At 38.3% G+C, this 71,633-nt stretch overlaps 6 protein-coding genes across 8 annotated transcripts in view; 2 read left to right on the top strand and 4 right to left on the bottom strand.

Annotated features, from left to right (window-relative positions):
* Positions 1–29,848: 29,848 nt before the first annotated feature.
* On the bottom strand, positions 29,849–32,386 carry LOC111910191 (putative pentatricopeptide repeat-containing protein At3g15930). Of its 2 annotated transcripts, XM_023905970.3 has the most exons (2): positions 32,250–32,386; positions 29,849–31,871 (listed from the first exon to the last, which is right to left on the bottom strand). In XM_023905970.3, exon 2 carries the CDS (start codon positions 31,865–31,867, stop codon positions 30,005–30,007), a length of 1,863 nt encoding a protein of 620 aa, XP_023761738.1. In that variant the 5' UTR covers positions 31,868–31,871; positions 32,250–32,386; the 3' UTR covers positions 29,849–30,004. The 2 variants fall into 2 exon arrangements, with proteins under 2 accessions (XP_023761738.1, XP_023761737.1); XM_023905969.2 differs by lacking the exon at positions 32,250–32,386 and having other exon boundaries at positions 29,849–32,157.
* LOC111910193 (uncharacterized) lies at positions 32,241–33,179 on the top strand. The gene is made up of 2 exons (XM_023905973.3): positions 32,241–32,554; positions 32,886–33,179. Exons 1-2 carry the CDS (start codon positions 32,297–32,299, stop codon positions 33,072–33,074), a joined length of 447 nt encoding a protein of 148 aa, XP_023761741.1. The 5' UTR covers positions 32,241–32,296; the 3' UTR covers positions 33,075–33,179.
* Positions 33,144–37,080, bottom strand: LOC111910192 (uncharacterized). Its single transcript, XM_023905972.3, has 11 exons — positions 36,586–37,080; positions 35,659–35,727; positions 35,186–35,281; positions 34,981–35,102; positions 34,674–34,869; positions 34,412–34,587; positions 34,185–34,314; positions 33,913–34,073; positions 33,755–33,840; positions 33,576–33,672; positions 33,144–33,509 (listed from the first exon to the last, which is right to left on the bottom strand). The coding sequence occupies exons 1-11, from the start codon at positions 36,895–36,897 to the stop codon at positions 33,464–33,466; spliced, it is 1,491 nt and encodes a 496-aa protein (XP_023761740.1). The 5' UTR covers positions 36,898–37,080; the 3' UTR covers positions 33,144–33,463.
* A 3,249-nt stretch (positions 37,081–40,329) lies between these two features.
* On the bottom strand, positions 40,330–43,461 carry LOC111910194 (uncharacterized). Of its 2 annotated transcripts, none has more exons than XM_023905974.3 (5): positions 43,035–43,461; positions 41,968–42,100; positions 41,600–41,844; positions 41,340–41,513; positions 40,330–40,606 (listed from the first exon to the last, which is right to left on the bottom strand). In XM_023905974.3, exons 1-5 carry the CDS (start codon positions 43,233–43,235, stop codon positions 40,520–40,522), a joined length of 840 nt encoding a protein of 279 aa, XP_023761742.1. In that variant the 5' UTR covers positions 43,236–43,461; the 3' UTR covers positions 40,330–40,519. The 2 variants fall into 2 exon arrangements, with proteins under 2 accessions (XP_023761742.1, XP_023761743.1); XM_023905975.3 differs by having other exon boundaries at positions 41,600–41,832; positions 43,035–43,459.
* Positions 43,462–60,781: 17,320 nt separating this feature from the next.
* Positions 60,782–63,495, top strand: LOC111910195 (cytochrome P450 CYP749A22). Its single transcript, XM_023905976.3, has 5 exons — positions 60,782–61,118; positions 61,218–61,441; positions 62,163–62,398; positions 62,477–62,852; positions 62,934–63,495. The coding sequence occupies exons 1-5, from the start codon at positions 60,839–60,841 to the stop codon at positions 63,360–63,362; spliced, it is 1,545 nt and encodes a 514-aa protein (XP_023761744.1). The 5' UTR covers positions 60,782–60,838; the 3' UTR covers positions 63,363–63,495.
* A 6,355-nt stretch (positions 63,496–69,850) lies between these two features.
* LOC111910196 (E3 ubiquitin-protein ligase KEG) overlaps positions 69,851–71,633 on the bottom strand; it is a 3,633-nt gene continuing 1,850 nt past the window's right edge. The window contains exons 4-5 of the mRNA XM_023905977.2: positions 71,362–71,633; positions 69,851–71,095 (exon numbers count right to left, since the gene is read on the bottom strand). The exon at positions 71,362–71,633 is cut by the window's right edge and continues 202 nt beyond it. Coding sequence (XP_023761745.1) covers positions 70,120–71,095; positions 71,362–71,633 — 1,248 coding nt within the window. The 3' untranslated portion in view covers positions 69,851–70,119. The remainder of the gene's footprint in view (positions 71,096–71,361) is intronic.

The following is a 71,633-nucleotide window of genomic DNA, read 5'->3' on the forward strand; positions in this document are numbered from 1 at the left end:
TAATCACATAGAAATAATGCAGTACAACATATAGCATACATAACATACAAATACTCTGTCACATAACTCTGGTTACCTACTCAAGGTAAAGTATAGTGAGAAGACTCACCTCGCGTATCTCGATGACTCACAAATCCTGAAATCCCTCGTGACCGATCCTCCGAGCTATAATCCTCCTATAACATCATATGTCTCTAATTAACACTTTTTATCTCTAAGGTTGACTATCCCTAAGAAGTCAACACAGGTCAACGGTCAACTTTGACCGGACTCGGCGAGTGCATGAGGGCAACTCGGCGAGTCTAGACGTTTTCACCAACTCTCTAGGATTCCCTTCTTACACGTCGAGTACTCCCCCTGACTCGACGAGTTCCACCTGGAAGAATCGCGGGGCCACCCCGACTCAACTCGCCGAGTCTCAAGAACAACTCGGCGAGTCCCAGCTCGACTCAGTCCTCTTGACCACCCTTCCCTACTCGCCCTGACTCACTGAGTCAACCCATGACTCGACTGGACCACTCACTGGCCGATCCAAGGCAATCTTCAAGCTACTCGCCGAGTCTGCTCATCGGACTCGGCGAGTCCATGCCATGCAATCACTCGAACTCGCTTCTAAGGTCAGATCTGTTCTATCAATTCATAGATCTGGCCTTCCTAGACTGATTCACCACGTAAAGCCCCAAACTTGGTGGATATACAACCTCTATATGTCCATATATGAAGAATTATCAACAAATATCACAACTCAAGGTCATAACCTCCATTGTTCTTCATAAAGCTTGATGAATGAGGCTCTCTGGACCTCTATGGATCCAGATCCAAAGCCTCATCACTAGCAAGGGACTATTTGGCCATCAAATCAACCCAACAAAGGCCACAAGAAACCCTAAATCCAAATATACTTCACAAAACAGAAGATGAGCCGAATTCATACCTTTAGATCGATGATCTAAGCTTCAAATCCACAGAATAGCAACCTCCTTTGCTTCCTCTTGGCTAGAACCTCCCTCTTCTTTGCTAAACAACACACAAAGGTCAAGAAATGCTTCCTCTCTCTCTCAAATCGCTAAAGCACTCTAGGGTTTCTCTCTATGGACTGCTGGGTACAAATGACGGCCATAAGGCCCTTTAAATAGGTCCCAAACCCGAGAAATTAGGGTTTCATTAAACAGCGCGGACTCGCCGAGTCCATATCCTGGACTCGCCGAGTCCAGGCGAATCCCGCGTCCAGAATCGCGTCCCTACTCGGCGAGTCTGAGCTCCAACTCGCCGAGTCCCCTCTCAAAACACCAAAATCATAAACAATAAAGATACCTGGAAATCCGGGCTGTTACACGAGACTTGGAACGACTAGAGGCAGTCGTGACGAGAAGTTCTTGAGGATTTCATCTGAGGTTCAGAGTTATGAGATCGATTGATTTCCTTAAAGGGGATTATCGGGCGTTGCGTAGCACTTTCCAGGGGCAGGTGCGTTATTGCTGGTGAAAATAGTTCGTGAGGTTGTTGATGTGTCAGATAGTGATGGTTCGAACCCTAAGTGGGGGAGAATCGGGTGGTTTATTGAGAGAACCAGAGATTTGTGCAAGAGCAGTTAGGGGTTGGATACAGAAACCTACGGCTTGAATTCATGAGATCAGGGTCATTGGTGATCAAGGAAAGGTGCAGGGCGAGATAATGCATGTGGTATATGTCTGAGAGAAGGATGGGTGTCCCCACGGTAGGTGGTCAATGGTCAGGAATCTGGTGGTGGTCAGAGTCGTTTCAAGTGGAAGACTCGTAATGATGGTATGGGCAGTTGAGAACTTCTGGGTTGAAATATGGGTAGAAGATTGTCGAGTAGCCAACTCCCGGGCTGGGATGTGTATTCTTGCTTGGATTTTGAGCAGTAGTGGAAAGGGTTTCGGAGGATCATCAGTGTGTTCTGAAGGGTTAGCTCCTTCCTTGTATTCCAATTGAGTGTTTGGATGAACTGAAGTTGCGCATTGAGTGAAATAGGAAATTATTATGGGATTCAGAGGAAATGTATTGTTGTATGTGTATGGTGCTGGGAGTAAGGGAATCAGTGGTAGAGGCAGGACATTGTGATGCTCTGTTAGGGAGTTCCGTGGTTTCCGCGTATAGCGTCCCGATTTCAGAGTTATTTAGAGTCTTGGGTTTAAGATGACTAGTGATATATCATGTATCCACGGTTCCAGTGGGAGCCCTTCGTGTATTGTCATCAAGAGGGATTATTTAAGGAAGTGGATCTCCGCAGAGGTAGGTTCTGTGTTATGGCGGTTGCCGCCAGAGTCTGTAATGCATCTCGGGGCAAGTGTGTGTGTAACTATCTATGATAGTCTTCGGTGCATGCATGAGTTAGTGAACATAATGTGGCGTTGTAATGAGAATGAGAGTATAGGGTGAAGCTACGGGGAGCCATAGTATTCACCAGTCAGAGGGTGTTATGATGCTACGGGGAGCCGTAGTACTCACAAGTCAGAGAGAGAGTCGTGATGCTACGAGGAGCTGTAGTATTCGCCAGTCAGAGGGTGTTGTGATGCTACGGGGAGCCGTAATACTCACAAGTCAGAGAGAGAGAGAGTCGTGATGCTACGGGGAGCCATAGTATTTTCCAGTCAGAGGGTGTTATGATGCTACGGGGAGCCATAGTACTCACAAGTCAGAGGGAGGGAGTCGTGGTACTACGGGGAGCCATAGTACTCACTAGTTAGTTAGAGTTGTGATACTACGGGGAGCCGTAGTACTCACTAGTCAGAGGCTGTCGTAATGTTGTGGGAAGCCATAGTACCCACTAGACGGCAAGAGAGTGTGATGATGGAGTGTTCTCCGATAAGTGCATGATGCAGAAGAGTTTTAGGCTTGAGTAGCCCTAGTGTTGAGTTTTTGGAGCCTAGTGGTTAAACCGGGGCGAGACTGGGGTCTTCGTCTCTATCGGGAGGGTCAGCGAGGCGCGCGGGAGAATATGCACAGCAGACGCCAGAGGTTAGAGCTGAGTCGATCTTCGATTGGATTGTATTTTTTTATGAGGAAAAAGGGAATTTCGTGACTTGCGTGTCACTGGGCCGTGATAGTGGTCATGGAGAGGAAGTTAGTGAGATGTTTTGGATCATGTTATGTGTGACCTTTGGGGGTTCAGCTGTGGGGCCAAAAGCTGACCTGGTGCTCGGTATCGAAGATGAATATGATAAATGAGCTAGAGTTTACCATGGTGATGTCTGCGGACACTTCAGAGCGAGCGAACGATTCAGATGCTCGAGGATATGTTTCGGGCATGTGTATTAGATTTCGGGGGGGAATTGTAGCCCGTATTTACCCTTGGCAGAGTTTTCCTACAACAACAGCCATCATTAGTGCATCAGTATGCCACCCTTTGAGTTGTTGTAGGGAAGGGAGTATCGGACCCCATTTGCGGGGGAGAGGTAGAGCAACGTGTGATGGGAAGTACAAAGATCGTGCTTCAGACGTCAGAGCAGATACAGCAGGTCAGGCAGAGGTTGTTGACCGCTCAGAGTCGCCAGAAGAGTTATGCGGACAGGCGCCGGTCCGAGCTCGAATTTTTGGTCGGTGACTTTGTACTCCTGAAGGTCTCTCCTTGGAAAGGAGTGATCCGATTCAGGAAGAGGGGCAAGTTGGGGCCCCGATATATCGGTCCTTTTCGGGTGATCACGAGGGTAGGCAGGGTAGCTTATCGGTTGGAGCTACCTGCAGAGCTAGGTCAGATCCATGACACTTTCCATGTGTCGCAGCTGCGAAAGTGTATAGCCGATGAGTCGGCAGTAGTGACATTAGAGGATATTCAGGTGGATGTTGGCCTGAACTACGTTGAGAGACCGGTGGCTATTCGGGATCGAAAGATCAAGGTTCTGAGGAACAAAGAGGTGCCTCTGGTGCAGGTCCAGTGGCAACACTGGAAGGGGTCAGAGCTTACTTGAGAGCCGGAGCGCGAGATGCGTGAGCAGCATCCGGAGTTGTTTCCAGAGTGAGACTTCGAGGGCGAAGTCTGATTCTATTGGGGGAGAATTGTAACATCCGGATATCCAGATATGGGAATTTGAGTATTTTATATTGGGGAATGAGGAGACTCGGTGAGTTGACGCCTCAACTCGTCGAGTAGGATCGCGTTTTGGGGACTAGTTTAATGAAGGGACTCGACGAGTCAGGTATTTGGACTCGCCGAGTCGGCGCTGTCAAGGAAAACCCTAATTGTCCGGGTTTGGGACCTATTTAAAGGCCCTTATGGCCTTCAGTGGCGGCCACCTACACCTTTGAGAGATTCCTATCGAACCAGAGAGCTGAGAGAGTGAAGAAGAGCCATTTTGGAGCATTCGTGAGGTGGTTGTGCAATGGAGTAGTCATTTCCAGCAAAGGGAGGTCAAGGGGGGTGTCGATTCAGAGCTTCTGAGCTTGCATCTTCACCATTGAGGTATCAAATCGTTCTCCCTTTTCTGTTTTGGGTAAGATTGGTGATTTTAGGGTTTTCTAGCTTCTTTTATGGCTTGATTTGTGGAGTATAGTGTCCCATTGAGTGTGAAGCCATAGATCTGGACCCAAAGAGGTCCAGAGAGTCCCTTCCATCCTGCTTTATGAATTCTATTTGGAATGAGGAGACTCGGCGACCTTTTCGTGGTTATTGGCTTTGAGGGAGTTAGATCTATGGTTTGGTGAAGCAGATCTGACCTCAGAAGGTCAGATGAGGGTTGTCATGGGAGCAACTCGCCGAGTCCATAGGCAAACTCGACGAGTCGAGTCGGGGTTGCCCCGCGTTTCGTTGCCGAGTAACTCGACGAGTGGAGAAGGAACTCGTCGTGTCTAAGAGGTTTAAAAAGGATTTAGAGAACCCGCATGGACTCACCGAGTCACTCTTGTGTACTCGCCGAGTCTGGTCAGTGTTGACCGTTGACTTGAGTTGTCTTATGTTGACTTTGGGAGTTTTGGTCAACAGAGGTAATAGAGGTCAGGGAGGGGTAAAATGGTCTTTTACCCATTACCTGACTAGAGAGGAAAAGAGTATTCGCCGGTTAATTAGAGTTGGGACTTCGAGTACTAATTACAGATATTTGCCTTATGTGTTAGGCGGTGGCAAGTCCGAGGTTCGCATGTGCAGATAATTGCTTTCTTATTTCCAGGTGAGTCTTCTCACTATACTTTACCTTGAGTAGGTAACCAGAGTTATGTGACAGAGTATTTGTATGATGTTTATGTTACGTGTTGTATTGCATTATTTCTATGTGATTTATGCTGTGCATGTTTACAGAGTTAGAACCGGAAGGTTCCCAGAGTTAGAACCGGAAGGTTCACAGAGTAGGGTCGACGGACCCACAGAGTTATAGCCTCGAGTGACTAATATGTGTTATGTGTGGTATTTTGGGGAACTCACTAAGCTTCGTGCTTACAGTGTTTTGTGTTATGTGTTTCAGGTTTCTCTCAGGATCACGGGACGGCACCAGCTCGATTGTACACACCAGAGAAAGAGTCATGTTTTGAGGATCCTGGTTTATTATGCAAGTGAAAATGGAATTATGTTCTGTAATTCGATTATGAATGAGATTTTAAGCAAAGTGTTTTTAAGAATTAAACGATTATTTTTAAATGAAAAATTATTTTGAAATTTTCGGTGTTACAGGCATGCATTACACCAGGAGCGGACACAGGATTTTGCAGTAGGTGTTGTCGGTCCGTAGTAAGTGTTGCCGATCCATAGCAAGTGTTTCCGGTGACACATTTTATAGTAGAAAAAAGAAAAAAATCAAAAATTTTACACTACGTTCGGAAAAACTAGGTGTTGTCGGTGCCACCGTTGGCACCATAGTAGATCCGCCATTACACACGGCCCGTGTAATGTTCTGAGAGTTACACCTTGATTTTTCTTATTTCCGCACCCGCTCACTTCCAATCTTCATAAAAATTATTTTTAGACTCCCTTAATTATTCTAAGAACCTTGGAACACAAAAACTCAAAAGAAAATGTCCAAACGAAAATTTTACAAAAATGACCAAAATACCCCCGAGTTGCCTCTCGGGTAGCTGCCCTTATTTAAAGTCGGTAGCTCGACATGGATCCCAATCATTTTTCAATCTTGGTACTTTGGATCTGCTACTACCTCCAATTCTTCGTTTTTAACCACAAATCCTTCATAATAAGGCTTTAAACGATGACCGTTCACTTTAAATATCTTCCCGATTTTCTCACTTGTGATCTCTACTGCACCATGCTCAAAAACATTAGTGACAACAAATGGTCCCACCCCACGAGACCTTAATTTACAAGGAATTAACTTGAAACGAGAGTGGTAAAGTAATACCTTTTGACCTCTTTCAAATACCTTGCGTGAAATCATCTTGTCATGATATGCTTTCGTCTTTTTTGTAAAGGACTTCACTCTCATACGCTTCATTGCGTATCTCCTCAAGCTCTTGTATTTCAAGCTTCCTCTTCTTTCCTGATTCACTTAAATCCATATTAAATTTTTTGACTGCCCAATAAGCTCTATGCTCCAACTCAACGGGTAATCGACATAGCTTCCCAAAAACAATGCGATATAGAGACATCCCAATTGGAGTTTTGAATGCAGTGTGGTATGCCCACAAAGCATCATCAAGACGAGTACTCCAATCTTTCCTTGTTATATTGACAGTTTTCTCCAAAATACCATTGATTTGTCGATTGCTCACTTCAACTTGTCCGTTTGTCTGTGGATGGTATGTTGTGGAAACTTTTGAGTAACACCATATTTCTTAAAAACACTCCCGAGCATACGATTGCAAAAATGTGTACCACGATCACTGATTAAGGCCTTTGGAACACCAAACCTGGAAAAGATGTTAGCCTTCAAAAGATTTATCACAACTTTTGAATCGTTAGTACGGGTAGCTTTTGCTTCCACCCACTTGTAAACATAATCAACAGCCAAAAGGATATGAGTAAAACCCAAAGATGATGGAAAAGTCCCATGAAATCAATGCCCCAATCATCAAAAATTTCACAAACTAAAATGGGACTTAGGGGCATTTGAATCTTTGAATTTAAAGAACCTATCTTTTGACACTTATAACAGCTTGCACAAAAAACATAAGAGTCATGGAAAATACTTGGCCAGTAAAATCCACTCTCTAATACTTTTCTTGCAGTTCTTTGAGGACCAAAATGCCCTCCACAAGCATAAGAGTGACAAAATGCTAAGATAGAAGATACCTCATGTTGTTGCACACATCGTCTAATCATTTGATCAACACAATATTTCCATAAATATGGCTCATCCCATACGTACCTCTTGGCTTCTTTCTTGATTTTGTTTTTTTGCCATCGAGTCAAATCTGATGGAAATTGATTTGTGATAATGTAGTTCACAATATTGGCATACCATGGGGCAACTTTTGCTGAGGTTCTCATCAGGAAATGCATCATGAATGGGAGTTGAATCATCAGGAGAAACAATCCTGCTAAGATGATCAGCCACAAGGTATGGCTTTCCGCTCTTGTCCTTGATTTCAATATCAAACTCTTGTAAGAGTAATACCCATCGAATGAGTCTCGGCTTTAAATCCTTCTTCGCAAGTAGGTACCTAATAGCTACATCATCAGAATAAACAATCACTTTAGAACCTAACAAATATTGACGGAATTTCTCTAAAGCAAAGACAATAGATAGCAATTCTTTCTCAGTTGTCGAATAATTGGCTTGTGCACTATCAAGTGTCTTTGAGGCATAATAAATGACATGAGGAACTCGGTCTTTTCTTTGCCCCAATACTGCACCAACCGCATGATTGCTAGCACCATACATGATTTCAAAGGGAAAACTCCAATCCAGTGATTGAAGTATTGGTGTTGACATTAACCTTAAACTGATCAAAAACTTTCTTGCACTCTTTGGAAAATTCGAACTTTGCATCCTTTTGTAGAAGCTCACACATGGGACGGGATATCTTGGAAAAATCTTTGATGAATCTTCTATAAAAACCTGCATGGCCAAGAAACGAGTATACCTCATGAACACAAGTGTGGTAAGGTAAAGACTTTATGACATCTATTTTTGTTTTGTCTACCTCTAGACCCTTAGAAGACACAATATGACCAAGTATGAGACCTTTATCAACCATAAAATGACACTTTTCATAATTCAAAACAAGGTTGGTCTCAATACATCTTTGCAAAATCTTTTTCAAATTACCCAAACACTCATGAAAGGGATTACCATATATAGTGAAATCGTCCATAAACACTTCAATGATTTCCTCAACATACTCCTAAAAAATACTTACCATGCACCTTTGAAAAGTGGCGGGAGCATTGCAAAGTCCAAAAGGCATCCGCCTATATGCAAATGTTCCGAAGGGACATGTGAAAGTGGGTTTTTCTTGATCCTCGGGTGCAACAGGTATTTGATGGAAACCGGAATACCCATCTAAACAACAATAGTGTGTTTTTCCTGCTAACCTTTCCAACATTTGGTCAATGAAAGGAAGTGGGAAATGGTCTTTCCGGGTTGAGGAATTGAGTCTTTTATACTCAATGCAAACTCTCCACCCGTTTTGCACACGGGTGGGGACTAATTCACCTTGGTCATTCTTTGTAATGGTAATACATGTCTTCTTTGGTATGACTTGGACCGGGCATACCCATTTGCTATCTGATATAGGATAGATCATCCCCACATTCAACAACTTCAAAATCTCTTTCTTCACCACCTCCATCATTGGAGGATTCAAACGCCTTTGAGCTTCTCACAAGAGTTTGTAATCTTCTTCCATAATGATCTTGTGCATGCAAAGTGAAGGACTTGGCCCTTTGCTGTCGGCTATACTCCATCCAATAGCTTCCTTATACTCTTTCAAAGTGGTAACAAGCTCTTCTTCTTCTTTTGTTGATAACTTTGTGGAAATGATCACTGGCAAAGTCTCTTTCTCTCCAAGATACGCATACTTGAGGTGCCCGGGTAAAGTCTTGAGCTCCAATTTCGGTGCTTGGACAATAGATGGAACAAGTTTCTCATTAGGCATTGGTAATTTCAGCTTTGGAACATCAAACCTCATTTTCTTCTTTTCATCCATGCAAGATACAACTTCCATAATCTCTTCATCAATTTTAAATTGCTTCGCAAGTTTTTCCGTTTTTTCCTTTTGAAGATTCCTGTCTAAAATGAGAGCTAACACAACAAGATTAGACAAATCAAAACACTCCTCTGTCAATGGTTCTATGATTTCTACAAAATTCAAATATGAAATATCACTTGGATATCTCATAGCATCATAGATGTTGAAATTTATCACCTCTCCATCAAATTACATGGACAACGTACCATCATAAAACATCAATTTTTGTCCTAGCTGTTTTCAAAATTGGTCTTCCTAGAAGAATTGAACTCAAATTTGGTGAGTCATCATCATCCATATCAAGGACATAAAAATCTGCTGGAAATACTAACTCATTCACTTGGACTAACACATCTTCCAGCACACCTTTTGGATGTACTAAAGATCTATCAACCAACTGAATGATTACCTCGGTCTTCTTCAATATGCCAATATTTAAAGTTTTGAAAATAGAATATGACAAAACATTGATAGAAGCTCCAAGGTCTAGCATAGCTCGTGGAACATGAAGATTACCTAACTTGCAAGGAACCGTGAAAACACCTGGATCCTTACATTTTTGAGGTAGTCTTTTCTGTAACACTGCAAACACATTTTCTCCTACTTTGACAGTTTCATTCCCTTTTAACTTTTTTTTAGATGTGCATAATTCCTTAAGGAACTTAGCATACCTAGGGACTTGTTTGGTGGCATCAATAATAGGAATATTTACCTCAACCTTTCTGAACATCTCCATGATTTCATTGTCCTTTCTTTCACGCTTTGACTTGCTTAACCTTGTAGGAAATGGAGGAGGAGTGACTTTTGCTTCAATAGGAACTTGCTTTGAAGGTGTTTTTGACTTCCCTTCCTCTTTCTCAAACTCCATCTTCTCTTCTTCTTCAATCATCTTTGGACCTTCATATTCTTTGCCATTTCTCAAAGTGATGGAACATGCATTATGCTTAGGATTCTTTTCGGTTTGTGTTGGTAGTTTGCCTTGTTGAGAGAAAAACTTGGAGACACACTTGAATAAACGTTAGAACAAGTAATTTATGGAATAGTTAATCTCAAAGGATCTAAAAGCTCAACAATAATATAGTTAGATAGTTAGATAGTTAGTTGCGGAAAGTAAAGAAATATAAATGACAGCAATTGTTATATCAAGAATACACTTAAACTGATTCATAATAGGGAATGCATTCACTCCGAGTTAATAAGGAAGATCAAGTTTAGTGATTAAGTCTAAAATACTTGCTCCGAAGAGAGGTTATAGTTTGATATGTTTCAGTAGCAATTTAGAGTGTGAAGAGTAGTAAGATAGAGAAATGAAGAAGATAACTTGGAGAAATATATTCAGAATAATTCACAAGTCATCAAGTAATAAGAGAGATGGTTGAAGAAGAAATATTGTGCAGTAAGAAGTTGTGTTTAATACATCAGAAAGAGTCTCTATTTATAGAGTCTCAGAACTAAACAACTACTCTATAAGCATCCGTGCAAGGCATGCTGGCTAATAGAGTACATTACATAAAGATAAGAAAAACATAACAATGGACTGCGGATGCTGAAGATGAACTAACTTCAGGTGCTGAGATGATCGTTGATGGTGAACCGTTGCGGTAGATAAATGGTTGTGGTATCTTAGTTCAAGAGGGTCACTTATGTTTCAACAATTTCCCCTAAGTGACCTCTTTAACTCCGGTTCAGGTATCAAGTTTGAGGAACTTGATCAAGATCCACCACAATTTTCTGATATTTTCAAGCCAAGTGATTCTTCTAGAAATTTCAAACTTGACTTCAGCAGTAGTATGCTTTGATCTTTCTACTGCGGTCTTGCAGATGTCAAGTTGTTTCTTGGGCAGGCGGTGCATAGCATTCATCGGAATGAAGTATTTGACGTTGTCAGCCTTCCGTTTGAAAATGATCCCAAGTTAGGGAAAGTTTGTTGCGCTTAATGATCTTTCTTCAAAGCCTTCGGTAGGCATTGGCACAGGTTCAAGTGGGGGGAGATCAAACTTCCTGATGATGGTGGGGTGGATATCCGCATCAATCTTGGCGAAGTCACAAACTGTATCCCTTAGAAAGGATTTGGCTTTGTCGAGTGCCATTTGCATCTTCGGATGCTTTTTTGCCTTGTTTTGGAATACTCTGGAAATGAGAAAGATTTCTTCTGAATTCATGCTTGGGAAATCTGCCTGAGTGCGTATGTAGTCATGCTCTCTTCTGGTAAGAGTGTACCGAACGAAATCAGCCTTCATGAACTTCCGCATATTGTAATTCTTAACTGCGGATGGTCTATCGTTAAACCATATGTTTTCCACAGAGGAGCCATGCTTCACATAAAAGTGATTAAGTCTTTCAAATTCCATAGGCAGTCGTTTGTGATCAGGGAGACTGTAGTCAAAAAACTCAAAAACTGCAAAATACTTGGCATTAGGAGAGATAGGAATATCCCAATATCCATCTGAGGGAGGTTCAGCATATGTGAGATGTGGAGTGTAGTCTTCATCTAGTAGTCTGCGGAGCGGATTGACCCATGAGTTAATCAGCGACTCATCTATCATTGTATCAAATCCGCATTCTCTCCATATGAGTTCAGCAAGCTTGGCCGCTTTCCAATCGTGTTTTATTTGAGCTGTGGCAAGAGAGTCTATGGAGCTCGCTGATGACATATTTTCATCAAGATTTTTTAGGTGAGGAGGAGTCTCAGGCCTTTGGAGACTGTTGTTTATAGGTGAAGAGTGAGGAGATGGAATATTTTGGGATGGTGGAGGTGAGGGCTGCGGTGTGGGAATCTTCTTTGTGGTGATGGGAGGGCTCTGATGGATGGAGGTATCCGAGTGGTGGACTTCTTCATCACTTCCCCCTCTTGAGGGATGCAACGGAGGTGCTTCCTCAAGCCATTGTTTAAGGCCATCCACCTTGGCACAGACTTCAGCAAAGTGAGATTTCATGGTCTCGGCCAACTGTGAGTTGTTTGGGGTGGAGGAGTTGAAGAGCAGCTTGTGTATATCTTTGGTAAGCTGGAGGATCTCAGGGCCATGGAAGTTAGAAGTGAGGGATTTCTAAATTCGGTTGATAGTGGCATGAAGAACAGAGATAGTGAACTCATAGGCAATATGAGTCTCATCTATCACTTTCTGAGATAATGAAGTTTGATCCACAATGGCTGCTTGAAGATCCTGTTTGATTGCGGTCACCTCAGTAATGAGGTGTTCCGCTGTAGCCATAAATTCCTGATGATCGGCCCTGTGGTTGTTGTCAAGGGACCGGATCCCCATTTCGACCTTGAGAGAGATGCGCTCAACAATCATACGTTCTCTCATCTCAAGTCTTTCAACACGTTCAATTAAGGACTGCAGTCCTAGAATATCTTCAGATGGAGGTTGGGTAGGTTTAATCGCAGCCAAAATTTGATCAACTTTGGCTTGGAGATTGTGGAATTCCTTCCTGGTGACAGCATCCTTCTTCTTCTTCTTCTTCTTCTTCTTCTTCTTCTTCTTCTTCTTCTTTTTCTTTTCTTTGGGCTTAGAAGTGGAATGTTGAGAACCACTGGATTCTTCTTCTTCTTCAAACATCATAAGGTTGTCGTCTGAAGGATTTGGTTTGTTGACCTCTTGGATGTCTTCATCATCAAAACCGAAGGTAGGGGCTGAGCTGAGTTCAATTGCCGGCTCTTCGTCTTGAGATGGGTTGACTGCGGGAGATGGAACAGGAGTTGGAGTAGGAGGAACTTTCGAGGTAGCTGCGTCTGCGGCTGAAGCTTAAGCTTTCGTCATATTGTCTGCCATTTGATCCATCTAGGTTTGAACCTTTTGGATTGTGGTAGCAGTATGGGCATTGCTGATGGCATTTGCCCAGTACTTAGCCACGGACAGTATTTCCTGTTCCTTCTGTTGTTGTTGTTTGACCTGTTGCTCCTTTCGGGCTTGGAATGCTCTTTTAAAGGCAGCATATTTCTTGATTTCGGCATCAGTAGTTGGCTGATACCGACTCCAAGAATCACTTGAGTCATCGTCGTCAATTCGTTGTGTTCGCACAAAGGTGTCCCTTGGGTTCATGGATCCTTGCACATGAGTGCTCACCGTGCCTAAACCACTTGGAAAGAATGGAAGCAGAGTAGGATTTCTTGGGCTTCCTTGGTCTCCTTGACCCGTGGTCAAGTCTGGCCTCGGCCCAGTTCTGGCATGGGCGAAAGAGATGCCCTGCGGATGGATTGGTGTTTGAAGTGTTTGGGATACATGCAAAAGGATGGAGTCTAACTCCTCAAAAGAAAAAATGTGCAGTCGGGAAGCCCTGGAGACCTTAGGGCGATCTCCAGATTTATCTACTTGAGATATAACTGGGGGATTGTCTCCACGTTCGGATGATGAAGAGGAAGAAACAATCTCACATGATGAGGTTGAGTGGTATTCGAGTGTGGTATTGAATGGATGTGCGGCCATCCCAAGGACTACTGGAGCCTGTTGAGAGGCTATAGTATCAGTCCAGTCATGCATTTGGCCAGAGGTTTCGGTTGTTTTTCTTTTCTTGAGGATAGATATTGGTTGTCTATCTTCCTCAGAGTCACCGCTCGATACAGTGGTGGGTTTGGTTTTGCATTTCTTTGAGGGTGCGGTTTGTTTTGGGGCATTCTTCTTAGGTGTACTAGATTTCTTTTTAGATGCCACCGATTTTCTCCGTTGAGAAGGGTTAGATAGTGTAGTAGCAGAGGGGGCTGCGGTACCCTCAGGAAGAATGGTTGTGGAAGGAAGAGGTGGGGTAGAAGGGTATGGGACAATACCCTCTGTGGCCTCAATATGATCTGAGACATCAGCAGTCTCAAGATCAAGCAAAGTAAGAATGTGAATGGGAAGCCTGCGGATAGGTCCAAATAAAGTTTGATCAAAAGAGGGATTGTACCTTTTGAGATCCTTAGTGACAAAGAAATTGATGTCACTGCCCATGTTGACACCAGCATCCGCATGTAGATCAGATATGCATAAGGACCAGAATCGAGCAAATGTGAGCTCGGTTGGGTTTTCCCTTGGGTGCTCTTTGGGGATATATTGGAGGAAATCATCCCAAAGAATCTAGCCATAATTGACATCGCGGCCCGTGTAGATGCTCCACACTAGTTCAAGGAGCTTCAAACCCATGTTGTCGATGCCTCCGGTTCTGTCAGATAGACAGCGGATGACGAAATGGCATACGAACTGCCAAACCGCAGGCAGTTGGTTCTTCTTAAACTAGGCCTGGCAATCGTGTCGTGTTCGGGTTGGCGTGCCGCGGGTTGGCGGGTTGGCGGGTCAAAATATGCCAACCCAAACACGACCCATTTAAATATACAGGTCACGGGTTGGCGTGTCACGGATTGGCGGGTTTGGAACATAAACCCATATATGACCCATGAACCCATTTATTTTTACGGGTTCACAGGTTGGCGGGTTTGTGGGTTAGATTTGGGTTCGTGGGTTAGATTCCATAAATAAAATTAATAATTAAACATGAATAAATTCTTGATGGTTGATGCAAACATATCTAAATTTTAGACACTTAACTACTTAAGTTTTAAAGTCTTAAACATCCAAATGAAAATTAAAAACATTCATAGAAACATGTTCAATGCCTCAATCGCTCATACAGCCATACACCGATACACCATTTGATTTAGGGAAAAAATGAGGAAAATCAATTGGTTACAAACTTACTTACGACCTTATGAGTTAGGACCACAAGTCAAAATATAAATACATTTAAAAATAAAAAATATATTTTTTTAATTAAAAATATAAACGGGTTGGCGGGTCAACCCATTTATTTTTTGAGAAACCCATATATGACCCGTTTAATAAACGTGTTGGCAGATTGGCGGGTTGACGGGTTGGCGTGTTAAAAAACTCAACCCAAACCCGTTTATTTCGTGTCGTGTCGCGGGTCGTGTCGCGTGTCGTGTCGAGAATTGCCGGCCCTATCTTAAACTCACCAATCCCTCGGATCGGTTTCTGATAACCCATTTGGTAGAGTGCGGTGGTGATGTCAGATAACGACGGCGTGAAGATCTTGATGGAGGGATGAATCAGAAGATTTATGGCAGACAAAAACTTCTCTTTGGTCAAGATGACCAAAGAATCATCAATAAGGTTGAGATGCACTTCTTGTCGGTTCTCCAAAGGTCGGTAGGCAGAAAAAGCACACTTGAAGAGTGTAGAAACAGGAACAACGTTAGTGAATGCGTCAAATGGACCAAACAAAATATGGTTCTTGAGAAACTTGATCATAAGCTTTGTTGGGGCATTGTACGACGGATGATCTTCAAACATTGATATGAAGTTGCTTGAAGCTATCGTTGGAGATGTAGAACCAGTTGGATTCATGGAGCCTGAAGCCTTGGATTGCTTCTTTGATGCACCTGATTTCGCCATTGAGAGATGAGAGAATGGAGTTCTTGAGAGTTATGGGAGTTTTGGAGAATTGAGAGAGAACAATCGTTTAAATAGAGAGCATAAACGATTTTAGTGAAGAAGACGGGTTTATAAAGGAGGTAAAAAGGATTTTAACCCTAGGTAAAAGATAGAAGAGAGTAAGAAGTCGAATGGGGTTTTTGGGGGGAATCAATGATTTTGGGATTAAATCTCAGCCACACGAAGATGAAACGGGTTTTGGAAAGATTTTGAGAGATCTCAAAAAGGGTTTGCATTTAATGGAGGATTAGACGCATGGAAATACGTCAGGTAATCGTGGGGGTGATGAGAGAGAAAGTTGTAACTGATGGGACGTGGTTGGGAGAGGAAAGGACAAGTTGAGGATGGATTTATTTGGGAATCGTTCTTTTTGTCATCATCCCTAAAATAGGTCTGATACGGGGTTTATTCAGAAAGGGAATGTGACAGTTTCTAAAGGGAATGTTTGTATTTTATTTAATGAAGGATCATTAAATAGCACACAAAGATTCGAGAGTTAATGAAACTGTTGGAATTTATTTAAGATGATTGCGGATGGAATCATCATTGCGGTTGAGAAACTTCATCGCGGGTGAACAAAGAAAAGATTTCAGAGAGAATCTGTGAGAAAAACACTTGTACAAAAATTAGAAATAAAAGATCATTAGAACCCATGAGAGATACGTATGACATATGGTTGCGATACCTAGACTGCGGTGCCAAAACCATCTATCGTATGTAATTCTCAGTTAGAACCGCAATGGAGACCAATGATGGTCTGCGGTAGCTAACACTTCAGAAAGAATTACGGGTCTGGATTCATCATTCCCAATATTTGTAAGAATGCATTGAGTTTTGCAGAGTCAAGTGCTTTTGTAAAAACATCAGCAATCTCTTCATGAGTAGGAACAAAGATGAGTTCAATATTACCTTTTAGAATATGATCTTTGATGAAATGATACCGTAACTCAATATGTTTTGTCTTGGAGTGCTGAATAGGATTATGAGAGATCGCTATAGCACTTTCAGAGTCACAGTAAATTGGTATCCGCAACATTCTATACCTGTAGTCTAGTAATTGTGTCTTCATCCAAAGAACTTGGGAACAACAGCTGGCTGCGGCCACATACTCGGCTTCTGCAGTAGATAGAGATACACACGTTTGTTTCCTTAAAGACCAGCTTACAAGTCTTCCTCCTAAGAATTGGCATCCACCTAATGTACTTTTTCTATCGAGCTTGCATCCTGCATGATCCGCATCGGTGAAGGCTTGAAGACTGAAGTCGTTGCTTGCGGGATACCATAAACCCATTGATTTGATTCCTTTAAGATACCGAAGAATTTGTTTGGCTGCGGTCATGTGAGACACTTTTGGATCAGCCTGGTATCTTGCACATACACCAGTTGCGAAGACAATGTCAGGTCTGCTTGCAGTGAGGTACATCAGTGAACCAATTATACCTCTATAAGTCTTGTGATCCACAGATTCACCAGAGGGATCAGCAGAGATCTTATAACCGAAGGCCATAGGGACCTTAGCAGAAGAGCAGTTATCCACTGAATACTTCTTCAGAAGTTCAGAGGTGTATTTTTCTTGATGAATAAAAATTTCTTGCTGAATTTTTTTGAATTGAAGACCTAGAAAGAAATTAATCTCTCTATTCATGCTCATTTTGAATTTGTTGGTCATGAGCTTAGCAAATTCATCTACCATGCCTTGATCAGTCGACCCGAAAATGATATCATCCACATATATTTGTACCATCATAAGGTGGTCACCATTTGCTTTTCTGAATAATGTGGGATCAATCACTCCTCTTTTGTACCCGGGTGAGACAAGGAATTCAGAGAGTGTCTCATACCAAGCTCTTGGGGCTTGTTTCAGGTCATAGACTGCTTTTTCAAGCTTGTAGCAGTGGTCTGGAAATTCAATATTTTCAAATGGAGGTTGCTGAAGGTAAACCTCTTCTTTTAGTTCCTCATTGAGAAAAACACTCTTAACGTCCATCTGGTGTACCTTGACATTTTTGTGGGCTGCATATGCTAGAAAGATCCGAATGGCTTTCATGCGTGCTACCGGAGCATACGTTTCATCGTAGTCAATGCCTTCTAGTTGACTATAGCCCTTTGCAACAAGTCTTGCCTTATTTCTGATGACAGAGCCAGATTCATCTAGCTTATTCTTGAAAACCCATCTTGTACCAACAATAGTATGACCTTTTGGAAGAGGAACAAGTTGCCATACTTTGTTTCTTTCAAATTCTTCTAATTCTTCTTGCATTGCAGCTATCCAGTCCGGTTCAAGCAATGCTTCTTTGATCGTTCTAGGTTCTACCGAAGACATAAATGCTGCACAGTGGCAGTGATCAGATAAGTCCTTGGAAGACCGAGTCTGGATACCTGCGGATGGGTTGCCAATAATTTGACCTGGTGGGTGGTCTTTCGTCCATACATGAAGACGTGGCATCAGATGATCAGCAGCTGCGGTAGAAGGGATATCTTGGATGTCATAGGAATCTGCGGTTGGGGATGGCAGTTCCCCTTGGATTTGAGAACATCCTGCTGAATCATCTTGATCTATTGGAGCAGAAATTTCTTGAGTAATCGGCAGAGGTTGAGGTTCCCCTTGAATTGCGGATGGGAGTTCCTCTGGAACCTGAGAAGGTTCCCCCTGGAATGCAGATGGGAGAGTGACAATTCTAGGATCGGTTCTAGTTTCAATATTCTCTATGAATTCAACATCTGAGTCCGAAGGTTCGTTTGATGGTGAAGCTTCATTTCGGGCAAGAATGTAAGCAGCATCAAGTACTGGAACCTCAACGGTTGCGACAAGATCCGGAGTAGAGCTTTCCCCCTCAACCGGAGAGGTGGAAGTATTGAGCGATACTACTTCAGATAGAGATGGTCCAGATACGTCGGCATGTTGTTGTTGAGCTGCGGGTGACACCAGAACTTCGGATAGTTTTGCCGTTTCAATGGGATTAAAAAGATCATCACAGTTGACTTCAACTAGATTCAGAGGTCCGGAAGCGACTGGAATGTCACTTTCCATGATTGCAGTGGTTTCGGTGGACGGAGGTGCGATGCGGATGTGAGAATCATCAAATTTCACATCAAAGCTTTCAATGATCAACCTTGTTCGTCTGATGAGCACTCGATATGCAACCTTGTTAGTGGAATAACCAAGGAAGATACCTTCGTCATACTCTGGTGCAAACTTGTTGAGTTGGTCTCTATTGTTGATCACGAAGCATCTACATCCAAAGATATGAAAGAAATGAACATTGGGTTTGCAATTGTTGAGTCCTTCATATGGTGTTTTATTGAGACGCTTGCACACGATACTTCGGTTTTAAACAAAGCATGTGGTTGCTACTGCTTCAGCCCAGAAGTAGAGAGGAAGTTAGGCGAAGTTAAGCATGGATCTGGCTGCTTCAACGAGTGTGCGGTTCCTTCTTTCTACTACACCATTTTGTTGCGGTGTATAGGGTGCTGAAAAGTTGTGAGAGATGCCTTTGGCAACCAGGAAACTATTGAGAAGATGATTAGTGAACTCAGTTCCATTATCACTGCGGATACGTCTGACTGGAAGCTTGATTTGAAGTTCGATTTCTTTGATGAAGTTAATGAAGATTTGCGGTGTCTCTGATTTGAGTCTGAGAAAGAAGACCCATGTGAAGCATGTATAGTCATCAACAATAACCAATATATACTTTTTGTGGTGAAGACTGGCTACGGTTAAGGGACCGCAGAGATCAATGTGTAATAGCTCCAGTGGTTCAGAGATGGAAGAATCCATTATTAGAGGATGGCTTGCTTTTGATTGTTTCCCGCATTCACAAGCTGGACAAAGGGTATCGTTGCTGAATTTGAGAATGGGGAGACCGCGGACTAGTTCTCCAGTGATGAGGTTGTTGATGTACCGAAAGTTGAGATGAGCTAGCTTGCGATGCCATAGCCAGCTGACTTCGCATACAGCTTTGGACAGAAAGCACAACTGCAGTTTACCAATGATGAGAGAAACATCCAGAGGATACATCGTGCCTTCGGAGAGAGATTTGATTAAGCAAGTGCTTCGATCACTCGTCATTATGTAACAGAATTGATCGTCAAATTCAACATGATGTCCTGCTTTACATAGTTGGCCAACACTGATAAGATTGTGTTTAAGGCTTTCTACATAAGCAACCTTCTGAATGGAAAAGTTCCCCGCAGTGAGAACACCGTAACCTCAGATGACACCGTTTGCATTGTTGCCAAACGTGACATTTCCGCCATTGCATATAGGCCTGAAATCCCGAAGGTACTCTAACCTTCCGGTCATGTGCAAGGAGCAGGCACTGTCAATTAACCATTCTTCTTCTTGTTCCTCCTTACACAAAGCCTGAAAATTACATGGTTAGTTTAGGCATCCAAACAAGTTTGGAGCCAGGGACAATTGATGTATTTTTAAATGATGCATAGTCCGAGGTTGTATGGACAGGTCTTTTGTCAACTTTTAGACCTAGTCCTGGGTGTTTGTTCAGATTTGGATTGTTGTGAGTTTTTTGAAAAGTACAAGGTTTTTGACTTGACATGAGATAAAACTTTTTGACATCTGCACTGACATTTACAAAAAGGGAGTTTGTCATTAAATCTGACATTATGCTTGGTCAGCGGTTTATAGAGCGAATTGGACTTGGTATTGGTCCGAGGTGGGTAACTTCTGAAAGATTTGACATTTGGTTTCTAAAAAGTTTGTTTTGAGTGAGGTTTAGCACGTGTAAATCTTTGAGTCCCTTTAGATGGATTTGGTAAGATTCCCTTCCACTTGTTTTGATTTGATTTTAAAAGTGTTGGAGTGGGTAAAATTCCTTTCCAATTAGGGTCTTTTGAGGAATAGACCTGAAAAATGTAGTTTCTTACAAGTTTGACACCTTTTTGGGCTATATCAGAAGTAGCAGGAATGACTTTTGAAACCGAACTTTCCTTTTTGTTCGTTTTCATGTAAGAAGAGTTTTTTGAAATGTAGTTTGTGAAAACAAATTTTTCTGGACTCTTGGATTTTGGAATTCTCACATGTTTCTTATTTTTTGAAAAAATTTGTCTGCTTGTGTTTCAAGATCTAATTTCTTCTTTGAAATCCCTTTTTGCCAAGGATTTTGGTGAACTGCAGTCATTGTTATTCAACTGTGGTTTCCTGGAACTTTTTGAATGATTTTGAAAACGTGGGCTAGAATCATCAGAACTTGAGGATTCTGGAATTTGAGAGCATTGGCCTACTTCAAAGTTTTCTATAGGTAACTCATGAAAAATTGGCTGAAGAGTTGTGGTTCCTTGAACTGATGGTTTTGATAGAGATGATTTGACTACCGCAGAGTAGGTTTTAGATGAAACTACGGTGGGGCACTTCTGGGAAATTTGACTACAGTGTGGAACATTGTGGTCTGAGGACAAAGATGGAAAGTCCTTTGAGACTTCAGGGCCTTCAACAACAATTTCTTCATCAACTACGAATGAAGTTTGAGAATTTGAAAGGGTGGTGCCATAGATGGGAGTTTGATCACATGTGTGACCAGAACCCTCGGGCACAATTTCCTCAATGACACAATTATTGCTCAAATTGTATAATCTACTGAAGTGAGTTTTGATATCTTCGGGAAAAGTCTTGTCATTGACAGGGAAATGAAATTCTCTATCAGGAGGGACATACACTCTGTCTTTGTTGAACCGGGGTGAGGAATCCATTGCGGTAGGATACCCATTTGACCAACCCCAATTATATGTATTGTCCATGGTTCCATTGTTTACCAAATTTTCAATAGCCTCACTTTCATTAAATAATTTTTCAATTAAGAGATTTAAGCGTACAATTTCTCTCTGAGCTAAATCTCTCTGGTTCAAAGCTATCTCTAATTGGGTTTCACTTAGCATTATAGCATCTTTCTCTAAATCTAAATCCTTCTCTAACATTGCCATCTTAAGTCTCTTGTTATCCGGTCTTCCTCTCACATGGAACATCTCTTGGGACGCAATGTTCTTCTCATCTAGGGCTTTGTTATAGTCTGTAAGGACGGCAGCACAAATGTCATTAAGATCATCTATGTAGGGTTGACAGTCATGCATACTATAATTTAAAGTTTGGATCATAAGTTTTACCTATTCAACAATGCTTAGAGTCCCATCCTTTGCCATGTAGTAGTAGTTTTTGTTCAAAATTGCTAACCCATCATCATCCGCAGTGGCCAGCATGCAGATTTTCCCTTTTCCTTTAACACTGCTGATGGTCTCTTCTTCATCTTCTAATGACCAAACTTGGTGGTCTCTTTTAACTTGAGCCACATATCCCCTTGCCTTTTCTTTTTCTTCCAATTCTTGAGCCATTCTAAGATAGAATGCTCTGTCCTTGACTACATTGGCCTTACAGTCTTTTGCGAAGTGATTTTCTTTACTGCATTTGTGACAAATCACAACATCAGTCTTGTCTTCAGATTGAGTACCGGAGTCATTGTTCTGAGGAGACTGCGGTACCTCCTTTGGTTGATTGTTCTGAGAGCTTTTAGGATATCGAGAATGGTTGTTCTGAGGACCGAAGTTACGGTTGAATGGAGGTTTGTTGAATTGTTGATTCTTGCGGAAAGAAGAAGGTGGTATGCGGTTGAACTGTTGGCTAACCAGAGCAATAGCCTTCTGAAATTCTTCTTCATCATCATACTCAGAATCCGCTTCGTATAACTGTGGTGGGGTATCATACAATGAAGAGTAGGGTGACTGCGGTGGAGCTTGTGCTAAGAGAGCAAGTGGTCCTCCGAAGTCAGCACAGTCTTTGAGTACAGTGGATTCTTGTGCTTGAAGCTCTCCATAGAGTTTGTAGAGTGATAAAGAGTGAATCTTCTTGTCGCCTTGGACTATCATCTGTAGTCCAATGTCTTCCTAAGCCATTAAGGAACTGGAGATTGGTTTCATGGTTGCTACAGATGGTACCAGCATTTGATAACTTTGTGACTATCAGGTTGAATCTCTTGAAAGAGTCTTCCAAACTTTCACCTATATGAGCTTTGAAGTTGTTGAAGTCGTTGAGTGCGGTAGTGAGATTCTTATCTTGTGCTTGTTCTGAGCCTTCATACAGGTTCTTGAGTACATCCCAGATCTCTTTTGTTGACTTGCAGTTTATGATAATATCAAAGCTGTCAGGAGCAACACCACAAGAAATTTCATAAAAAGCAACAACATCATTTTCCATTTTATCGCGATCATCCTTGGTGGGACGGCTCATGGTTGGTTGACCTCCTCCCAGCCTGGTTGCTGCGCCATCAATTTGGACTGGTGTAAGGACTGGAACGTGTGGTCCTTCTTCCATGGATCGCCATACATCTCTACCCAGTCTTCTTAAGTACCTCTCCATTCTTTGTGACCAGTGATGATATTCATTAGCTACCAGTATTGGAGCTCGATTAGAACCACCAACACTATTGGAGACATTCAGAGATAACGATTGTGCCATTTTGTTTTTTTGTTTTTTTGTTTTTGTTTTTGTTTTTTTTTTTTTTGAGAAATGAGCTTTAGTGGTATAGAAGGCTTAATGAGAAAAATCAGAGTTCCGATATTCAAAAAGCAACCACTTTGGCTCTGATACCAATTGTTGAGAGAAAAACTCGGAGACACACTTGAACAAACGTTAGAACAAGTAAATTGCGGAATAGTTAATCTCAAAGGATCTAAAAGCTCAACAATAATATAGTTAGATAGTTAGATAGTTAGTTGCGGAAAGTAAAGAAATATAAATGACAGCAATTGTTATATCAAGAATACACTTAAACTGATTCATAACAGGGAATGCATTCACTCCAAGTTAATAAGGAAGATCAAGTTTAGTGATTAAGTCTAAAAGACTTGCTCCGAAGAGAGGTTATAGTTTGATATGTTTCAGTAGCAATTTAGAGTGTGAAGAGTAGTAAGATAGAGAAATGAAGAAGATAACTTGGAGAAATATATTCAGAATACTTCACAAGTCATCAAGTAATAAGAGAGATGGTTGAAGAAGAAATCTTGTGTAGTAAGAAGTTGTGTTTAATACATCAGAAAGAGTCTCTATTTATAGAGTCTCAGAACTAAACAACTACTCTATAAGCAGCCGTGCAAGGCATGCTGGTTAATAAAGTACATTACATAAAGATAAGAAAAACATAACAATGGATTGCGGATGCTGAAAAAGAACTGACTCCGGGTGCTGAGATGATCGCTGATGGTGAACCGTTGCGGTAGATAGATGGTTGCGACATCTTAGTTCAAGAGGGTCACTTATGTTTCAACATGCCTTGTGACTCCAATTTACTCACAGAAGTGGCGAGTTGAGTCATTTGTTGTTCCAAAGTCTTGATACTCGCCTTAGTCTCATTTTGAAATGTTTGAGTACTTGTGGCTAAAATCTTGACAATGTCTTCCAAAGACATTCCTGATCCGCTTGAACTGCTTCCTTGTTGCATGTTTTGAGGTTGGAATTGAGATTGATGAGGAGGTTGATTTGACTGGAAATGTTGTTGATAGTTTTGTTGATGATGCATTTGATTTTGAAATGGAGGTCTTGGTTGATAAGGTGGCCTTGGCTGAAAATTGGCATTGGGTTGGTGCCAATTTGGATTGCTTCTTGGCTGAAAGTTTCCTTGCTATTGACTTGAGAATCCCATAGCTTGAACCGGCTCTACATCTTCTTGTAACATTGGGCACATATCGGTAGGGTGTCCAACTTGGGTACAAATACCACAAGGTCTAACTGCTGGTGGTTGCACACCCTTGTCCTTAGCAAGCATCGTCACTACTTTAGTCAACTCAGACAGTTGACTCTCAATTCTTGGAGTAGAAATTTCCTTCACTCTTCTTGGTGCATCACTATACCATTCTTCTTCTTGAGTTGTATGCTTGGACTCTTCTGCCATGTTTTTAATAAGAGCTCTAATTTCTGTTGGAGTTTTATCAGCTATTGATCCACCACTTGAAGCATTGAGTAATCTTCTATCCCAAGATGAAATTCCCTCACAAAAATATTGCAACAACAGATACTCTGAAATCCCATGTTTTGGGCATCTTGAACACAATTTCTTGAACCGTTCCCAATAAGAATGCAAAGCTTCTCCTTTTTGTTGTTTGATACCAATAATCTCCCTGCATAAGGCTAAAGCTCTCATTTCTGGAAAATATTTATCCAAAAACATCCTTGCAAGTTCATTCCATGTTATGACTAACCCCAGTGGTAAGTCATATAACCACTCTTTGGCTGAATCTTGTAAAGCAAAGGGAAATGCCCTTAACTTAATTTGGTCTTCTGTAACTTCATGTGGCTTCATACCCACACATACAACATGAAATTCTTTAAGGAATTTATGTGGGTCCTCATTCTCAAGACCACGGAATGAAGGTAACAGATGAATGAGTCCAGACTTCAGTTCAAAGTTAATTGTTGCAGGGTAATTAATGCACAAAGGTTGTTGTGTAACATCTTGAGTGGCCCATTGTCTAAAGGTTTGTTCATGTGGTGGATTTGGAGGTGGATTCCCTCCATGGTTGTCTCCTATGATAGGAATTGGGATAAAAGTTTCAAATTTGGGTAAAGGTGAAGATGGTGGGGTGGTACTTTTAGATGTTGGTGAAGATGTGTTTGATGGATTTGATGAAGAAACTTCGGATTGTTGTTGTTTCTTTAAAAGTCTAGCTTGCTTCCTTCTTTGTTTTGCAGATTTCACTATCTCTAAATCAAGTGGTAAAGGTGTACCTGTGCGAAAAGATCTTGGCATAAACAATTAGTACTACCGTATCCCCGGCAACGGCGCCAATTTGTTTGGTTGTCAAACCAACAAATAATTGGATAAAATAATAATAAGAAAACTCAATACACTGCTACTTCATACACTAGAGATAGTATAGAGTAAGTAGGGTCGGTCCATAGGAATACGTGACTTCTTATTTAGCCATATTCTCACACATCATACAAACAATATTAAAATGGGGGATTATGTTTGAACTCGAATTAAATCTCATAAATAAACAAGATTAATACTAAAAATCAATAAAAGAAATACATTTCCAATTCGGATTCCTATACATGCATTATGTTGTAGGATGTAATATGATTGTGATTCATGTTCAATCTAGGTTGGTAATTTAGATATTAACAAACTCTAATACCCAAGTTGACAAAAGTGTTTTATTCAAAACATGTTCTTTAAATAAAACTTCATTTAATTGATTCAATTCAAACAAGCTCTTGGATCAAATCATTAAATGACATTAAGTTCTTGTAACAATTACCAACAATGTTCAATATTCCTCATAAGCTTGGGATATGAACATTTAATCTTTGATTACACTGATTTTGATCTAATTACAACCAATCAAGTGCATGTTACTAACATCAAATCATAAAACATATACGAATTTCACAATTTGATTAACTAGATTGATAAGAACCCTAATTCATTGATCAAGTGAAAAGAGAACCAATCAAACATGTAATTAAGTCAAAATCAAAGATTAGTAGATAATAAACATAAAGTCAAGTGCAAATTACAACTTAACAACAAACACTTAGGAATCCAGAATCAGAAATGATAAAGAAATCAGCCACACATGTCTAAGTTAAACTACAAATTCAACTAGTTTGGTCTTCAAATTAAGTTACAAAATGTAAAATAAAGTGTTTCCAAGATGCTAGATGATGAAATGATACACCAAAATCATCCCCTTGAAGTCTCTTGTAGAAGTTATGTTTTAATATGCCAGAAGAACATGATAAATCGGAAGTTAAGAATTCAAACTTTGATTAGATCACGTTACACGTCCCGTGTAACATATGCCTTTCCATTACACGGCCGTCTAATGACTCTGATGTGCTGAAATACTTCCAAAGCGCGACCGCGTAACGTATGCCTTACCAAAGCGCGGGCCGTGTAATGCAGTTCATAAAAGTCAATTCCTGATTTCTTCATTTCTTCCATTTAGCTCTGAAAGTTCTGAAATTTCACCGAGAGCTTCCCTTGACCATCCTAAGCATGCTCCAATCTTCAAATCACCCTGAAACATCCACAAAAATGGTGAAATATCGATAGATCCTCGATCATGTCCTTAAATGCAAAATGCAAGAATGTTACACTAAAAATGCAATTCAATGCTATAAATAAACATGAAATTAGCTTATGAAAAAGTGCAATTTATGCACCTAACATTGGGCCTTAAGAGTTGAGCCTGGATTTTGGGCTTGTTGTACTGGAGATTTCGATTATAGAAATATATCTATATGTCTTGGGCCTTTGTGTTGGGCTTGCCATTCGGACTTAAGTTTAAGAGTTGGGCCTTGGAAGATCCCATTTAGTATTGGGCCTTGGTGGGCCCAATGGGCTTGGGTTATTTTTGGGCCGGGTAGTGGACTATCTTTAGACCTAATGAGTGAAGGTTTGGTCTTAGATCTTAATTGGGTTAATTGTGGGTTTTGGCTCAGTGTTAGAGGTCGGTGTGCAGCAGGAACATTTATAGGAGTTGTTCATCATCTGAGGTGAGTCTTCTCACTATACTTACCTTGAGTGGTAATTTTGTGTGACCGGAGGGTATTGTATGTTATATTGAGTATTGTGATATCCTACATTATGTCTTTGTGATTTATGTTATGTATTATTCAGAGCTTTACTGAGTTAGGACCGGAGGGTTCCATTGAGACACATTGACCGGAGGGTCTTATTCGAGATATAGCCATGAGAGGCTAATGAGTTATGTGTGGTATTTTGGGGAACTCACTAAGCTTTGTGCTTACTGTGTTATGTGATATGTGTTTCAGGTATTTCTCAGGATCGCGGGAAGGCGCCGGCTTGATTGTACACATGAGATGGAGTTATGTTTTGAGGATCCTGAATTTTTATTCAACTATGGATATGTGTTTTTGATAATTTGATACTTTGGGTTTTTGTGAAATGTGTTAATGAGAATTATGTGATTTTAAAATGAAAAATTTTGTTTGAAAATTTACGGTGTTACATAACTCCTACCTCCTTCTGGCTGATTTTTCTTACAACAACATCTATCTCCAGTATCGATGTGATGCCATTTGAGCTTCTTTATGGGAGGAAGTGTCGTACCCCAGTCTGTTGGAGAGAGTTCGGTCACAGGGTCATCAGAAAGATTGAGGTGGTCATTTAGACGACATAGTTTAGTCAGCAAATCAGACAGAGGTTATAGACAACTCAGAGTCGGCAGAAGAGATATGCTGACAAACATCGATCTGAGTTGGAGTTCCAGGTCGGCGATATGGTTTTACTGAAGGTATCACCCTGGAAGGGTGTAATACACTTCAGGAAGAGGGGCAAAATTGGGCATCGATTCATCGGGTCGTTTCGAGTAGTTAACAGGGTAGACAGGGTGGCCTATCGATTGGACCTGCCTGAGGAGATCAATCATGTTCACATCACTTTCCATGTTTCTTACCTATGGAAGTGTGTAGTTGATGATTTAGCAGTGGTTCCTTTGGATGATATTCAGGTTGATGATCTTCTAAACTATGTTGAGAGGCCGGTGGCAATTTTGGATATGAAGATGAATGGCTTACGCAACAAATTGGTTCTATTGGTCAAGGTTCAGTGGCAGTCTGATGGGTTTTGAATGAACTTGGGAACCTAAGGCAGAGATGTGAGAACACTACCCCGAGTTATTCACAGCATTAGACTTCAAGGACGAAGTCTAATTCAAGTGGGGGAGAATTGTAACGCCCAAATATCAAGTAAACTTTCATTTTTAACCCAAAATGTAAATTAGTTGCAATATTGGTCATTACGCCATGCGTACTTGGGTCGTACGCATGACGTAGCTTGTTAAAAAGGAATGTGTGTTTATGTGAGTACGCTGGGCGTACATGGCTAGGGAGCAAACCCTAATTTTTAGGGTTTAAGCCCTATTTAAACATCCTTATCCCCTTAAAACCCTTTCCTTCATCATCCTCCATCTCCCAAATCATCCCTTGCTAACCTTAATCCATTATGTGAGCCTTTTTAGAGCTTGAGAGTGTGTCTTTGGGTCCTTAAAGGAAGAAGAAGGTGGTGGGGTCATCTTGGAAGCTTCAAGTAATTGTAGATCTAGAACTTTCACCTTGCAAGCAACCTCCAGAAGGTATAAAGCTTGGAACTTGATGAGTTATTTGCTTAGATCTTGCTAGTCTAGAGTTTGTGTACATTTTTGGTCCCATAGTTTTGGTCTAATGGAGTGTGAGCTACTCCAGGTCCTTGAAATGTAGTTTTCTATAGTTTTGAGTTCATGGATTCATAAAATCGAGAGCTTGGACACTCTCATTAAGCCATGAAAGAGTTTTGGAGCCTTGGATGACTTTTGGACTAAGGATTTGAGTTTATACCCTCTTGTATGCATGCAAATGGATAAAGTCAGAGACTTTATCCATTGAGACGTCCCTTTTTACCTAGATCAGAAGTTTGGTGCTTTGGCTTACCGCAATAAGGACTTAATGATGAGATGTAGATTCAGCGTTGGTACGCCCAGCATACCTGGAGGTACACGCAGCGTGCCTTGTTTGTAGCCTGTAGTCTGGAATACACCCTCTGCGTTGGGCATAGAAGGGAGTACACAGGGTGTACTCAGCCTAGGTGAGACCTTTGAATTTTTGACCTTGACTTTGACCAGGAATTTGACCAAGTTTGACTTAGGGGCATTTTGGGTAATTTGAGCAGTAGTTTGAGATTAGGTCCATGTGTGTTGTATAGGTGACCTGTAGAGTTGGTGTTTGGAGCAGCAATCTATTCAGTTACATTTCAGACTGTGGGGTAAGTTTTCCACACTGTACTCGTAGGTCGAAGGCACCAATGTCTGCCCACGAGGTCATGTATCCTAGTATGTAGGATGTTGCTATGCTGTAGTGATCTGTGAATCTGTATGATTATCCGTGTTGTTATATGATTTATCTGTTTCATATATCGACATAGTGCAGTATGGGTTGAGGCTTTAATGCTATGTGCGTAAGCCAACAGACCAGGGCATTCCAGGCTGATGAATTATTAGGCCGAGACAATCTAGTCCAATGACTGTGGGTCCGTGGTAATCCAACCCGATGGTTGTAGACCCGAGGGTAATCCAGTCTGATAACTATGGATCCAACATGCATGTTTGTATATGTTTTGTTATGTGGGGTATTTTAGGGGGAACTCGCTAAGCTTTGACTTACGGTTTAAGTGTTATGTTTTAGGTACTACTGATGATCGGGGCAAGACGAAGACGTGATCGTACACATTCGAAAGTCACATATAATAAGTGGTTTTTCAAAAGTCTTCTTTAACGTATTAATTATAATAAATGAGATTTTCATATATGAACTTACTGTAAAAAAAATTAGGACAAATTTAATACCAATAATATAACAATTTTAAACGACATATATTTTTCAATATTTTAACAGTATTTAGTTTTGGTAATAAAGTTGAGTAGTTTGATCGTTTAAAGCTTAATGTAGGAGATGTGAGGCTTCATTTTAGTTACAACATTTGTTACTCCCACTCTCCGAAATCAAGAAACGTCTCATTACTCTGCGGTGTATACCCAGAAACTTTCAAATCATGTGTTATCCTCTCCAACATCGAGTATATCTCATCACATCGAAAATGAGATCTATCACATACTACAAATTCATGAATGCTACCATAAACCTCTATACAACTACACCCCGGGGTTTTCGTGACCCTTTTATTCATCATTAGATTTCTTACTTCACGTAAATCTTCCCACCTATTACAAGCTCCATATATATTACACAACAATACATACCCTGCACCATTATCCGGCTCTAATTCAACAAGTTTTCTAGCAACTATTTCACCCAAATCCACATCTTTATAAATCCCACAAGCTCCAAGAAGTGCACGCCAAACTACCGAATTCGGTCTAATTGGCATTACGTTTATAAACTCATAAGCTTCACTCAAACGCCCGGATCTACCCAAAAGATCAACCATACACCCGTAATGCTCCACCTCTGGCTCAATTCCATGGTGAATTCTCATGTCATCAAACAACTTTCTCCCTTCATCTACCTTGCCACTGTGCATACAAGCACAAAGAACACCAAGGTAACAAATCCCATCTGGTTTTATCGATTCTTTCATCATCTCATTAAACATGTTTATCGCTTCATTTCCAAATCCATTCATACCATATCCAACAATCATATTAGTCCAAGTAAACTTGTCTCTCTTCACCATTTTCTTGAAAACATCTACTGCTTTACCAACTTCTGCACACTTAAAGTACATGTCTATAAGTGCATTTCCCACGAAAACATCGTTTTTTATTTTAAGATTGTGGCTCTTGTCAATACAAACCTTCACCCACTCACCTAACTCGAGTGCACCCATGTTCGCACATGCTGTGACAACACTAACCATGGTGAACTCATCGGGTTCGATTTTTGCATCTTGCATTTTCTTGAAAAGTGTTAAACTTTCCTTGAACCTGTTTTGACTTACATACCCGTTAATCATTGTAGTCCATGAAACCGAATCTTTTACCGGGATCCGATCGAAAAAATCACGAGCTAAATCGAATTTCCCGATGTTGAGAAACCCCGATAAAATCACTGTCCATGAAATCACATCTCTTGTTTTCATGTTTGTGAAAATTTCAAGCGCAGTGTCCATTTCGTGACAGGTGGCGTACGCATCGAGTAATGCGTTATTTAATTTCACATTTGGATCGATTTTGTTGTTCTTGATGTATTGATGAATGTGTTTGGTTCCATTGATGTCTTTTAGTTTTGAGCAAGCTGATAGGATTGAAACGAGAGTGATGAGAGTGGGTTTGACTTGTGTTTTCTCCATTTTGTCAAAAAGATTTTTTGATTCGTTGAATAGTTTGCTTCTGTTGTAGCTAGTGATCATGATATTCCAAGCTATGGGGTCGTTTTTTAAACTTGTGTCAAAAACCCGTCTAGTGTCATCCATGTTTCCATATAAAGAGTACATGTGTAGTAGCGATGTTTGGACAGCTGGATTAGAATCAAACCTGAATTTATATACATGACTATGTATTGCCTTACCGATTTTTGAACTGATGGATCGTGTAAATCCTTTTAGCAGAAATGGAAATGTGTAATGATCGGGCTTCAGATTCGTTCTTAACATCTGTATATACATGGAGATGGCATGTTGGGTAAGGGCAGTGCGAGAGTAGCCCTTGATCATGGTATTCCAAAGGAAAACTTTTGGTTGGGGAGTTTTGTCGAACACTTGGCGTGCGTAATTGATATCCCCCAAATGGTTAGTGCAACAAAAGATGATAATCATGGAACATACAAAAGGGTCTAGGCTTACACCTGTTACGATGGTTTGGAGGTGAATTTGTTTTAGTTGATCCATTGATCTGCAAATGGAAAAACGAGAAAGTAAAGGGTCTGCTTTTAGCATAGATAGGTACATCGTTCCAAGATACCAAGTTATGGTGTTTTAAGTTTAAGTGCATATAATATACTAGTGTAAAAGACCATGAACAAATAATATGTTCCTACGCTTGTAAGGATTACTATAAAACTTTTTGGTCATATTTTTATTTTTATTTTATTGAAGAACTAAAAGATATCACTCAAAATGATTATTATGTCGTATAAGACTAAAAAAAATCAATCATAAACAAATACCGTAAAAAAAATCACTATATTTGTTTTAAAAATAAATTTCAATTTTAATTTGTGTATTTTTGTTTTTCTTTAGTGCTGTGTGCCAATCAAATACATCCAATTACCAGATAACATAAAAAGTCGCGGCAAAAGGATAAACGTCTCTCTCGACATGGCGGCAGCGGTGGCGGCAGCAATTCAATCTCCCCGGAAACAGTCGTCGGCGATATCGGTAGGGCATCAGCGAGCGACTGGTGTGAAGAATGCAATACTACATATCAGGAGAAAGTCCTTCGCCTTCGAGCATCGTGTCACGACGGCGTCGTCGCCTTATTCTGGTGGTAGGTGCTGTATTGTTGCTGCTTCCAATTCCCCAAATGAAGAAGCAAATTCAAATGCCGATGACCCTGATCTCTCCTTCACGTCTCAGGTCAGAATTTTATCAAAAATTAGTTTAATCTGTCTCCATCAAACCTGCTATTCAACAAACAGCTGGTACCTCGAGAATCTGGCTTCAGTTGCCTGAGTTTACGACAACTGTTTGATTTATCCTCTATACGTACTATTTGGTTCATCCATTTACGATAAAGGATAATGGAACATGATTGGTGCTCAAAATCTCATATAATCGATCAACTTCTAGTGTTTGATCTTCTATCTGTTTCTGCTGGATATCTCTTCTTCATATGCTATTTCATTCATACATGACAGATGATAATAGTGTTTGAAATCTCATATAATCTTGCTTTGTTAATGAGCAGGAAGATGTGAACTTCTTGTTGAAGCTCGGAGGTGGATCCTTGGCAGGTGCAGCTGCCATTAAGTACGGCAGCATCCTGGTGCCACAGATCACACAGCCAAACATCACTCAAGCTCTCATTATGATATCTACTCCTGTTGTAGTAGCTGTTTTGATTTTAATAATAGCAAGTCGTGTTGAACAACGATGAAACCTTTTCTTATTCCAACCAACAATCATTTCATATTTTCATTGTAATATTAAAATGTAATAGTGCAAGTAGTATCGAAATTTGAAATCAAATATATCAAAACCACCGGGGTGCTACTACTGGTAAACTCACTATCGGCCGTTTGAACAAAATTCTTACAAGCAATATTAATTAATGTTTTAGATACATGAAATGAATCATCAAGTTTCCACCAATACTGAAATTTGATGAACTTTGAGATATGATTTCTAAAAAATTGAAGAATTGTTTGACGTAGTATATTTCGATTTCGTGAGCAAGCAGCATTTGATGAGGATATTCTTTTAATCTTTGGCCACTACGTTAGATGGAAGAGAGTATTAATTAATTAATTAATACATGCTCTGCTTCTAGAAGTTCTCCTTGAACCAATTCAAAGCTCCTTTTACAACAGACCTGCAACACAAACAAGTGTTGGTATGAATCTTACAGTATAACTAGAAAAAATAAATAAATAAATACCCGGCAAAGTTTGTTATCTTCTTCAATGGGTCATCTTCATCAGCTGAGCTGTCACTTTCCTCAGCCACAGGATCCGCTTGAGTTTCTGTGACTTTAGCTGAACCAGAAACGAAACCGATAATTCTAAAAATATAAATAAATAAATTTTAGGAGAAAGTTGAGATGAAACTAGAATTTACCAGGTTGTTGAGAGCGAGAACGGGGACGGGTGGAGGTGGGGTTTTTCAGAGAAGCAAGTTCTTCAAGAAGCTCACGTTCTTGTCCACTAGAGAGTGATTATTATTAGTTGTATAAAAATAAAAATAAAAATAAAAATGAAATTGATAAGATTTGATACCTGATACGTCTAGGTATACTAACTTTAATGGTGAACAAATGATCACCACGTATGGAAGGTCTGTTGAGTTTAGGAGCACCTTTCTTTGCCAAGACAAGAGTATCACCAGGTTGGGTCCCTGGAGGGATCTGAAGTTCAGTCATCCCCTCAACCGTCTTCACCTGTTACACATTACCAATACCATGTCCTTTTTCGTCATTTTATATATATCTCAATTACTTCCTTAAAATAATCAATCAGAATCAGAATTCACCAAATTACTGATTTACTACCTTAGCAACAGTTCCAAGTATGGCATCAAGATATGAAATGGAGATGGATGACATTAGATTAATCCCGTCTCTTTGGATCTCCGGGATTTCTTCAACACCAAGGTAAACATACAGATCTCCGGGAGGACCTCTGCTCAAATCAAAACACAGCTAAATGCTACTTTTAATTATTATTTATAAATATAAAATAGTATAATTATACCCCTGAAAAGTCAAAACATATATACCCTTTTGGACCAGCATCACCTTCTCCAGCAACTCTAAGGATACTACCCTTGCTGACTCCAGGTGGAATCTTGACTTTGATATCTTTCTTCACACGTATCCTCCCTTCACCCGAGCATTTCCGGCAATACTCTGATATCATTTCACCCTTCCCGTTACAATTTGGACATACAGAAACCTACAAAATAAAAACAATACAATTACAAACTATAAACAAGCAATTTTTAAGAATAATAATTTCAAGATTTTCAAGTGTGATTTTACCTGCGAGAACATACCAAAAGGTGTTTGTTCGGTTCTCATGACTTGACCTCTGCCGCCACACGTGGAGCATATCCTCATCTTTGATCCAACTTTTGCTCCGGTTCCAGTGCACACGTCACATGTTTCAAGATGAGACAGCTCGAATTCCTTTTCGGTTCCAAAAATGGCTGCTGAAAATTCTAACATCATGTCGTATCTGGAAACAAAAAACAAAAAAAAGAAAGCGTTCTTTTAAACTTATACAAGTCCCAAGTGGCATTATTATGAGTATGATGATGACACGTGTCAACTTAACTGACTAACTCACCGTATATCTTCACCTTTAATAACAGTAGTGGCACGGCGTCCTCCAAATCCGGTTGTGTCACCACCAGCAAAACCACCCATACTAGTCCCAAAGAATGTCTCAAACAGATCAAACGGATTTGTCTATAATAAAAATTAAAATGTAAATAACAATAATATATACAAAAATGGACACAAAGAATATATGAGTTGAGAGTAGTTAGTACAGCATAAGCGCCAGCTTGTCCTCCCCCAACTGTGCTTTTAAGTCCATCTTCACCATAGCGATCATACATGGCTCGTTTCTTGTCGTCTGATAGAACCTGACAGTGTCAATGTACTGTTTTTTATTGCAATAATAATAATATTATTATTATTTTATTTACCAATAAGTTTCTGAAAGATTGCCCGCTATTACTCCCACAATTGTCTATTTTTCCTAATACAAGCATCAATGTAGTAGCTTTCATAAGAAAGTCTACAGTTTAGGGTTTAAAAGAGGGGTATAATATAGGAAAATTTGTTTTCCTTTAGATAAACAATTTTGTTGCAGCCAGTCATAAACTGATTATCTGACCCCCAAATAATGTCATATTTAAAATCAACAACTTAAAGCTTTCACTAATTCACTGCCATAAAAAGGTGTAATATCATGGAAACCAGGTGTGCAAGGAACAGTTTTCTTCTCTCCTACACATACCTCATATGCAGCACTGATCTCTTTAAACTTTTCGGTAGCTCCTGGTTGTTTATTGACATCTGGATGATACTAAAAAAATAAAAGAATATATTATATCAGAAGTAAGTAAAGTAAAGGAACTTTCCATGATCAATCTTCAGGCAATTAGTAACAACTTGTCACTAGAAAATCAGACTAAACAGCTACATAATCATGAAATTCAATTACATCAAAACAATGCAAATTATAAACACAAGAAATCTTCTGGTTTTCGTATTGGAAAACTATTATCACAAACATACAATGATACCATATCGTTTTATAATGAGAATGCTTCAATAATCTTTTTATATTTTTGGACCACAGCATCTGTGTTTTTGTTACGAATTACTACCAGCTTCTGTTAGTTAAGGAGAGAGACTATGGCTTAAGTACTTAAGTGAGATTTTGGCTAAGGCTGAACTGAGGATGAAGATGCAGGCTGACAAACATCTAAGTGAAAGAACTTTTCAAGTTGGAGATTGGGTTTACTTAAAGTTACAACCTATAGACAATATCAGCAACTTCTTAGTTCTCACCTACTGCAATCAAAGCTAATTAATTGTCACTTTAGTTCAAAAGCACATCCAAACACCCTGCTATTCAACTCTTGGATAAAGAATTCACTCCCTCTTGTACTAAACTTTGATTTCTGTAACCAAATTCGATATAGACTTACAATCCAAAACTAAAATCCATTGGATTTGCAGTACATAAAGTTCAATTTTTCTCTAAATGGAGATTTAAGAATTTGAGAATCACTTACTTGATTACAACGAAGAAGTACCTAACAAGATCTCTATAACTTGGATTTCAATTTGCTCAAAGAGAGCACATGAAAACAATGCAAATATCATATCAATATACCAAGAAAGCAATAGCCCTAACAACAACAGGGAACCCTAATACCTGGCGAGCTAACTTTCGATAAGCGGCTTTAATGTCTTTACCCGTGGCAGACTTGGGAACTCCAAGCGTAGAGTAATAATCCGCCGCCGCGAATACGCAAAATCCTCCACCGCGCTTGCCGTACTTCTTCCTGTTGAATTGCGAAGGCGACGAGAAAGAGACGAAACTCCTGTTGTTGCTAATACGGGTGAACGAGAGTGTCCCACCACCGAAGAAAGACGAAGAGGATGACGCGGAGGGTGAAGGAGATGGTAAAGGGTCTCGAATGAAGTTGAGAGAGGATGAAGGGATTAGAGAGAAAGATGCCGCCATTGTTGAAGTTGTTGATTGTGTGGAACTTACAAGAAGCACACCAAGTGTTCGATGATTTGCATTGCGTTCCTCATTTGTAAGTGGTAAAGTATGATGATTGTTGAAGATCAGGAGGCGTGTAAATCAGAATTTCGGTTAATTTGCAGAAAAATCGAAAAGGGTGGGTCGGAATTTACAATAGAAGATGTGGTTCAAGGAATAATCTCACGTTTCCACCGGTGTAAAATGTAAATGTTTATGCGCGTACTGTAGAAAAGTTTGGCAAACATAAATGTTAAAAAAATAAATTAATTAATTAATTAATTAATTAAATTTAAATCTACTCTAATAAATAAATGAAAGTTTTTTTTCCATATGTCCTATTTTCATTCATTTGGACACATGGTATTTTGTAGAATTTTTTAATTTTCTATTTTCTCCTTGTTATTTTATTGTATTTTTCATTTTATTAAATTAAAATTTCACATTTAATATGTAAGGTAATATACATGTAAGGTATTTATTAAAAATGATGTATATATGTAATGTATTCAATACACTAAAGTCTTATTAATTTTAATAATTCAAAAAATTTCTCATTTTTCTTTCAAATTCAAACTTTTCAATTTGTTAAAATTTCATATATTTATTTTTTAAATAAACTCATGTAATACATGGGTCTAACACCTAATAATAAAATAAACAACGTTAATCATTGCTGTGATCGGTTCAATAATTTGTTGGTTTCGTTTTTTTTATGTTTTGTATTTTCTTAGGACCTTGTTTTAAAAGTAAAACTATTTAAATTTTATTGTTAACCTACAATAAAATGGCAATATTACTTTTACTAGACATGGCTTAAGTTCTCTAGTGAGTTGTGGATTTTGACTATAGGAAACCCAAAATTAATTGGGTTACTTAATTCTGGCAAGTCACATAGCCTTGTGCTTTCTCTAGTGACTTATAGATTTTGAGTGGATTTCAAGATATTCTTATTCTTGATTTTGTCATACATAAATCATCTAGACAGACGAACTTAAATTCGAAAACCAAAATCTCGAGCTTCATCGTGTCAATAAGTGTCGTCGAAAAATCCAAAGGATTTTGGGATACGTGTTTTGGATGTGAGATTTATATCGGTTTGATGGAGATGGAGCACAAATTTGATTGGCTTATGAAAAAATTCAAAGAACAAGAAGGGGAAAAGGGGGCAACAAAAGAAAGATACAGTTGTGGTGGTGTCGACGCGTCTGTCAATAACGACGAACAAGGGAGGGTGCTAGAGGTGAAGGGTTTGGGGATGGGAGCAATTGACGATGTTGAGAGTTTGTGGGAATACATATTTAATGGTTAATACATATTATTTTCTTTACTTTCTTTTTGTTAAAACATAAACCTAGTTAAAAATTTTAAAATAAAATAAAAGGTTATAAGATTCTTTTTTATATGGGTTGGGACTCGTGACTATAAATGAACATGGGTCGGTTTGGGTTGATTCACTGGTTGTGAGGTAAAACCGAACCCAAACCAGTAAGTTTGATTTTTGTCTTTTTTACACATACATGCTATAGATTTTCTATACTTTTCATGTCTAAAGGAATGAGCTTCTAAAGAACTAACCCCTGATTCTTGACTTTTTAAAACTTGATTACATATTGTGAAAAAAGTTACAAATTTTTTTAAGATTTGTAATTGCACTCGTACCATTCTTTTTCGATTTTGCACATATCATCTGTGGACAATATGGTCATTTTAGTTGGTCCATGCCTATCACTTTTTCAAAATGGTTTCATACCCATGATCCCTTGAGACCACCACCTTTATTTTCTTCAAGTTCTTCATCAACATCAACAACAGGTGAATCTAAACTAGTCCTCTTACTTCTACATTCATCTTCATCGTCCATCAGATAGAGAAAACTAGTTTCAACAAACTCATATTAAACAACCTTACATTAACAAACTTCAATTATCTGATAGATATTGACATAAATCTTGAAACATAATCTTTTGCACTTGACATATGGTAAGAATGTAGTAGCAGAGATGATTCCAATCGAGGACAAACGAATATTAAACAAATTTTAGAATAGCAACCATGTAGCCGATTTCAATACAATACAAATCACTGGAATCAAATATAAGCACGTAGCATTGAGATGATTCCAATTGACAATTACAAATATAAAAAAACCTCAACATAATCAGATTAAACAAAAATAACAAATTTCATTTAAAACAAGTTAAACAAAGTTTAGTACAATACATATCATATTTCAGCTTCACAGGAAGTTGCAAACATAAATCACTCAAACCATATTTAAGATTCAAGTTATCAAGAAAGAATTCGAGAGGCTGAGAAGGTGAGAGCCAGAGGAGCGTTGTTCTAACTAAGTTAGAGGGCGACGGGGTTAGTGCTTTATATTTATTTTTATATTTACTTATTTAATAAAGTATATAACATTTAATAATAATATTAAATAACTGGTAATATGTATATCAAGTCGGTTTCATCGGTGTGGGTCGATTTATGATCGGTTTCTAAACCATTAGGGAGGTTCGATTGTAGTTAGCTGGTGGGTATTGTGAAAACCGAACCCAAACCCAATTCATTTTTTTAGATCCAAACCCAAAACCGATGGTTTGGGTTTGATTGCGGTTTTATTGGTTTTTGATTTCGTTTTTGACCCAATTACTCAAGAAATTAAAGTCATAAGGACTATATGAAACATACAAATCTAGGAGACCATAAGGATCATTTATGTAATTTTGTCTAAAAAAACAAAGTGAGAATGAAAATCAATAGTAAATTAAACCCTACAAATTATTATGCAACATGAAATTAAAAAATCAAGACTTCATCAAATCATCAAGTAAAATAATAATCTGTAGTTCTTAATACTGTTACATTAAACTCGTATTTGAAAAATACAATACAAATTTCAGAATTGTGATTCAAAGAGGAAAGCCTTTATCCCAACAATGTGTTGGTAATGCCCTATCTAGATTGTTTATACACTTTATTTGATCACGCTCTAACGTTGGAGTATATTGCTTGAAGATGATAAACCTTTTTTTTATGTATCGTACCTTGAGGATTCAAGCAAGCAGATCTTCTAGAAAATTTTAAATGCATTTGTAAATACTAAATAGTATGATAATACTTGAGACTTTTTCAACATTTTCTTTTAGAAAAGACCTTGGTTTTCTAATTTTTCAATAAAGCAGCAACATGATTATGTAACTAAAAAAACAATTATTATACTTATCAACAAAATTTAAAAATACAGAAGGCTTTCCAATAAAAAAATCCATTAAAAAATGAACTCGTCTTATCTTGGGAGGGTTTGTCCTGTATTTAATCTAATCCAAAATAATTGATGAAAGAAAGCTTTTGTTAACTTTAAATTAAAACAAAAAACAAAATGAAAAGGAAACAAAGTGACATTCTGAATATTAAACTGTGGTCTTACCCTTTAATTTAAATTAACCAACCACCAAACATCATTCATATTTTTTTTGTAGACATTTGCCTGATATTATTATCAGGTAAATGTTCATCTTTTAGAAAGACAGACAAACAAACAATATTTATAACCAAAATCTCTCTCTCACTCTCTTAAAACAACTTAGTTCTTTATTTATTAGAAGATATCAGGATGGAATCGTCCAGGAATCGAATTGCTTTCCTGAGCTTGCCTCAAATGCATTGTCAAGGCGTAGTTATTCACCTGCAACAAAATCCATCAATCAAACTATTATTTTCTTATTTCCAGAAAAATAATCAAAAATATTTTAGTATACAAGTTTTTCAAGTGACAAATATTTTTTTTACTATTTGAAATACATATAACGTACATATTTCAACCGACATGAAATATATGTTTATATGCAATCTATTTAGCAATACTATATATATCTTATTTAATAAAAGTTTATTTTTTTTTTAAATAATATTTGTTTTCCTTTATTTATCTATCAATTTACTTACTTTCATTTAGTTTTTTAATTGTATGTAACAAACATGTTTGAATGACTCATTCCATTCGCTAAGCCAAGGAATGTAATGATCCATTCCATTCCTTTGTTATCTTCATAAGCAATTTGTCATTTATTTGCTTTGCACACAACTATATACCCATAGTCTAACCACACCATACTTAGGGGTAATGATGTCTTTTTGGATAAGGACTATTTTTTCTAGATTAAATAATCACTTTACCCTTGCATTCCAACAAACAACTTTCACAATATCCATCAATTTAAACAAAACTCATCAATTCTAACGTGAGAGGGAGTTGAATATGAAAAACAAAGGGCAAATAAGTAAAAGGTTGGTGTCTTAACACATTAAGCAATGTTAGCTGTCCAGATTAAGTGCTTAACCCATTAAGTTGAAAAGAAACAACCCCTCAGTCTAGTAGACTATATTGATTAATCAATAGAAAAGTGTAAGATTGTAACCTCAAGTGTCCTGATTTGCTGTTGATATTGAGATAACAACTGCTTCAACTGCTGCACTTCTTGGCTCCTCTCATCATACTCTTTCTGGCGTTCATGCTGAATGGCTACAGCACGTTTCAGTATTGCATTATCCCTCAAAAGAACTTCAATCTGCTCCTTGAACACCAAATTTTCCTGAAACATAAACACACCCAAATAAGATACTTGCAAATCAAAATTACAGAATTACCCTCCCTCATTTTCTTTGGGAAGGGGCTTGCCTTGTGAAGAGTATCTGCTGCTTCACCAGCAACACGTTCACTTATGGATTTCTCCAAAGTCTCAAGTACCCTCATAGCACGAAGCCTAGCATCATCAATGCTTGTAGCACTTGTCATTTCTGTCACAAACAATTCAACCCATTCTGCACCACTTTTAGGGATGTTGTCATTATTAGCTGATGAGTTGTTGTTGTTCTCCAAAGAAGCAACACCTTCACTTTCAGTAGAAGATCCTGTGGTTTTAACTTTAATTTAACAAATGAATCTTGTTTATTAAAAAAGAAAGGTCATAACAATAAAGACACATGATTTGAAAGTTTGAGCCTCCAAAAGTCTATTTATTTGGCAATGGAAATGAAAAGAATTACCGTTTTCAGTTATTGCATTTGATTGCATGGATAAACCTGAAATCCCATCCACATATCCAAGACAGAGTTCATTGAGACTCTTGATGGCAGAATCTAAATCATTTCCACTCCTTTCTAGTGCTTTCTCCAGCAGCTGAAAACACAGTTGATTTTTTTCAAATGAGATTCATACACCATAACATAGAATAAAATTAATGTGATTTGAAGCGTGAACAACACTAGACATGACAATTCACAGATATTACAAAATGTATTTAGTGATACAATCGCAAAAGCCTTATTTTGGTGTTTCTGTATGTTCTATCATCAGTTTAAGCAAAGTGGATTTCATTCAGGCCAGACAACACACACATAGACATTATAACCATCACCTATGCATCTCAAATACCACCATGAACAAATGATACTATAAATCTACAATTAGATTATATATAGAACATTTTGTAAATGGGAAAATCTATCCATAACCAATCCAGGTTTTAGATTGAAAAAATCTACATCAAACTATTGTATTGTTTTAAGCCCAAACCTAATTATCAGTAACCATGTGTATAAATATAAATGCACTTACAACTTACAGGACAGTGATTGAAGCCCTTTACATTTGTATATAGACACAATCTGTGTGTCCAATATGTAGGTGTGTGAGAACAGTTAACAAAAGAGAAATGTTTGTCAATTGCAGGTAAATAGCAAATTCGTATATAGGCATTAGTTGCAGAATCAGAACTGTAAAGTTATAGCAACAGATGGCACACATGGCACATGCACCAAATGCTTGACATCGCAGATGCATTAGATAGTGTGTATACTTAAATCTTAAATCTAATTAATCTCTAGAGCACACGCATCCACATACAACCATCATCTGATTTTGATTCTATGATAAATTTGCTTGATCCATATTAACTTTAACATTTCAATCGATCTTTCTATTAACTTATAACAAATCATTTGAATTGCATCGAGATATACATATAAGCAAACAGTTATATTCAGACCTGAGAAATTAGAAACGATCAACTACGCAGATACACATGTGATTTAGAGAGATTAAACAAGCCAACCTTCTTATCCATACTAGGGAAAAACGATCGGAGCTTATCTACGAGTGATGGTGACGGCGGCGAGTTAGTGAACGGTGAAAAGCGAACCGGAGAAGTCGAAGTATAACAACGAAGTTTCTTGGAAGCGGGAGGAGATGCAGAATTCGGCGACGTTGGTAGGTCTTCAAAGAAAGATCTCTTCCCACACACAATCGCAGACATTGTTTGTCAAAATCAATTGAATTCAAACAAACACCGTTCTGCTGGTCCGGAAAACTAGAAATCGATTCGATCCGATAAGCGGCCTTTCAGAAACGTCTGCTCATACGTACAGCACAAAACTTGAGTTAATTAGGGTTAGGGTTTTGGGTGTTTGTGACTTGTGAGGGAGGAGATGAAATGATGGAAATAATTTTTTGGTTTCTTTGTGGAGGGGAAGGGGGTGGTATATCAGTACATGGGGAAAGCATTTAAAATTGTACTTTTGACGAAATGACATGTTGGGTCCCTATATTTTGTATTTTTTACTTTATTACAAAAAGTTTGAAATTATTAAAGCATTAAAGTGTGTATGGATTTCTTAATAGGAAAATTCATCAAATACCCATAAAAGCAGGTGTGGTTAAAGAAAATGATTAATAAAATGCAACTTTCATAAAATCATCATGGTTTCCACAAAGAGGGTCTTTGCGGAACTCGTTCAGTAATGAGGAATTGGATATATGGGAAAAAAGGACAAAAAATCACATCTGATGGCATGGTTTCACAGAGCAAGTTTCTACGTTTAGGAGTTCTTCTTCGTTTAGTTTCGGAATCTGACCTTTCTAGATGTAGGATATTTAAGAGGTGGGTTGGTCAATCCATTTTTTCCACCGATCCTCGGCTCTGCTAGTTGGCTTTGCTGGCGGAAATATTGAATGCTCTATGAAAATGATGACTGCTCTACGAAAATGGTAGCTGAAAGCACTAAATAACGTCTGACATTTTCACAGAGGACAATGAGGATCCGCAAAGCAGCCCTTTACGGATCTGTTCTTCAAACACATGCCTCTGATGAATTGTTCTTTGCATAACCATGGCCTAAAACGATTTTGGTAAGTGTTTTCTTGTTAATTTATCGAGGTTTCACCATTCGCACATGTCATTGATTCAATATAACAAAATAAACTATAAAACTATGTTTCTAAAACAATTTATTTGCAGCCAACCCTCTTTGAATCCGCAACACCCTTTCAATTTTGTTAATTTTTTTTGGGCTGTTACAAATATACCCCAGCCACATCACGTCCTCAAAACTTTTCCAGTTCCTCGGAGTTGAACAAGTTCCACAAAGACCCTTTTTGCATAAATCGTTGTCATTTTATGAAAGTTGCATTTTTTTGGTCATTTTCTACGACCACACCTCCTTTTGCGGTCATTTGATGAATTTTCCCTTTCTTAATTTTTATCTCGGTGTTTGAATATGAATTTCTTAATATTTTCCATTTAAGTGTGCTTAGAACTTATAGGCTAATTGGTTTTATATTTTATTTTCAAAGTATATAGAAAACTTTGGCTTTTGTTTGGTTTTGGATCGAGTGGATATAGTTTTTAGGTTTGGTTTACCTTCATTATAGTTTGGTTAGAACATGATAAAAATAACCCTGCCGACTTGAATGAGATGCACAATTATTTTTTTTCTACTATAAACAACCATCGGTTTATAATAAAATTACATGTATAAAAAGGAATTATGGGATGCTTCAAATTTGATCCAACCATAACATAATAAAATCTTAAAAACTAAGGGTACAATCCCCAATTAGGTCAAGTCGAACAGATCTAGAGATGAACAAGATAATCATATATAGAAATATTAGACAATCACATGTACAACTCGATATGGATGAATCAATTACCAAAAATAATGAATGAATTATGGCATATGGGCCAAGACCATGTTTTAGGTACAAACACTCTCATTCTTTTCTTGTCATCATATGTCGTCATTAATTATATTAATAAAAGCATGACACATGCAATATGACATGTAACATCACGAAAATTTATTACATAATGCGATGTTATTATTGTTTGGGAAATTAGGTAGAAGTTAAATACAAATTCAAACACTTCATTATGTGAATCATAGACTAAAAATAGGAACATTCGGTGCTTTGGGAATTTTTATCATGAAAATCCAAGAGGCAAACATGCAAAGTTCATGAGAGTAGAGATTGAAAAGACACTATTACATAGGAATGAGCATTTGGATCGAATATCCAAACTAGAACCGGAATCAAATTATGACTGAATAAGCTATTCGGTTCGGTTCCCGATTTTGTACGTTGGACTTATTCGGTTATCGGATATTTTGTTCCGGTTCTACCTTTTTGGGTTTAATCGGTTCTAAAAATTGGAATCGGCAATTGAAGAACCACTTTTTGGTACTCCGATCGAAAAAACATGCACACACACATTCGCGCGTGTGCCATCTGCGATCGAACAACACAAAAAAAAAACCTTCCGTGAGTCGTCCCTCCATTGTCGACATATGTAGTATCAAATGATCATCCCTTCTCGATCCTCCATTATCGTTCCCATACATCGCCCCCTCCTTTTAGTGCTTTTTCGACAAGTCTTCACCACCATGGAATCAATCAAGTAACAATATTTCCACTTTGCCAAGTCCAGGATAATTGAGCTCCAAGTCAAGAAACTCAAGTAAACATCGTTACGATAGTCTACTACTATTTTTTCAATGTATAATTGTGTTGTTTTACTATTTGAATATGTTATGTTGACATATAAAAATACTTTGTTATTCTATTATATTAAATATTGGAAATGGTGTCCAAGGTTATTAACTAGTTGGTAATATTTTAAATAATAACCAGATCCTTTTAGGTTGGTCTCATAACATAAATAGCTAAAAGGAAATGGAGAAAGTAAATTGTTAATTTATTAAGTAATTACTAAATTAATCTGGTAATTAATTAAAAGGTTTTAACTAATTAAAGAACTTGAATATTAATTAATCCAAGAGATTAATATGAATATTCCAGAAGATCCTGGAGAGTTATATGGGACGATTTTAATATCCCTTGTATAGTGATAAGGCAGGTTTGAATAAGATAGTGATTAACCTTAAGAGTTTGAATCATTTTAGGATTCTAACCGCTAACTATAAATAGACTGTAAGGGGTCAACCCTAGAAGCTGATTTTTTTCCTATAAAGTTTTTCTACCTTTCCTCTCTTCTCTCCATAACCGAAATTCTAACCCCTTTTCATAGGGTTAGTTGAATTTCATATAAACCTTAGCTTAGGGTTTCATTCTTTTGCCTTTTGGTGTTGTGGGTTTGACTACATTAGAGGAGTTCTATTTTGGGCTCTTCATCCATTGCAAGATATGTCCATTGCATGATCTAAGGAACATGAAGTAAGTGTTTTATTCTTCTCTTAGTTCAATTCGAACGTATGTTGTTATAACTAGTAAAATCTAGATTATGGGATGCATGTGCACTTAGGTAAATTTGTTGATTATTCTGCTACCTTTAGATAGTGTACTTGATACAATAAATCCCCAACAATGGTATCAGAGCCTTTAGATTTAGTTATTTGTACTACTGTAAAAATTGAAGTCGAAATTCTGAAAGTAGAGCATTACGTGATGCAATTGTTCACTATGCGACGCAATGTCGTATATTTCCAGTTTTTTTGGATTTTTGGTATTTTTTGAAATGTAAGGAGAAACCTCTTGATTAAAATATTATTTTAAATTGTTTAAATCTTAATATCCAAATAAGATATTCATTTTGAATAATGTTGAATAAGGAATTTAAATTTGAATATTAAATTAATTAAAATTTGATTATTATTTAAACTTGAAATTAAAATTTGAATATTTATCTTGAATATTATTTAAATTGGAGAATTAAATTTGAATATTTTGAAGAATAGACTAATTTAAAAGGTGTAAATTTAATAATTTACTATACATATTAAGATTATACCATATGTGTCCACACAGTTTTTAAAATGTTAAACGCTTACCTTCCTCACCGTCTTTCGTATTTTGAGAGTGGAGTTACCGAAATGGTTCAATCAGATTTTGTTTTTCAAGATTAAAAGTATTAATAAAGTAATAAAACATAATTCTTGTTTTATATATATCAAAACATGAGTTGTGTGTCACATATGAAAACACACATTTTATTTTATATTATGATAATGGATAGTGATGTGGTTAACCGGCACGCCATTGCAAGAATATAAGTTAAAATAAGAGTCAATAGGGAAATTATTATGTTGATGGAGCGTATGTGGTTAACCGGAACATCAATATGAGAATAATCTTGCGTCGAGGATCGAGCGGTTTTGCATGGTTGATTCATCATATATTTAATGATCCGCGACATCCCTACCATTGAATCAAGATGAGCACAATCAATATTAACATATCATTGAATGTCAATGAATCTAAAATGATTAAGAGTTTCAAAAGATTGAAACTGATAAATTGCATTACATACCTAAATAACTTTGTGGTATGTTTATGACATTCATTTACACATCGCAAAGTCAAATATGGATCCTAACCGTAATCAATAATTTCATTTAGGGTTAACAATTATATTAAGGATTAATACATCAAAACATAATGGAATTGATATTAAATGATGTTTATAACTAATCCATTCAAATTTACTGTTATAAGACCTTAACAATGATTAGATGGTAGGATGATCAATCTAGTCAAAACTAGAATAGAAATCATATCATGGAATTGATATTAAATGATGTTTATAGATAACCCTATTATTTTAGTAAACATAAATCTTTTTAAACACCATTTATCCGAACAAAAACTTACAAAATGACTCATTCGGACAAAAACTTACAAAATGATTCCAAGAAACCAGCAACAATATGGTTGTAGGATTCTCTTACTAATTTTGAAGCCATTACTTCTTCAAAAGATTCAACCTCCATCACATGATGTTCGTTCTCGGTGGTTAGAAAAGAGGAATACCATTACTCAAATATCTTTTTCACCAGTAAAAGGTATTATATTCACCGCTTATTATTGTTGTTGAAACCCTACCTTTTTACTTATATTTGTTAGCGATTAGGGTTTAGACCTAAGCCCCTTAGGGATTAGGTATTCTCTATATGTTTCTATGTAATTGTCTTTTGATTAATCAAACCAATATATTATCTATCATGGTATTAGTTCTCTAGGTTAAAACCCTATTAGTGATCGCAGCCCTGCAATCTCCGCCCTCCACCTTTGACGATCTTCTCTAATAGTCGTCGGAGGTGCCTTGCTTAATTTTTTTTCTTTTATTCTTTCTCATCCTAAATAATAATAATAATAATAATAATAATAATAATAATAATAATAATAATAATAATAATAATAATAATAATACACCCGCCGACACCAAACCAGAGCTCCTTTCTCGACTTCTTTTATTGTTTTCTGCTTATGCCTCCTCCTCGGATGGACGATACCTATAAGTCTCTTGCCTCATCCTTGGATGATCCCTTCTCATCAACTAGTCTCTCTTCTCCATATCCCTTTTCCTTTGTTACTGTTGCCTCCCTTCGATGACACCTTATGCATTAGGAAGTCTCTGATCTACATTCATCTCTATCTCTCTCACAACACTACAATCGTCGAGCTCGCCATAATTAGTTCCTTCCGCCGCAACTCGTTGTAACATTCCCAAATTCACGGTCATTTTAAAAAAAATTATGCTTATTTGAAAATCAGAGTATTCATTTTAAAGAATAACATTGCAAAATTTGTTCCCATAAAACATAATAAACATATTATCAAAGCATTTCCAAAGAAATGTAATTTGTTTATATTAAAACATTGGGATGTCATCGTCTGTAACATCCCGAAATATCAAGAGTAGAGTTGAAGGGCTAAAAGAGTAGATTGGGAAAGAGCGACTCGGCGAGTCCATGGGTGGACTCGGTGAGTAGAGTCGCGACTTGGTCGCGTGTTAAGTAGCCGACTCGGCGAGTCAGTAAGATGGACTCGGCGAGTAGGCGCTGAGTGGAGAAAACCCTAATTCTCGGGGTTGAGCCCTATATAAAGAACATAACATTCATTCCCCCAACCTCTTTACTCATCCTCAAGTCCAGAAACCCTTAGCCTTCGTGTGTGAGTGATCATATTGGGAAGCTTGGAGAAGCAATTGTTGAGGAAATCTTGAAGGGTAGGAGGCTTGGAGCAAGGGGCTTTGCTTGGATTCGAGTTCCATTGCAGTTGGGGCGTTCTTTTGAGGTAATATCTCGTCCTTGGGCTGTTATTCTTGGATTCATCATTTTAGAGTTTGAGGGGAGCTTATCTTTTGGTGTTTTGGGGTTTAGAGGTTAGATCTGAGGTTGCTACCTCAGATCTGGAATGGAGAAGAGTTGGAATGCCTGAAAGTCCCTGTGTTTGAGTGTGTAGTGAAGCTATCATGTCCCGAACCCTAGCCCTAAAGTGTTAAAGGCCTAGATCTCTTTGGATTCACGTAAATTTTGCCACTTTACGTGATGGATGGGTTGTAGGAGGCTAGATCTATGTTATGGAACAATTGCATGGCTTGGAGTGCTTCTGTATGGATTCAGACCGGTGGTACTCGGCGAGTCACATGGGTGGACTCGACGAGTTGCTTGAAGATGAGCTGGAACTCGACGAGTTGGAAGAACAACTCGGCGAGTTGGATGAAGATGGCCTGGAACTCGGCGAGTTGTATGAACAACTCTGCGAGTAGGTTGAAGATAGCCTTAGACTCGGCGAGTCTGTTCTTGGACTCGGCGAGTCTTGTCGAAGAGTCCCAATATTTTTTGGTTGAGTCGAGAATCGGCGAGTCAAGGGATGACTCGGTGAGTTGTGGGCGAGTGGACTCAGAGTTGTTAGACTCGACGAGTCTCGGGGTGACTCGGCGAGTTAGGTCACGGATTGAGGGAAGTTCTGAGTATGGGGACTCGGCGAGTCATCGGGTTGACTCGGCGAGTAGAGTCAGTCAGGGGTTGACTTTGACCTTGTCCAAAGGTTGACCAGTTGTCTTTCAGGGGTATTTTGGTAATCAAGGGTAATTATTGAGTTGAGTGTGTTGGTGTTCAGTGGAGGAGTTCGTGTCGGAGCTTGGAGCAGCGGGATCTTATCCTTTCAGCCGGCAGTTTCGAGGTGAGTTATCCTCACTATATCAACAGGGTCTAAGGCACCAAGGTCGGCCCTTATCGGATTGAGATCCGGGTAGTTGTTGTTATGTTACTGCTTGATATGTTTGCATCCTGTGAGCTAGGATGGTATATGTTAGAGACCTGATTGAGATCGGTATCTTGAGAGATAGGGATATGCTATGCTAGTGACCTGTTAGGTCGGTATCCTGGTTAGGATGATGATATGTTATGTGATCTGTTTGATCTACTTGTTGACTATGAATTTGCTATATGATTGTATGTATATGTGCACATGGTTGTTTGGACTGGAGTTGGGTTGAGGCGGGTCCTACTTTGTGCTGTAGGCCAAGATACCCAGGGCGGACCGGTTGTTCCGAAGGCCCAGCGAGCGGTCCGGATAGGCTGTAGGCCCCAAGAGGGCGGACCAGATGTGCCGAGGCTCGGAGAGTGGACCAGGCAGACTGAAGGCCCGGTGTGGGCGGACCAGTCATACTGTAGACTCAGAGAGTGGACCAGGTGGATTGAAGGCCCGGTGCGGACGGACCAATCACACTGCAGACTCGATGTATGTGGTTAGATTCGGAGAGTGGACCAGGTGGATTGAAGGCCCGGTGCGGGCGGACCAATCACACTGTAGACTCGAGGTTTATGGTTGTTCTATGATCAAATATGTTGTGGCATGTTATGCGTGTATGGTGTATGTGGTTGGTATTTTAGGGATATCTCACTAAGCTTTCGGGCTTACAGTTGTGGTTTTATGTTTTTTTCAGGTTCTTCAGGACACCGTGGCAAGGCGAAGGCGTGATCGTACCACTCCTTATGATTTTGTAGTAATGTGATTATGGGAATACGTTAAATGTTTTGTATTGAAAACCTTTTTGTAAAGATTTAATGGAATCGAGCTGTTTTTGAAATTTTTAAAATTGGTTGTATTTTTCGGTCATTACAAGTTGGTATCAGAGCCTTGGTTTGAGTGAATTGGAGGAACATTCGTGTGACTCTAGTCTCAAATCGAGGAGAGTTTTCAAAAGAGTATTTAAAATGGTTTTCAAAATGAGTAAGGGAGGACGCGGAGGTACGATCAGCCGGAGCCAGTAAGTAACCCCAAAATACCATGCATGTTATTTGTTTTTTTTGAGCTTTTATAGAACAGCATGCTAGTGATAGGCTAGGGATCTTCAGGATGTCATGATAATGTTGCCTGATTTGTGATGCCTGTAGCCTAGGGTTCCTTATGGGAGATTTTCAGTGTTCCTTTAGTGGTGAGGGTTGAGTGTTGTTATGCATGTTTCTCTAGGGTGTTGTGGTAGTACTTCATACAAATATGGGTAGGTGTGGAAGGTAGTATGGGCCCGTACTACTGAAAGCACAGGACCCATACGCGTATCAGGGAAACCATGATCTCTAGGGTGGGTTGAGAGAGAGTTGGATCCCAGGATGTGGGAAGAGTCTGAGATTTTGTGTGGTGTTTTTCAGTATGGAGATTCCGAGGCATGATGAGAGTGGATCCGGATTAGGATCGAGAGCAGGAGAGAGAGTTTCGGGCGGATCGGTACCGCCCGAGGTTATCGGTCAGATGAGCACGTGCGAGTTGGATGCGAGGATTCATGAGATCCTACATGATGAGATTGCTGAGTTGTTCCGGGCTGAGTTGCCGGAGCTGTTTGGGTCGATCAAGACCGCCATGGTTGAGTATTTTGATGAGCGCTATGCGGCTCTTGCAGAGAAGGCTGCCGCGGCGGCTACAGCGGCTGTAGCGGCAGCAGGGGGAGGAGCTGGTCGGGGATTTCAGTATCGGGACTTCGATAATACGAAGCCTCCCACCTTCGATGGAGTTCAGGACCTGATCATCGCTATGAGATGGTTATCAGACATGGAGGGGTGTTTCTTCACATGTTCATGCCCTGCTGATCAGAGGGTGAGGTGTGCTCTGAACCTGTTGAGGCTCGGGGTGAAGGATTGGTGGAGATTGACCACGGTGTCATATTCGGATGCGCAGAGGGCTGCGGTTTCATGGGATCAGTTCAGAGAAATGTTCAACACTCGTTATGTTCCGCAAGTTGAGAGGGAGAGATTGGCTCAGGAGTTCCTTGAGCTGAAGCAGGGTTCAGAGTCGGTGACTGAGATCACCAGGATGTTCACTGAGAGGGCGATGTTTTGCCCAGAGTTCGCTTCGGAGCAGGCTCAGATGTCTCGATATCTGAGCATGCTCAAGAGGGACATCAGACAGTTTGTGTCTGCACAGAGGTGCGAGACCTTGTTGGAGTTGCAGGAGGCCGCTAGGCGGCGTGAGTTAGAGATTGAGTTGCAGTTGCGTGAGCTGAGGCAGGCTCCGGTGCAGTCGCAGCCGGCGCCGAAACGGTCCCAGACCGTTGATGTTAGAATGGGGGATCTGAGCAGCCACACTTGTGGGAAGTGTGGGAGGGGTCACACCGGAGTTTGTAGGTCCAGTGGTGCATGCCGCAAGTGCGGAAAGGAGGGGCACTATGCGAGGGATTGTCGGCAGTCAGCGCCGGTTTGGGATTTGAGGATTTGTTATCATTGTCATTAGGTTGGACATTTGAGGGTCAACTGTCCACAGTTTGCTGCAGGACCGGTGCAGGCTCCAACACCGGCCACATTGAGGATTATAGGTGGAGGTCAGGGTGGAGCGGAGCCCCCAAGGGATCAGGGTCGTGCTTATCAGCTTGCAGCAGAGGAGGTTAGAGCAGTGCCAGATGCAGCTGCGGGTATGTTTCTTTCTTGATATCTTGTTATCTTGTGATTATTGTGGTGTATTGTTTATGTGCTGGTATCTTTGTGTGGTTTTCAATGTGGTATTCATTATTTTGAGGGTTGTGGTTTGGTTATGGGTTATTGTTTTGGGAATTTCGTTGGTTATCATCCATGAGAGTTATTAGTGGGAACCTGGCATTGGTTTGAAGACCGGGTAGCATCTGCTTTCTGAGGAGTGGTTAGATGCAGATTGAGTCTCTTTCGAGCGGGTTAATCGGTGTTGATGTGAGATCTCGTTAATGTCGTTTATGCTTGTGGGAAGCAGTCCGCGTGTAAGTGTTTTCTTTGTGCAGAGTTGTTCTGGAAGGTCGGTGATGACGACCAGTGGCTGTTAATCAATGCTACAAGTGGGGGAGAATTGGAGAATTCTCTCGGAGATCGATGAGTATTTGAGGGTGCTTAGTTGTTAGGATTCAACAGTGTTCTGTCAACCCAGAGTATAGGCTGATAGGAGCAAGTGTCGGGCATGCAGGACGGGATACAGACCTAGGGCATTCGATTGTGGAGGGCCTGGGAGCAGGCCGGGATCGAGCATGTGCGATTGAGACAGAGTTCGGAACCCTTAAAGGTCTAGAACAGTACGCATGGGAGGATTTCCGGGAGTGATAGCTCGGAATGATGAATGCTAGTTGAGCGGTCCGGATAGACTGAAGGCCAGTAGGCGTACCAGTCAGGCCGAAGGCTCGGAGAATGGTCCAGCCAAACTCAAGGCACTGAGAGCGGTCCAGATTGGCTAAAGGTTCTGAGAGTGGTCCAGATTGGCTGAAGGCCTGGTGAGGCGGTCCAGTCATGTTGAAGACTCTGCAGGTATTGTTGGAACGGTTCGAGGATATGGATTGTGTATGTTGCAGTGTGATTGCATTAGAAGGTCTGGCCCCGGGTAGTGATCTTGATTAGTTGAGATGGTGCATGGGCTTGAGAGTCCCTGCGATGAGAGTCAGAGTATGTGTGTTGGATGGATAGCGGATACGCTATAAAAGGGTGATGTAGTGTTGGGCAAGCACCGTGACACTTGTCGGAGTGACAATGTGGCCAAGTGGATTCCTTGGTAAAGGAAAAGAGAGAGGTGTGTAACTCCGAGAGGGAGTGCAAGTTCACGGAAGTGAAAGCGGCAGAGCAGAGTTATGATTAGAGTAATTCGGGTATGGTTATTGAGCAGCGTGTTTGCGGCAGTGGAATAGAAGCTCATCTGGTTTGGGATGTCTGCTGAGGTCGCAGAGGGAATTCCGCAGGTGTAGAGCCAAGAGGCTCGGAAGGGATGCAGGGAGAGAGTCTTAGGCTCTCAGTGTGATTCTGATCAGGGTATTGGGTACGTATTAGTGGTTCATCCTAGGGGATGTTTGAGGATATCATCAGTGCATCGGGTTTTCCCAACCTGAGGGTGCTAGAGCTAGTTCAGCATGTGTATGTGATTACAAGAGGAGAACTCGTGGGAGTTGCTCTGAGATCAAAGAATGGGTCTTTCCGTCGACATGAAATGGATAGAGTGAGATTCGGATCGGGGATCCGATGGTTCATGGTTTTCTAGCCCATATGGTCGAGTGATTGTTGAGATTTGGAGCAGTGATGCATCTTGGGTAATTCTCGGTTGTTGAGTGTGATTAACAGAGGGTACAGACGGTGCCCGGCTCGAGACGGTGGTCAGGACACCGTAAGGAAGGAGAAAACGAGTTCTGGTTCTATGGTTGTGGTTTGAGAAACCTGGTTGGATTAATGCTAGGTGGTGCATGACAGGAGTATTTCTAAGAGTTGTGTTGTTGTAGGCTTCGAGGACGAAGCCTAATTTAAGTGGGGGAGAATTGTAACATCCCGAAATATCAAGAGTAGAGTTGAAGGGCTAAAAGAGTAGATTGGGAAAGAGCGACTCGGTGAGTAGAGTCGCGACTTGGTCGCGTGTTAAGTAGCCGACTCGGCGAGTCAGTAAGATGGACTCGGCGAGTAGGCGCTGAGTGGAGAAAACCCTAATTCTCGGGGTTGAGCCCTATATAAAGAACATAACATTCATTCCCCCAACCTCTTTACTCATCCTCAAGTCCAGAAACCCTTAGCCTTCGTGTGTGAGTGATCATATTGGGAAGCTTGGAGAAGCAATTGTTGAGGAAATCTTGAAGGGTAGGAGGCTTGGAGCAAGGGGCTTTGCTTGGATTCGAGTTCCATTGCAGTTGGGGCGTTCTTTTGAGGTAATATCTCGTCCTTGGGCTGTTATTCTTGGATTCATCATTTTAGAGTTTGAGGGGAGCTTATCTTTTGGTGTTTTGGGGTTTAGAGGTTAGATCTGAGGTTGCTACCTCAGATCTGGAATGGAGAAGGGTTGGAATGCCTGAAAGTCCCTGTGTTTGAGTGTGTAGTGAAGCTATCATGTCCCGAACCCTAGCCCTAAAGTGTTAAAGGCCTAGATCTCTTTGGATTCACGTAAAGTTTGCCACTTTACGTGATGGATGGGTTGTAGGAGGCTAGATCTATGTTTTGGAACAATTGCATGGCCTGGAGTGCTTCTGTATGGATTCAGACCGGTGGTACTCGGCGAGTCACATGGGTGGACTCAACGAGTTGTTTGAAGATGAGCTGGAACTCGACGAGTTGGAAGAACAACTCGGCGAGTTGGATGAAGATGGCCTGGAACTCGGCGAGTTGTATGAACAACTCGGCGAGTAGGTTGAAGATCGCCTTAGACTCGGCGAGTCTGTTCTTAGACTCGGCGAGTCTTGTCGAAGAGTCCCAATATTTTCTGGTTGAGTCGAGAATCGGCGAGTCAAGGGATGACTCTGTGAGTTGTGGGTGAGTGGACTCAGATTTGTTGGACTCGACGAGTCTCGGGGTGACTCGGCGAGTTAGGTCGCGGATTAAGGGAAGTTCTGAGTATGGGGACTCGGCGAGTCATCGGGTTGACTCGGCGAGTAGAGTCAGTCAGGGGTTGACTTTGACCTTGTCCAAAGGTTGACCAGTTGTCTTTCAGGGGTATTTTGGTAATCAAGGGTAATTATTGAGTTGAGTGTGTTGGTGTTCAGTGGAGGAGTTCGTGTCGGAGCTTGGAGCAGCGGGATCTTATCCTTTCAGCCGGCAGTTTCGAGGTGAGTTATCCTCACTATATCAACAGGGTCTAAGGCACCAAGGCCGGCCCTTATCGGATTAAGATCCGGGTAGTTGTTGTTATGTTACTGTTTGATATGTTTGCATCCTGTGAGCTAGGATGGTATATGTTAGAGACCTGATTGAGATCAGTATCTTCAGAGATAGGGAGATGCTATGCTAGTGACCTGTTAGGTCGGTATCCTGGTTAAGATGATGATATGTTATGTGATCTGTTTGATCTACTTGTTGACTATGAATTTGCTATATGATTGTATGTATATGTGCACATGGTTGTTTGGACTGGAGTTGGGTTGAGGCGGGTCCTGCTTTGTGCTGTAGGCCAAGATACCCAGGGCGGACCAGTTGTTCCGAAGGCCCAGCGAGCGGTCCGGATAGGCTGTAGGCCCCAAGAGGGCGGACCAGACGTGCCGAGGCTCGGAGAGTGGACCAGGCAGACTGAAGGCCCGGTGTGGGCGGACCAGTCATAATGTAGACTCAGAGAGTGGACCAGGTGGATTGAAGGCCCGGTGTGGACGGACCAATCACACTGCAGACTCGATGTATGTGGTTAGATTCGGAGAGTGGACCAGGTGGATTGAAGGCCCGGTGCGGGCGGACCAATCACACTGTAGACTCGAGGTTTATGGTTGTTCTGTGATCAAATATGTTGTGGCATGTTATGCGTGTATGGTGTATGTGGTTGGTATTTTGGGGATATCTCACTAAGCTTTCGGGCTTACAGTTGTGGTTTTATGTTTTTCAGGTTCTTCAGGAGACTGTGGCAAGGCAAAGGCGTGATCGTACCGCTCCTCATGATTTTGTAGTAATGTGATTCTGGGAATACGTTAAATGTTTTGTATTGAAAACCTTTTTGTAAAGATTTAATGGAATCGAGCTATTTTTGAAAAATTTAAAATTGGTTGTATTTTTCGGTCGTTACATCGTCAATATAGAAACATAAGCATAAACAGACCTTACATTCATTTACACTAGTGATTTACATCTCCTTTAATCTTTCAGTGTAATGTATCTTTGTATCGACACCTATGATACAAATAAACTGAGTGGGTCAGGTTGGGAAACCCAGTGAGTACATAGGGTTTTTCAACCCACAATAATAATGTTATTATGTTTCATCATCAAACAATTAACCCAATTACCCATCTCAATTATCTTATTTGTACTTAAGGATCTACCCTAAGGATCATTTATTCTTCATATATTCATTCCTAAGGGTTGTCTTAAGGAATATGCACGAAGTCCATCGCTGCCAATGGCACAACTGCCAATGTTATCTATTAGGCACAATTGTCAATATTATCATTTAGGCGCAACTGCCATGATTATGATGTTCTCTACTAGACACAACTGCTGATATTATCATTTAGTCGCAGCTGCCAGGATGTTTAGAGTACATCGTAGTTCAAAAAAAAACATCTACAGGTTGTAGCGTAGCTGCCAATGTTCATATATAGGGCACCAAGTCCATAGTTGCCAATGTTCATCTATATCATCTTTCATCATTCATCATTCATCTACCCATCTTTACCTAAAAATTTTATAAGTATAAAATACATATATAGTTTAAATCAAATAAAACATGTATATTTTGTTCATCCAATATAGATATCAAGAACACATATAATATGCACACTTAGCACATAATTTATATTAAATACTTCATATATATGTGTAAGATGAAAGTAACTATGCACTCACTTGTTAAAGTGATGACTCGAAATTTGGACGATGTTTCGTTTCTAACAATCGTCTTTTCTTTCGACGAAACCTAATATCATTACCGCTAGATTTTAGTCTAATATTTATTTCGACTATTTACGAGCGATATTGTTTTATAAGTGTTAAACAATACTTTTCAACCACTATGTACAAACAGGGGCTAGACATGAAACACCGGAGGGCAAGACCATTTTGGCATTATAACACTTTTGAAATCCAACAACCATATGCGGTCCTTCAAACCAGATTTCCCGTACCGCGAGCGGTTAAAAGATATTATAATAACACTTTGTATATTATATTTTCTAATATATTTATTGTTTATAAGATCATAATAACGATAATAAACTTAAACATAAGCTATACTTAAGGTAGGGTAAGCATATCTCACTTACCGGGAGGTTTAGCTAGGAACCGGGCTCTGCCGGGGCAGAACTTCTGAGCCGAAAAACTCTTCTTCTTGGAGCCTTCTGGCGCTTCAAAGCTTGCCTCATAGCACTTGGGAAGTACTAGAGGTTGAGGGAGATTTAGAGAGAAGTTATAGAAAGAGAGAAGGGTTATGGTGTGAAGAAAAGTGGCAGCCCTCACATCCCTTTTATAGGGGGCCTGGTCCTTGGTATGTTGGGCGCTCGCAGGTACGCTGCACATACGAGGGGGCACGTGTCGGACTTCGGATGGGGCGACGTGGTACTCTTCTGGGCCAAATATGAGAGACCGTGGGGCGTTCTTTTTTTGTACGTGGGGCGTACACATGTACCATCGCAACAGCCTCTTCCAACTTCTAAATTCCGTAACTTTCGCATACGAGCTCCATTTTCGATGTTCTTTATATCCATGCGTTGGTGGAGATGTACTCTACAATTTTCGTTTAGACTTCGTCAACTAAGTTTGACTTTATTTTTAAAGTTATATTTTCACAGGTCTGGATACGTAAAGTCCGTTAAAAATTCACAACTTTGTCATCCAACATCCGTTTTCGTCTGTCTTTTTATCATTGAGCCCTTATTAACGAGATCTTGGATTTTCATTTAGATTGTTTCGGCTAAAAACTGATCGATCTAAAATTTGAATTTCAGGCTGTGTACTACTGTGCGAAATCTTAGAAAAATCATAACTTTCTCATACAAAGTCAGATTTGGACGTTCTTTTTATGCACGCTCTCGTTTTAATGTATACTATGACTTTCGTTTAGATCGCTAAATATAAAATTATTTTATCGCAAACTCACTTTTTACGATTCTCGGTGTCGTGTCGGTTTTGCTGTAAAACTTCGACAGGTCATAACTTATTCGTTATAACTCGGATTTCGGCGTTCTTTATATGTAAGAAACCCTTATGACATATACTATAACTTGGTTAAGATTATTTACTCTAAATAATCTTCTATCAAAAAGTCATTTTTGACGTTTATTGTCTCTAAATTGACTAGTCCGAATCTGCGGGCGTTACACTCGAACCCTCTTTCTTTCTCCAAACTCCTCTGTCGCCAACTTCATGATCGTCACCGTCGCCACTCCTTTCTTCTTCTTCAACGGAATCACCTCTCGCCGCTGCTTCTTCTCTCTTCTTCTACGATAAGCAGTCGATGTTAGACGCCATCGCCAAAGCTCTGTCATCGTCGTTACCATTGTTTTCATCTATGTTTTTTTGTTTTGATTTTTTGTTTATTTTTCCACTTTAATTGTTTCATTACAATCAAATTACGAGGGGATACTAGTGATTATGGTTTAGCCTCAAGCCCTTAGGGTTTAGGTATTCTCTATATATTCATATGCAATTATCTTTTTTGTAATCAAAGAAATCTATTATCTATCAATATTTATTGTTTTGTTTCTTGGGCTAAAAGGAATGGGTGGAGTTGCCTACGCGTATGCTGACTTGGAAGCTACTTATGTGTGTGTTTGGAGGGGGAACACCAACCCAGCATAATGGTGGTGTGAGCTTCTGTGAATGAGGTTGTGACCCACAAATGAGAGAGAAAACATCTTCTCTCTATCTCACTATATTCTTACTTTCTAACACCATTTCTCATTGCTAGTAACTTGAAGCTGAAATGATGCAACACACCTTTACATTGTGATGCATTTAGTTTAGCTTTATATTCACGTTAACGAAAATGATAATTAGAGCGCAATTTAGGGATCAACATTCATAACAAAATTGTTGCTCTGTCAGGGAACGATTTGGGCTTTGCCTCTGCTAAGACCTAAAAAATAAATAAATAATAAAATAATAACAAAGGCATGTTTGGTCATAAATTTATGTCATTTTCTAGAGAGAAACATGCAGTTACAAAAATAAAAAAATTTGAAAATATTGTTCTTCCTTCTCTTTCAATTTACTCTCAATTTTTTAGTTTTCTAAACCAGCTTAAGAAGAAAACAAACATATTAGAATATTGATTCCATTTCTTGCTTCTCATCCCCACATTGATGAAAACAAATTTCTTAAATTACGGATTCTATTTTGTTTAAACTAAATCAAAAAAGAGTCAGGTCTGATAACACTTGATAAATGTTATAAGTAGTTTATAATATAATCAGAGGCAAACGTAGAATTTTGTAGTAGGTATTGCCAGTGATACATTGTTTTTCATATAGTGGCAAAATAGTAGAAAAAACGAAAAATTCAAAATATTGTACACTGCATCCGAAAAAAACAGGGGTTGTCGGTGCCACTACGAGCACCACAGTGAAACTGCCCCTGAATATAATATAGTTACTTGGTGATATTCTGAGTCACATTTTGGTCTTTTAGTGATTATTTTTAAAATAAACACCAAAAAAAATACAAAAATGAGAAAACTAACCAAATACTTAACATGTCCTTGTAGTAATACTTGAGTACCAATCAAACACTTTTAAAATATTCAGCTATCCAACTGCTGCTTAATAATTTTATCAGTTCCTTTCATGGTCAATTCAATGGTGCATCACCATGCACGCCATCACGAATAACAAAATGGTCTCCGTACAACTGGTGTCTGGTTATGCTCTTATATACGCTTGTTCTTCATATTTCTGATCCTATACAAATACAACAGAACACATAGTTGAAAATCTAGGTTGTTGATATGTGGTCAAATGTGGGAGCTCTGGTTCTTGTTTTTCTTAGCTCTCTAACCATATACAGTCTCCTTAAGTTCTTCCACAAAACGTGGTGGCTTCCAAATCGCATAAAACGTGTAATGAGTTCCCAGGGTATAAGTGGACCCCCATATCGCTTCGTTCATGGTAACACTAAAGAAATTGCCCACATCAAAGACCAAGCAAAGACTTCGTTGTTCACTGGTATATCACATGATATATACCCGAGAATACAACCTCAGTTCGTTATATGGTTCCGGTTATACGGTTAGCAATTTAGCATTAAGTTAATGCATTTTTAGTCATGCATCAACTTACTTGAACTGAACTAATCATTAAACAGAGTTTGAGTTTGTTTTTTCGCAGGGAAAAATTTTCTTGACTGGTATGGTCCTCAACCCGAATTGGTTATCACAGACCCGGAGATTATCAAAGAGATTGCCAGCAATCGAAGCGTCTCTTTGGAAAGACCTGATCTCGGATCATTTCATAAGAAAATGCTCGGGGATGGTCTTGTTACGTCTAAAGGGGAAAAATGGGCAAGACAACGAAAGTTGGCTAACCATGCTTTTAGTGCTGAAAGTTTAAAGGTATAAGATGTAAAGTGAAAGAAAAAAATAAAGGATTTGTAAAAATACCTAGACCCAAATATTAATAATAAAAAACTTAGAGACTTAAAAGGTACTTATAATGTTCGGATTAACCAAATCAACAACACTTATCATTTTTTAGAAAAAAATTAGGTAATTTCTTTTAAATTTAGTTTATTTTTCAAACTCCATGATAAAAAATTAGTCTGAATATATAGGTTCAATATGATATTAATTCATTACTTTTTCTGAATTATTTGTTTAATTATTAATTGATTATGCGCGTGTATATTTTTTTATATTTGTATTTGTTGTTTGTTTTTCAATTTTATTTAGTTATGTCTCTATTAACGATTATGACACATAATGACCAATATTTTTAAAGCTATGTTTGATTTTTCATCTTAATTTTTTAACTATACTTGTTTTATATTACATACTTCCGAACTTCTTAGATTATTTAACTTTGTGATGCATTGCAATTAAGCCGGACCCACATGAATTTGAATCCTTGATTTGCTACTACATATTAAAATTAACTTTATCTTTCTTTTCATGGTTTTGAAAACCGGGACAAACCGGTTCACTTGTTACTAGTGTTTTAAAGCCTAAAAACCATTTTTAAACAAAGCGGTAAAAAACCCTGTCTAGTTTTCAAAACATTGGATTTTTGGAAAGAAAATATACAACTCTACATATTAACTAATAGGTCTATATGTAGAACATGATCCCAACCATGGTTGAAAGCGTAGAGATGCTGCTACATAGGTGGAAAAGTATGTCCGGCAGTGAGGTTGAAGTGAATGCCGAGTTCAGGATCTTGACAGCCGAAGTGATTTCAAAGACAGCATTCGGGAGCAGTTACTTACAAGGAAAGGAAGTTTTTGAAATGCTCAAGGAAATGAGTACGATAGCAGGCAGAAACTACTACAATCCTCGCCTTATTCCGGGCCTTGGGTAAACATTTATGAACAATTAATTAACTTTCATACATGACAAAAGAAATACATACGTTCCAATCATCGTGTTTTGCAGTAAAATACTCAAAAGCAGCGATGATTTGAGGTCGGATGATCTTCAGAAAAACATTCAAGACCTAATTATCAAGACTATAAAGAAGCGAGAGAAAATCATGGCTGTAGATGCAGACACTTGGGGAACTGATTTTCTTGGACAACTTGTAAAGGCTAATCACGACACTGATGAACGATACCAGCTTTCAACACAAGACATCATAGACGAATGTAAAACGTTTTATGTATCTGGGGATGGAACAACATCGCTTGTCCTCTCATGGGCTGTTCTTCTTTTGTCAGTCCACAAAGAATGGCAAGAAAGAGCACGAGAGGAGGTATTCGAGCTGTTTGGGAGAGAAAACCCGCTATCAGAAGGCATAGCGAAACTGAAAACGGTAATTTAATTAGCTTATATATTAATTAACCTCATAATTAATGATCACATGTAACCTTTTTCTAAATATCATGTCATACAGATTGGCATGATCATCAATGAGACCCTACGACTGTATCCTCCTGGACTGGCTATTATCAGAAAGAACAAAAGAGAAGTTAAATTGGGAAGTCTTACGATTCCTTCCAACTTGATTCTACATGTTCCTGTTTTAGCACTTCACCATGATCGTAAAATATGGGGAGAGGATGCTCATCTCTTTAAGCCCGATAGGTTTTCTGAAGGGATCAACAAAGCTACAAAGAACAACCCGTCCGCATACATACCTTTTGGCTTTGGGCCTCGAAATTGTGTAGGTTCGAACTTCGCTACGAATACAGCCAAGGTTGCGCTTGCAATGATCTTGCAGCGCTTTCGCTTTACTCCATCTCCGAATTATGTTCACGAGCCGGTTCATCTTCTGATGCTTATTCCAAAGAACGGTGTTCAAGTGATGCTTCATGCTCTTTAATTAATGCACATGGATATTAATTTGTTTTGTAATCTAATAACCTTGGATATTGCTTTTGTGTGTTTGGTAATTACGAGTGAATGACGAGTGTTGTATATTGTATGTTTGATCACAATAAATACTTGTTATCATATGATTTGGAATTTGGTGAACTTTAACGAATATATATCCCAAGACAAAGTCAAGAAAACTAAAATTTTGATTTCGAAACCATAAGTGTTTGGAGTAGGCTTAGAGTCATCAGGGTGTCCCGTTGATTTTGAGGGTCCTGTTCGGAAAATAAAATTGGACCCTTAAACATAATTTTTTTTTATATAAGCAAAATTCGTTAATACTATGATAAGTCGATTATTATTAGAAAAAATAAAAGAATGTTAACATACTATATAATCTTACATAGTTACATTAATCGCAATGCTTTAATAGTATTTTTGGAATCGATGTTGTTCACCGACTTGTCATAATAAATACTCTCCAAAATATTGTTCTCGATATCTACCAAATATATTGTTCTCAAAATCTATCATTTCCAAGTCATTAAGTTTTTCTTGTGAAATTGTTGACCGTAAGTAGGAATTTAACAACTTCAATTTTGAGAAGCTTGTTTCTACAGACGCAACAATTAATAGAATAGTAAGCAAAACTATATATGCATCAGGAAAACAATTGACTTCTTCATATATTTTAAAACATCGGTGGGTTCGTGGTTTCACTTGGTAAGAACTCGTCAACCAGATATAACTCCAAATTAAGTTCATTGACGTCAACATTTGATTGCTTGCTATATTTAAGTGCAACTTCAAGACGGATACAACACAAGTTAATATATTTGTCATCAAATTCCTTCAAGTTTTTGGAAGCAAAATCAGAATTCTTTCATATTTATTTTATTGTTCAAATCTTGTTTTAAAAGACGTCATCAACTGAAATTAAAACAATCAAACACACAAGAAACAACATAAGTAGGTCAATTCTAATTTTGGAGCACAACAAGTGAGCATCAGATTTATAAGAAAATCGATTATAATTTTTGAAATTGAAACAATCAGTTAATCACTAATATGAAATTGAGCGATCTTATTGGATCTTGAAACTTACAAATTTGACTTCCGAATCAGATAGCGCTCACTGATTTTGAAACAATCAGTTAATCAACAATCAAACACACACACCCTCAACGACTTAATTAGCAGGTTCAAGAGAAGGACTAATGTCATAGGGGCTTCTGACTTAGATTTGCGAGGATCAGAGGGTAAACTTACTTTTCTCCTGGTGACGATACCCTTGAATCAATTTTGTTTCCAGACCTGGATTACTAGTCTACAATTATGAATCCTATGTAAAAATTAGGGTCCCTCCATGACGTAGGCCCTGTCGGTCACCCACCTCGCACACCCTCAAAGATGCCCATGAGAGTCATTATACATGTTTAACTCCAGATTTACTTGTATATGGGTTTGGCCCGGTAGTTGCTAGGCTTTACAATTAAAAATATTAGTAGTTAGGATTCCCAATGTAATCATTTTTTAAAGAGTCAAGTAATATAGAAGAGTTCTCTTGTTCATGCTTGTAGATGTAGGGCACGCGGACTCAACCACATTAAATGCTTGTGTCGTTTTTTTTATTGCTTTCTTGTCATCTTGTGTAACATTAATTACTACCAACAGTATAATCTTTCCATTAACTCAACAAAATAACAATTGTAAGATTGTTTTGATCTAATAACCTTGATAGAGCACTTTGGTTCTTTATATTTATTAAATTAAAAATAATTGAACCGGAACCGATCCCATATTCATATAATTAGTCCGGTTTTTGGTCTCTAATTTTGGTCATATTCATTTTTCGGTTCTTCTGATTCTGGTTTGATTTGGTAGGTTCCTAACCAAATTACATCCCTACTATTACATATCTTATACTTATTAGGATTACGAAGAAATTTTACTTTCATGAAGGGAGATTTTCCCATTTCAAACTTTAAGATATATATTGTTTTTGTTAGTTTAGTTGAGACTTGGTAACACACTTCTATTAATTTTGAAAGACAAAGACAAATAAGGATAACTTATATTATGAAAACAAATTTAAGAATTTGAGCATAGAACTAGTTGGATGTGAATGTATTCGTAAATATTTTAAAAGTTCATGTAACATCTTAATTTCGTTCGTTTTTAAACCTTCAAGGACATACATGTTTTTACATTTGTCATGTCATATACTCCCTCTGTCCCAAAATAATAGTCCACAGACAAAAAACACACAGTTTAAGAAAACATTAATTACCATTAACTTTATTAAATGAAATGACAGTCTTACCCTTATGTTGCATTTAATTATATGGTAATTGCATTTAATTTTATGGTAATTTAACTAATAATGAAGGGTATTATGGTAAAAGACATATTTATTTTTAGAAGTAGGCAATTATTTTGGGACAAACCAAAAAGGAAACATGGACTATTAATATGGGACGGAGGGAGTATATAACCAATGTTGTTAAAAATACCGATTACTTTCTAATTAATTCCTACACTACACGATCAACTAGACGATACCTAGCGATTAGTCATGTCTAGACAATTAGTGAAGCTTTCAAAACCGATTAATTTTTAACATCTTCAAGAAGTTATATTTCAATAAAACCAAGTCGAGGGAGTATTATTGTTTTATTAGTGATATTAACTTATTTTTTTTATAATATTAGTCGTAATTTTTTTATAATATTAGCCATAATTTTTTTAATTTAACTTATTTACAATTTATAGTCCTAACTGGTCTTCGACTAATCTCTAAAGGGGACAAGTAATCAGCCCCCTATTCCTGTTTTTTTATCCCCAGATTTGACATTTTTATTATATATATATATATATATATATATATATATATATATATATATATATATATATAACATTTTTAAATATATAATTATATAAGTATTTTTAATAAATATTATTATAAATAAAAAACAACATAAATAATTAATCAACGTTGCAATTAAATTTTCAAACAATAATAATTATTATATATATATATATATATATATATATATATATATATATATATATATATATATATATATATATATATATATATATATATTCACATATCAACTATTCAAGTAATTTTAAAAAGTACTTTTAGTGACTTAGATACACTATTAGAATTAGAAATAAGAGATTATCGTATAATTAATAATCAAGAAGGTATTATTGCAAAAGGAAAAGGTAATTTAATTGAAGGAAAAATAAAATTTAATATTAATATTCAACTAGGATTAAGCCTTAAAGATAAAAATCTAAGTAATAGTATTACCGTACAATATAAATTATTAAGAAAAAAATTTATGTTAAAAGGAAATCATCAATTTACTATTACATATCAAATAAATTATGCATTAACAAACTCTCAACATAGTATCACGTTTAAAACAGAAGATAGAATTCGTATCGATAAATTATTTACCCCTTTATTATCCTTGAATCACTAAATATGAATAATAATAGAATTTTTAATGAAACTAATTTTCAATCAATAATAACTACTCCGTTAATAAAAAGAAACCAAATTATAGAACCTCCAATTTCAACTATTATAGATAGATCTCCCATTTTGGAATGTCAACCTACAACTTCTAATGAAAATAACGATGAAAAATTAAAAGATATTAAAGAAATGATTAGATCATTAAGTTTAAAAATATGACAAAATCATCTAGTAATTCTTTAAAATATTTTAAAACACTTGAAGGCCCATATCAAAATATAAAACCATGCATACCAGATAAAGAAATGATTATAGAAATACCGTAAAATTTACCACAAGGAACATTATATAATATTGGACTTAGTTCTGAAGAAGATAAACCAATAGGAGATGCCATAGTCTAGGGTTCTAAAATGTAAATATATGTTTGTCATATTGCAATCATACGATTACAACAATAATTGTAACCGGCTCTTTCGAGCCTATAAATAGGGTCTTTGCCCATAAGAAATAAACAAGTTAAGTTTGAGTGTTTAAGACTTGAGTTGAATCTCAAAGTTCTTCCTCAGTTGAAATAGTTGTTCTATTTCTGAATAGCAGAGCCCTATCCAAACATATCCATATAAACATCCATACAATTTAAACAATCCATCTCGATGCATCATTCAGGTATAATCCTATCCTAACTTTCTATTAATTCCGTCATGTCTTTAATTTTGGTATCAGAGCTAAGTAACATTCTTATTATTATTTTGCATATTCAATCTTTCGTTCATAAGAATATATGCATATGCAGCATCATAAACATGATAATGAATATTCATCGTTATACATATCTATTCATAAATACTCATATTCAAAAGTCATCGTTATTAAAAATCAATTCACCAACAATTGAAACAATTGTCGTAAGAAGGTTTTAATATCATTATGAATATGTACCAAGAAGTTAAATTCACAATTCATCTTTCACAAAAATTTTCAACTCTCCGTATTACAAATTTAATATCATCACCCCCACTATATTAAATTCTAAAAACCTTATATGTAATTTTGAAGAACATTATCATTTTGTTTTTATAAGGTTTAATCATGAGTTTTGTAAGTTTAAATATTAATAAACAATAACTAAATTTTTTTCGTAAAACATTAGAACAATCTAAAAAATTTCTATTAAACTTAAAGCTAGATTCTGATATATCGATAATCAATTTTATATCTAACATTGAAGCAAAATATGTATTGCTTCAATGTTAGATATACAATTGCTTCAATGTTAGATATTTATTATATGTATTGCTTCAATGTTAGATATACAATTGCTTCAATGTTAGATATTTATTATATGTATTGCTTCAATGTTAGATATACAACTGATTATTGATATATCAAAATCTAGTTTTAAGTTTAATAGAAATTTTTTAAATTGTTTTAATGTTTTACGAAAAAAATTTAGTTCTTGTTTATTAATATTTAAACTTACAAAACTCATGATTAAACCTTATAAAAACAAAATGATGATGTTCTTCAAAATTACATATAAAGTTTTTAGAATTTAATATAGTGGGGTGATGATATTAAATTTGTAATACGGAGAGTTGAAATCTTTTGTGAAAGATGAATTATGAATTTAACTTCTTCGTATATATTCATAATGATATTAAAACCTTCTTATGACAATTGTTTCAATTGTTGGTGAATTGATTTTTAATAACGATGACTTTTGAATATGAGTATTTATGAACAAATATGTAAAACGATGAATATTCATTATCATGTTTATGATGCTGCATATGCATATATTCTTATGAACGAAAGATTGAATATGCAAAATAATAATAAGAATGTTACTTAGCTCTGATACCAAAATTAAAGACATGACGGAATTAATAGAAAGTTAGGATAGGATTATACCTGAATGATGCATCGAGATGGATTGTTTAAATTGTATGGATGTTTATATGGATATGTTTGGATAGGGCTCTGCTATTCAGAAATAGAACAACTATTTCAACTGAGGAAGAACTTTGAGGTTCAACTCAAGTCTTAAACACTCAAACTTAACTTGTTTATTTCTTATGGGCAAAGGCCCTATTTATAGGCTCGAAATAGCCGGTTACAATTATTGTTGGAATTGTATGATTAATACAACAAACATATATTTACATTTTAGACCCTAGACTACTTACACTTTATGTTACATCCTACCGACACTACTTTATGTCTTATTCTACCGACAAATACAAACAATAACTATACAACGACAAATACAAATAATTCTACCGATACAATATTTACATTGATTATATAATCCCTTCCACATTAAAAAGGGCAAGTGTCTTCAATAATAATGACTTTTTACAATAATGACTTTTTACGTCGCTAAACTTAATTAATAAAAGACTCATATTTTTTTATGGTCACTTTTATAATTTTTTATATTATGTTGTGCAACGAGATAAAAATGTTATATGGATTCTAAATCTAATAATATTTATTTTGATTTTAGTTTATTGATTTTATCTAATATCATATTACATATTTTTTTAATTTTATAAGTATTACACATACTTAAAAAAACGAAGGGTTTTATCAAATATTTCACAAAGACCGAATGAATTAGTAGTTTCAAAAGAGTTATTAAAATGGTAAATGATTGGAGAAGTTTCAATTGATATTAGTGGAAATATAATGTGACAAGAGAAATAAGCTGCATAAGGTCAATGACTAAATATGCTCTAAGCTAGCTTAATGGCCTTACCAAATACTCCATTGAAATAAATTCAAAAAATAGGTTAAGGTATACGTGCCAAATAGTCAAGGTTAACTCATTTCCAATAACCTGTTGCATTGCTGCATCCCTTATCATTAGATGGTATACTACACTGTACAACCCCACAATGCACACACATTAACGCCAATACTTGCCTGTTTCAACTTTCAAGCTTAACCATATTAATCTGGTTTTGCCCGAATACCACTTTTAGAGGATGTTATCGTCTAGGTGAAAGAAATAGAAGAATACATTTGATTGAAAATAGAGAACAGGATCCATATATTCACAATATAAACAACTTTTCATACTATTTGTTTTGTACAAAACATAATTGTTTTAAAAAGTACTATCTTAAGGTAAGCAACTAAAACGTTTTGTTCACACCAAAGGTCCCTCATGAACAAAACATTCAAGTTGCTTACCTTTTTATAGTAATTTTTTAAAAAACAACCGTGATTTTGAACATCTCAAATAGTTTTTTTTTACCTATTTATAACATCATCTGGCTGCAACAGGAGGTGCACTACCTTCCCTAGATAGCATATTCGCCACAGGCGACGGAAGCCACTTCGACTTGCCGCCACTATTCTGCCCATCCTGACCACCACCACCACCACCGCCGCCGCCATGAGTCTTCCTAGCACCTTTCTTCAATCTACCACCCACACTATGGCCCACAACAAACCCAACCTTCAAAGCCGTAAGCACACCAAACACAATAGTCAACGGCCTCACAGCCCAATGATAATCCTCCACGTGTCCAAACTTGTCAACCAAAGTTGAGCATGTTTCAAAAGAAACATGCTCAACTTCACTCGGATCAGCCAAAAACGTATCACTTTCACCTCTAAAAACAAACCTCCCTGGAAACTTCACAACAAGACACCCGTTCGCAAGTATTTCCGTAATCCTACCTGTCGCCCATATTCCATTCCGTTTATGTAACCACGGAAACCGAGGACTTAACACATTCCCTTTCACTTTCACAAACTGTCCAACGGAATACGGGTCCGCCATCTGGAGTTGTTCGCAGTGTCCTTTCCATAGAGTCTCGTGTCCGATAAAACCGACACGTACACTTCCGTCACGATCTATGGAATGTAGAATTCCGATGGATGAGTGATTCCGATTCCGATTCTCGTCTGATAAGCGCACCCAGTCTCCAGAGGCTAAGCCGGAAGTGACTCTTTCTAGAGTGGTGATGTTTACTCTTAACGGGTTGTGGATTCCTTGGACACGAACAAGAACGAAACCGTCTCGATCGGTGTCTTTTTCCAAACCGACTATTGTTCCTTCAGCCACCGCCATGTTTTTGCAATTGTTTGGTGTTTTTCGTGATCGGACGATATCGCCCACTTGTAGAAGATCTTTTGTGAGAAACCATGTTGAGTAGAAGCTTCCGGATGTTCTATTCAGTGTCACTTTGTTTCCTACACCAATCCATTCTCCATCGTTGGACACCGTGTCACGCGCGCTGCAAGTTAAATTTTAATCTCTTAAAAATTTGGCAGTATGGATAAAGTCTGTTTGTTTGTTTTTTGGACTGAATGTGAGTAAATGACTGTTTTGCCCTTATGTTTTGAAAGAGAGATTAAACCAAGGAGCTGCAAGTTAAATTTCCTCCCACCTCCTCTCACGTTAAAATTGATGAATATTGTGAAATTTGTTTTCGGTCATTTAGTCTAAATTCAGCCACTTTACCGATAAGGATATGATTATTTAAAAAAAGAAAACCCTAACCTTTCGAATGCTTGAAGAATATCTCCAATGAGAGGTCTGTTACGAAGATCATACTCAAAACATCCATTAAGAACATTTTCAATAGCAGGGGGGAGACCACTTGGAAGCTGTGGTTTTTCTTTTTTCAACACAACAGAATTATATATCTCGCTAACAGACTTACCAAACCAAGGTTGACCACCAGTCAACATCTCCAAAATGCAGCATCCAAATCCCCAACTATCAGTCTCCACACTTATAGGACCTCTGACATCAGGCTCCCATTGTTCTGG

This window comes from Lactuca sativa, chromosome 5 (assembly GCF_002870075.4).
Source record: "Lactuca sativa cultivar Salinas chromosome 5, Lsat_Salinas_v11, whole genome shotgun sequence".
NCBI lineage: Eukaryota > Viridiplantae > Streptophyta > Magnoliopsida > Asterales > Asteraceae > Lactuca > Lactuca sativa.

Bases quoted from the DNA above. Each gene is read 5' to 3' on its own strand.
- LOC111910191 (XM_023905969.2), bottom strand. From the start codon at position 31,927: ATGTACCTATCTATGCTAAAAGCAGACCCTTTACTTTCTCGTTTTTCC.
- LOC111910193 (XM_023905973.3), top strand. From the start codon at position 32,297: ATGGCGGCAGCGGTGGCGGCAGCAATTCAATCTCCCCGGAAACAGTCG. The intron at 32,555-32,885 runs GTCAGAATTTTA...GTTAATGAGCAG, and splicing joins ATCTCTCCTTCACGTCTCAG to GAAGATGTGAACTTCTTGTT.
- LOC111910192 (XM_023905972.3), bottom strand. From the start codon at position 36,897: ATGGCGGCATCTTTCTCTCTAATCCCTTCATCCTCTCTCAACTTCATT. The intron at 33,673-33,754 runs GTAAATTCTAGT...TTTCTGGTTCAG, and splicing joins TTCTCGCTCTCAACAACCTG to CTAAAGTCACAGAAACTCAA. The intron at 33,510-33,575 runs GTATTTATTTAT...TTTGTGTTGCAG, and splicing joins AAGATAACAAACTTTGCCGG to GTCTGTTGTAAAAGGAGCTT.
- LOC111910194 (XM_023905974.3), bottom strand. From the start codon at position 43,235: ATGTCTGCGATTGTGTGTGGGAAGAGATCTTTCTTTGAAGACCTACCA. The intron at 41,845-41,967 runs GTAATTCTTTTC...GTTAAATTAAAG, and splicing joins AAATGCAATAACTGAAAACG to TTAAAACCACAGGATCTTCT. The intron at 40,607-41,339 runs GTTACAATCTTA...ATTTTGTTGCAG, and splicing joins AGCAAATCAGGACACTTGAG to GTGAATAACTACGCCTTGAC.
- LOC111910195 (XM_023905976.3), top strand. From the start codon at position 60,839: ATGTGGTCAAATGTGGGAGCTCTGGTTCTTGTTTTTCTTAGCTCTCTA. The intron at 61,119-61,217 runs GTTAGCAATTTA...GTTTTTTCGCAG, and splicing joins TATATGGTTCCGGTTATACG to GGAAAAATTTTCTTGACTGG. The intron at 61,442-62,162 runs GTATAAGATGTA...GTCTATATGTAG, and splicing joins TTAGTGCTGAAAGTTTAAAG to AACATGATCCCAACCATGGT.